Below are 72,089 nucleotides of genomic sequence, written 5' to 3'. Positions count from 1 at the left end.
TTTCTCAAGATTGCTGTGGCTATTTCGGGTCTTTTTTGGTTCCATATAAATTTGTGGAGTATTTGTTCTAGATCTGTGAAATATACCACTGGTGTTTTAATAGAGATTGCATTGAATCTATAGATTGCTTTGGGTAGTGTGCACATTTAAAACTACTACGTCCTGTAGTTTTCTGCATACAGGTCTTTCACCTCCTTGGTTAAGTTTATGACAAGGTATCTTATTTTTTTGTTGTTGCAGTCATACATGGGATTGTTTTATTTTTATTTTTTTTCTTTCTAAGAGTTCATTATTGGTGTACAAAAATGCCATTGGTTTCTGGATGTTAATTTTGTATCCTGCTCCTTTGCTAAATTCATTTATTAAATCTAGAGGTTTTTTAATGGAGCCTTTAGGATCTTCTGTGTACAATATTATGTCATCTGTGAATGATGACAGTTTTACTTCCTCCTTTCCAATTTGAATTCCTTCCAGTTTTCTTCTTGTCTGACCGCGGTGGCTAAGACTTCCAGTACTATGTTGAATAAGCGTGGTAAAAGAGGACATGCCTTTCTTATTTCTATTCTTAGGGAACTACAACTGGGGAGCGGGCCTAGGTTGGCAGCTGGACATTCTTAGTGCTGCCATGGAGGCGGGAGAGGCTCCCTCCACTGCCGCTGCGCTTGCCAGCCATGAGCCCAGCTTGTGGCTTAGCAGAGCTCCCCCTGTGGGAGTGCACTGACCACCAGGGGGCAGCTCCTGCATTGAATGTCTGCCCCTGGTGGTCAGTGTGCATCATAGCAACTGGTCATTTCACAGTTCAGTTGATTTGCATATTAGCCTTTTATTATGTGGGATTTTTTATGTTTTTATTTTCAGAGAAGGGGAGAGGGAGAGAGAGCTAGAAACATCAATGAGAGAGAATCATTGGCTGCCCCCTGCATGCCCCACACTGGGGATTGAGCCTGCAACCCAGAGATGTGCCCTTGACTGGAATCGAACCCCAGACCCTTCAGTCCACAGGCCTATGCTCTATTCACTGAGCCAAACCAGCTAGGGCATAGCAGTGTTATTTAAAATAGCTATGATCTGGAAACAACCCAAATGCCCATCATGGGTTGATAAAAAAACTCATACACTTACACCATGAATGCTATGCAGCTGTAAAAAAGAAGGATCTCTTACCCTTTGAGACAGCATGGGCACCCAGAGAGTATTGTGCTAAGTGAAATAAGCTAGTCAGAGAAAGACAGATATCATATGATCTCACTTATATGTAGAATCTAATGAACAAAATAGATCCAGAGACATTGAAGCATGCAACAGGCTGATGAATTTTAGAGGGAAGGTGTGTGTGGGGGGGAGAGATTAACTGTTGTGGTCCAGCCCCAGCAGGTCCAGGGGTTCCCCAAGGTGTGGATGGAGTCAGGAAAGAAGGAATGACACAGAGGCAGCATTCAGGTGATCATCATGGTGAGGTTCCTCTTAGCCAGGATCTCCAGCCAGGTTCTGTCCAGGTTCTCTAGCCGTGTTCTCTTGCTAGTTTCTCCAGCCAGGTTCTGGTGTTTATTGTCTTGTTACAGCTGTATTTATACGAGTTGATTTTAATCCTGTCAATTTCTATTGCAAAGGTTAGGGCGTTTCTTATCTCCATTCCAGGGAATAAAGATTATGTAGCTTAAACGTGATTGTTTGTTTGTAGTTAAAGTGATTACCCGCCTGGCACTTAGTTAAGGGGTTTTATCCCCTCCCTAACTTCAGGGAAAAATCCCTACCTAGGGAAACAACCTTTCTCGGAGAGGTGACCTTGGTTAAAACACATAGTGCTAAGGAGAGCGAACATATTAAGAACAGTATGCTATATACACCAGGTCCCTTGAAACATATGCTGTGCAGATGTTTCTTTCCTGCAGCGACTGTGTCAAGCAGCAAGGATGGACCGGCTTCTGGCAATTAACTAAAGAACTTATATGCATATATGCATAACCCATGGACAGACAATAGTGTGGTGAAGGCCAGGGAGGGGGTGGTGTGCAGGAGCAGAGTGGAGGGAATCAATGGGGGTGGGGGGAAGGGAACATCAGTATTACTTTCAGCAATAAAACTAAATGAAAAGAAAGGTAAGAAAAAGAATAAAATGTCTAGTAATAAATTTAACCATGGAGGTAAAAGACTTGTACACTGAGAACTAGAAAACATTGTGAAAGGAATTATAGAAGACCTAATTAGTGAAAAGTCATCTCATGTTTATGGATTGGAAGAATTACTATTTTAAAAATGTTCCCACTACCCAATGAGAACTATAGATTCAATGCAATTCCTATCCATCATAACAATGGTTTTTTTAAATAGAAGAAGAAAACTCATTCGAAAATTCATGGGAAATCTTAAGGAACTCTAATGGGCAAAACAATCTTCAAAAAGTTGGAGGGCTCACATGTCCCGATTTCAAAATGTACTACAAAGCTACAGTAATTAAAATGGTGTGGTCCTGATATAAGACAGACTTAGACATCGACTGGAACAGATTAGAGAGCCCAGAAATACAGTAACCCCTTGATATATATGGTCAAATTATCTTTGACAAGGTGCCAAGCACATTGTCAGGAAAGATTGTCTCTTCAATATATGGTACTGGGAAAACTGTATAGCCACATTTAAAAGAATGAAGTTTGCCTCCTCTTTTACTAGTATACTATCATAAATATCAACTCAAAAGGGATTACAGACTTAAACATAAAAGTTGAAACTGAAAAACTTCTAGAAGAAAACATAGGAGAAAAGCCTCTTGACATTGGCCTTGGCAATGATCTATTGAATTTGATACCAAAAGCAAAGGCAACAAAAGCAGAAAAAGAGAAATGGAATTATATCAAATTAAAAAGCTTCTGCATAGCAAAGAAAACAATAAAATGAAAAGGCAACCTATGGAATGGGAGAAAACATTTGCAAACCATACACCGGATAAAGGATTAATATTCGAAATATAGCCCTGGCTGGTGTGGCTCAGTTGGTTGAGCATCGTCCCATGCACTGAAAGGTCACCAGTTCTACTCCCAGTCAGGTCACTTGTCCAGGTTGTGGATTCAATCCCCATTCGGGGTGTGAACAGGAGGCAACAGATGATATCTCTCTCTTACATTAGTGTTTTTTTTTCTCTCTCTCATTCTCTCTTCCTCTCTTTCTGTTTTAAAAAAAAACACACCTGCCGAAACTGGTTTGGCTCAGTGGATAGAGCGTCGGCCTGCGGACTGAGAGGTCCCGGGTTCGATTCCGGTCGGGGGCATGTGCCTGGGTTGCGGGCATGTCCCCAGTGGGAGATGTGCAGGAGGCAGCTGATCGATGTTTCTAACTCTCTATCTCTCTCCCTTCCTCTCTGTGAAGAATCAATAAAATATATTTAAAACAAAACAAAACAAAAAAAAAACACCAAAATATATGAGAAATTCCCAAAACTCAATAGTAAACACCAAATAACCCAAATTTAAAATGGGCAAAGGATCTGAATAGAATTCATTCAAAGAAGGCATGTAAATGGCCAACAAGTATATGAAAAGGTGCTCAACATCACTACTCATTAGGGTAATGCAAATCAAACCCACAAGGAGATACCCTCTCACACCTGTTAGGATGGCTATACAAAAACATAAATAAAAAATAACAAGCATCGGTGAGGATATGGAAGAAAGGGAACTCCTGTATACTGCTGGTGAGAATGTAAATTGGTACAGCTGCTATGGAAAACAGTATGAAGTTTCCTTTAAAAAATCAAAGAATAGAATTTTCATATGGTCCAGGAATCCCACTTCTGTCAGTTCAGGAGAATGTAATTTAATAACAACAGCAACAACAATAGCTAACATTTATTGAGCACGTTTATGAGCTAAGCACTATGCTAAAGACTTCAGGTACATTATCTAATTTAATTCTCATACAATTTTATAACACATTCATTCATTTAGTTAAGATATTTGTTGAACATTTTCTATGTGCTAGATACTGTGTTAGGTGCTAGGGAAACAGTGATAAATAAAATTATTATGGTCCCTCTTCCTGGAAAGTTTATGGTATAGTAGGAGAAACTCATATTAAACCAATAAAAATAAGTATGTTTTGACATATGATAAATGACATGGAAGTGTGACAGAAAAATGGGGAGAGCACCGGATAGAGAGGTCTGAGAAGGTCTCTTTTAGAAGGTGACATATGCAAACCGAGACCTAAAGAGTGAGGAGGAGCTGAGCAGGCAGTGAGTGGTAGGGCCTTAAGGCAGATGTGAATAATTCTGAGTGCATGGAGAAATATTGCAGAGTTTTAAGCAGACAAGTGAAAGATCTGATTTATATTAAAAACACGACTCTGGCTGTCTTTTGGAAAATGGAGTGGAGGGAGGTAAGAGCAAAACTGGGGAGAATTGTTCAGTTTATTGTAGTATTCCAGGTTAGAGATGATAATGATTAGATATAGGATGATGTTGAAGATTTGTAAAGACGTGGGTAAGGTTCAGATATATATTTGGAGGTAGAGTCCAAAGGTGATAGAGAAGCTGAAGTCAAAGATAACTCAGGTTCCTGGTTTGAGTAATAGGGCTGATGTATTACCACCCTCCTTTTTCAGTCTAGGAGACCAAAGAGCTTAGGTAGCATGTTCCAGGAGATATGTCTAGTACATGATTGAGCACGAGTCTATCCAATTCCAAAGACAACACACATAATCAACACATTGTATTGTCTTCCAACGTATCCTCTCCCGAAGTAATCATACTCATTTGGCCCACACAGGCAAAGCGATACTGATGTGTCACAATTCTGCTGCTTTCTAAAAGGAGAGAAGTGGTTGTCTTCTGAATTAGAGTCTCTCCATCAACCATAACTTCATTTGCTTAGTTACCAAAGAGAAAGTCAATATCCAGGCACGTTATCTGAAGCACGTTTTGTCCTGAAGCAGATTAGAAAATGTTATTTGGATCACGGGCTGCAAATGATGTTATTCCTTAACCCACTGTACTCCGTGTCTGTAGATGCAAGCAGCGGAACTTCCCCACACGCCACATGTGTCTATTAAAAAAAATGGTTTCCCCAAGTGGCAGCCCTGATCAACTTTAAAATCATTTTTCATGAGAATTTTCAGCTGAAAATATTCAAGAACACCGAATTGTAATATATTTATTATTTATTTTTTAAATATATTTTTTATTGTCTAAAGTTTTACATATGTCTTCTTTTTTCCTAATTGACCCCCCTCCCCACAGCCAGTCCCACCCCGGGCAAGCCCCCACCGCCTCAGTGTCTGTGTCCATTAGTTATGCTAATATGCATCAATATATTTATTTTTATGCTATCCATTGCAAATTGATTTTTTAAAAAATATATTTTATTGAATTTTTACAGAGAGGAAGGGATAGAAAGTTAGAAACATTGATGAAAGAAACATCGATCAGCTGCTTCCTGCACACCTTCTACTGGGGATGTGCCTGCAACCAAGGTACATGCCCTTGACCGGAATCGAACCTGGGACCTTTCAGTCTACAGGCCGATGCTCTAGCCACTGAGCCAAACCAGTTAGGGCACAAATTGATTTTTTAAATTAAGTTCAAAATATCATGGCAGGTGGGAATGGTTTCCACTTTGGAGCCGTGGCAGTTAACTGGTGTTTGACCTTGGTAAGCAGGTTCAAGTCTGAAGGACTGGACGTGATCATCCTAGATATTCAAATTCTGTTTCCAGGCAGAAATCATGCTCTGTTGTCTCCCATGGGATCAGGAGAAGATGTGTCATTCCTGAATTCCTTTGAGACATTTCAGCAACTTAGACGATGTTGTCAAGAACAGTTGCCCTGGAAGGAATGGGCTTATTTTAATGGGAAAAAGAGGAAAATGAAGTAGGTTAATAAGCACCAGAGCCCCAGGCCAGACCCCATGGCTACACAGGAGGTCTGGAGAGCACTAGAAGGCAGACAAGAATATTGATAGATAGCATACGGCAGAATTAAAACATAAGTAGGCTGAAAACTCAGATATGCATGATGATCCTAATACAACAAGACTTTTTGGATATGTTTGGGTGATGTCCTGAGACTTTCTGTATTCTGCTGGCATTATTCATCTATAAAATGGCTCCTTAACTTTTTTTTAATTAAAAAAAATTTTTTTTATTGAATTCAGAGAAGAAGGGAGAGGGAGAGATAGAAACATCAATGATGAGAATCATTGATTGGCTGCCTCTTGCTTGCCCCCTACTGGGGATTGAGCCCACAACCAGGGCATGTGCCTTTGACTGAAATTGAACCTGGGACACTTCAGTCTGCAGGCCAATGCTCTATCCACTGAGCCAAACCATCCAGGGCAAAAATGGCTCCTTAGCTTTTACTTTCTTTGCAAAGTCATAGGTCTGATGAGAGAGGTAAGAATGTGGGGCAATCATGGGCTTACCTGTTTGGGTTGACAAATTGTGGAGTAAATTGTAGAGGAATCATTATTTTTCATAGGTATTGGGATTTCCGTTTTCTATAAAAAGGAATTATACTCATTGGGCTCATGCAGACAAAGAGATACTCATGCAAAGATATATTCCCAGAGAAAGGAAGTGTGACAAAGTTCTAGGGGGTGCTTAGCAAGGGGAGCTAGAGACCAAACACTGCCAGCTCTCAAACCTGTGAGTTTAGTGCAGGGGTGGGCAAACTTTTTGACTCGAGGGCCACAATGGGTTCTTAAACTGGACCGGAGGGCCGGAACAAAAGCATGGATGGAGTGTTTATGTGAACTAATATAAATTCAAAGTAAACATCATTACATAAAAGGGTACGGTCTTTTTTTTTTTTTTAGTTTTATTCATTTCAAACGGGCCGGATCCGGCCAGCGGGCCATAGTTTGCCCACGGCTGGTTTAGTGGCATTTTCTGTACCCCAAACAGAAGCACACCCCAGCGAACCAGTGGGATCAAGAATCAAAGACAGAAGGGTGACTTTCTTAGCAAGTGTTGTGAAGAAAAGAAAACATTCTTGTCCTGAACCCAACTCTACTGTCTTTTGTCTCAGATCTTTACTGGTTGTACCTGGACGGTGCTGCCTGCTCTATTTTGTCCCTGTGGTTCTACCTGCCTGGTCATCAAGTCATTGGGCTCTCCTCAAGCAGGGGGAACCGGTAGGAGGAAAATCTGGTATTAAGAGTGGCTCTGCTTGGAATACAAAATATAGCAATAACAGAAGTCCCCTGTGCTTAGAGGTTTTGACATTTAAAATTAATTTAAAAATATTCAGGGTGTTTTCAAGATCTCCAAAACTCTCCAAAGTACAATTTTACCCTAAAGAAAAAGTTAAATTTGCAGATTAGTTTCTTGGTTTGTTGAGAGGGATTCATCTTGTCTTCAAGAGGAAATGGGAAGGACAATAGAAATATCTGAACAGGCCCTAGCCGGTTTGGCTCGCTGGATAGAATGTCAGCCTGCAGACCGAAGGGTCCTGGGTTCGATTCCAGTCAAGGGCATGTGCCTCGGTTGCAGGCTCCTCCTGGCCCAGGCCCTGGTCAGGGCTCCTGCAGGAGGCAAGCAATTGATGTATTTCTCTCACATTGATATTTCTCTCTGTCTTTCCCTCTCTCTTCCACTCTCTCTAAAAATCAATGGGAAAATATCCTCGGGTGAGGATTAAGGAAAAACAACAACAACAACAAGAAATATCTGAACAAGTAAGAGTTTCCCTTCATGTTCCCTTTCTTCAAGGAGCTTGCTTTACAAATACCTGTGAGGGACTGTATGAGGGGATCAAAGATTTCTAGCTAGACTATTGCTTCTGTCAGTTGGAGAATGATGAGTCTCTGGATTTGTTTTCAGATGACATGGAAACTGGCCTGCCCGGATGTAACGTGTTCATTAGAAATGTACCTCCTGCAGGTGGTGGGGAATTGTTGATGCCTGACCAAGGCCATCCGGTTCTGTTGCTAGAGGGGTGGGGAGGATTGAGGGCTACTCATGTCTTTACTGCCCTCTACTGTGGAGGGGGTGCACATTCTTGTCCCTCTTGCCTTGAGAGACTGCTTCTGAGCACTGCCATTTTCCCTGCTACTGACCTGTCTCCTTTGGAAACTCTCAAACTTAATGGAACTTTGATCCACTCAGCAAATATTTACTGAGCATCATGCTAAGACATAGGGGAAGGGAGAGGAAGACGTAATTTTTACTTTCAGGCAGCTTGTAATTAAGCTGAAGGATACCAGACTTCCTGATGCATTAAGCAGTTAGAGAGCAGTGTCGCTATGGATGTGAGTAAACATTCCATTGGGGTGAGAGCGGTTGGGGCTGGAACGGGCCTGCGTAGAACTTTGTAGCTCTCCGTAGCCTTCTCCTCTCCTCAACGGTGTACATCGTTTGGATTAGTCAGATGACTGTGGTGACAAGTTTTTGAATCATGACTATCACAATAACGCTCAGGATGGAGTATGAGGCTGAAAGGACTCACCGTGTTTGGATGAGTGACCTGAGCGTACACAGTGTTCTCTGGACAGGCTGGCTCATTCCCTGAGTGGGCCCTCGGGGTCTCTGCTGCAAACACAGAGGCACAGTCAGCTGCAGAAGCATTCTCCCAGGACCCTTCCTACCCCGGGACACTTTCTGGCCCTGAAGATGCAGTTGTTCAAGGCATTGCCATTCCTTAAGGTTCATTCATTTTTGACAGTCCTTGAAATTCTGGGTTGAACCAGAAACTTCTCAATCATGGGATCTATTTTTGCCCTCATCTCTTGGGGGCACATAGTCTTGAGGTACCCTAAAGTTTCAGCCTCCTGTTGAATTCATATGTGAGCAAGAAAGCTAATAGGACCAAATAGTACTATGTACTTATGAGCTAGAGATCCTCACTGGCCAGCATAATGGAGCTGGATTATTGCACATACCTGTGATTAAACCTTTCAGAGGTCCTTAAGGTGGGTTTGATTATATTAGAGACTAGAGGCCCGATGCACGAAATTCATGCACGAGTAGGCCTTCCTGGCTGGGGAGGGTTGGAGATCAACTGAAGGACTTGCATGCATGCATATAAGCTTAACCAATGGACGCAAGACACTGGGAGGGGGGTGAGGGCATGTGCCGGGCGTAGGGGAGGCTGGGGGAAGGTCATTTGGGGATAAAAAGGAGACATATGTACTACTATTTGTGATATTTTAAATAATAATTACAAAAAGTAAAAAACAAAACAAAAAGAGTAGGCCTTCCTTCCCCCGACTGCCAGCACCAGCTTCCCTCTGGCACCCGGGACCCTGGCTTCCCTCGCATCCCCGGCTTCATCTGGAAGGTTGTCCAGAAGGACGTCTGGCCTAATTAGAATATTATACTTTTATTATTATAGATAAGGAACTGTAGGCTCAGATAATTTAATTGACTTGGCACAAAATTATACAGGAAATGACCGAATAAGGAACTTAAATGCATACCTTCTGACTCTAAATCTCATGCATGTCCTCTACACGTGACATCATATATCTCTCCCCCAGGAAATGAGACTCAGTGCTAACCTGAGTTCAGAGTCCGTATTCCAGTGTCTCTATCACATTTTCTCTTTTGATTGCTTTTACTCAGTTCCCAAACCCTGGATGAACAGAGTGATGGGGTCAGGCAGTTTGTCTTTGGGCCTCTGATGCTCTAATCCTACACCTGCCCTGGACTTGCTGGGGGATCGTGGACAGGCCATGAGCCCTTTCACTGGCACTTAGCTTTTCCATCAGCGGGGTGGGCAATGGCCCTAATCCCACTCCAAGAAATTGTGTCAGTGACTGGTCCACATGCTTGTAAAGGACCCTGTAGGTCCCACAGGGGACAAACTTGCACAATGACAGGCTCTCCCCTTGTGCCATCTGGTTCTTCTGCGTAATGACATTGACTCCATCCTCTCCAATTATCCAGCCCTCTGCCTGACCCCCTTCTCCTTCAATTTGGCTATTCCTAGCTGTTTTATGACTGGGAGTTAAGAGTCTAGAGAAGCTCACCAGGACTCTGGGTTTGCTGAGCAGAAAAGCGTAAGGAACCTGAAAAATAAAGTCAAGGAAATAGAAACTTGTGACTGTAACGAGAGAGAGCTTCCACCCCTCCAGCCCCATAGGTGCCTCTCCAGACTATGTGGTGGGAGGAGACCAGAAAGGTAAGGGCAGGCAGGACCTGAGGACCTAGCTTCCCAGCAGGACACTTCTCAGGAAATTAGCAGGTGTGGGGTTACACCCCAGGTGTTGTCCTAGTGGACTAGCTGAACCAGTATTTGCATCTTCCCTCTCTTTCCCTGTCTTCCAAAAGACAGGAAATGGGAACCCCAGACTCAAAGTCTCTGAAATCTTGGAGAAGAGACAAGTAAGAAGAAAGAAAACCTGCTACTTTTTTCTTGTTCCAAACAATTAAGAACACAACGATGCAGATCAAAGAAGGCACAAGTATACTCCATAGGATAACCGAGAGTTGACTTTTTTCGTTAAAAACACCTGAAAAGAAAAAAAAAAGAAGTTGCACTTAGGACAATTGAGTAAGGTTCTGTGTTCTTCTCAGAGCCTACACTTAACCTCTTCTAGGCCACTTTTGGGGGGCAGGGTGGGTTCATCTCTACCCAGAAGCTCGGGTTCTGGGCAGGATTTCTGGGAGTGGGAGGCAGGGCAGGGCAGAGCCTGGTAGAGCCAGGAGAAGGAAACAATTCTGCCTTCCTAAGGACTTTGCTCTTGGGCTCTGAGTGTGTTGCAGGAAGGTTGAGGGGGTGTTTGTGGGCGGGGGTGGGGGGGTGGGGGGAGGAAGGTGAGACCTCTCGGGAGCAGACATTGAGTGTCTGTCTTCTCCCAGCATATTTGGCTGCCTCCTATTGGGCTGCTGTTTGGGGAATCATGTCAGTCATGTGGTCACGCCACACCCTATAGCTGCTCAAGGCTTTCAGAGAGACCTGAGACAGACTGTTACCTTTGCAGAGACTTTGGACAGAGAAAGGGAAGGATAAATTGCTGACAGGATTCTTAGCTATGCAAGTGTATGTCTCTTCACTGGAATCCTTGGGCTCCCAAAAGATAGTGAGGTTTGCTTCCTCCAGGATTGTGTTTCCTGCGACCTGCCACCTGAACGAGGCATGGTCATTTGGATTCTCCACAGAGCAGGTCAGTTGGATCTCACAGCTCCCATTCTCAAAGAGTTGAGTGTGATTAGCCACTTGTAAGTTCCTCAGTCGTCCTGTGTGCAGAGAAAAGACCCAGATTAAGGACAAATGGTTTGGCTCAGCCCTCTGTTTAAAATGTCCTTCCCCTCAATGTTTCTGTATTCTACCCGACATTCTGCTGTATGTTACGATCTGTATACTCTGTAAATAACGCTGTTTATGTTGCCTAATTGATGGGATCTAGGTCTGGAGTGACCAAATGATGAGGGACATTGGTATGAGACAGAAAAGCCACTGTGAGAAATGAAAAGGGAAAGACTGAGTTTGCCACCAACTAGTTGGGTGATTTGAGGCTGATCACCTTACTTTTCTGCACTTCAGTTTATCCCTGGGGTCCTTTATAGCCTTTCTCTTTTGCCCCTTGTGTAAAAACAACTTGGAGAGTAAGCTGAGGGACAGCCCTACCTTAGCCAGGTTAGAAAACAGAGCCAGGCACAAGAGCCCTGTCTCATCCATAATCAGAAATCCCTAGCTGGGGTGGAAGATGGAAGCCGATCCTCCTCGGGGAACTACACTTCCCACAAGTCTACAGGAGTTCTGGTCCTCATTGTGTATGATGCTGGCTCCAGCGGGGACAGAGAGACCCTGACACAGAATGTCAACAGGACAGAAAAGGATACGCTGAGAACCAAAACATTAGGGAAGAAAGAAGCAAAGAAACTGAGAGAGCAAGCAAGTTCTTCTGGGCAGCAAAGGAGTGCAATATATTCAGGCATCTGAGAAAGCCTTTACTGCAGAAATTTATGATAGCAGAGACCAGAAAAGATTGACTAGTGAGATATCAGTAGCTATGGATCAATGGGGACATGGGAACAGTACAGAAAAGGTCACTGACCCAGACTTGGCCTAAGATGACCCAGTAAAGAACAGAATGACTCCAACTGTCTGATTAGAAGAGACAGAGTAATGTTTTAAGCTTAATTAACTGGGTAGGACTAGTGGAATCTATCTTGCCAGAATGGAGCTGTTATGTAGCAGCAAGAATGTTGGTTTTGGAGTTAAGACTTGGGTTAGAATCATTACTTAGTTATTTAATGGCTACGTGACCATGACTACATTGGTAATTGTTTCAAGCATCTGTAAAACTGGGCAATAATGCCTACTGCTTAGGTCATTATGGGGGTTAAATAAGACAGAGCCTAGCACAGCAATGGCAACTACTTGGCATGAATATCACGTCTCCCTCAGCCTTTGTTCATGCCTGAGCAAAAAGCTATATTATTACCTTTTTCCACTTGACGAATTTGTAACCCCATCTACTTGACATTTCCACTTGGACATAATGTGTATTTCCAATGCAACATGTTCAAAAGAACTCCTGTTTTTCTCTCTAAAACCTGTTCCATCTGCAGCCTTCTCCATCTTAGTCAATAACAACTTTATGCAATAGCCAAGAATACCCAGAATCCAAGCACTTCTCACTACTTGCCCTGCTATCTTCCTGGTCCAAGCCAGCATCATCTCTTGCTTGGATGATCGCAATGGCCTCCTTATTGGTCCAGTGGCTTCCACCTTGGTTCCTTACAACCTATTTGCAACAGAGCAGCCAGGAGATCTTTTAAGCAAGTAAGTGAAATCATATTACTTCTTTGTAAAACCCTCCAATGGTTCTCAACCGGACTGAGATTTAGAATCGAAAGTCCATATGTTGGCTCTCAGAGCCTTACATGACGTGGCCCTCAATTTTCTTACTGAACCTTGTTTCGTATTACTCTCTCCGCACTTTGCTTCTTGATGTTCCTTGACTATGCAAGGCACGAGAAAGTACATGTACTGGATGTTCTTCACCCAGATATATTCATGGCTTACTCCCTCACCTCCAACAGGTCTTGGCTCAGATGTCATCTTCCCAATGAGGCTTAGTATGACCCTCTAATTAAAATTAGGCCCTACTCCCTGTTGGTACTCCTGATGCTCTTATGCTATTCTAATCTCTTTTTTTCTCCACAGCACTCATGGCTTTCTTACATACCGTGTCATTTGTTTATACATTACATGCATTGTTTATTACCTCCTCTTATTCTCCGCCCAGAATATCAGCTCCATGAAGGCAGGGATCTTTGTCTGTTTTACTCATTGATACATTTCAAGTGCCTAAAACAGTTTCTTGTACATTGTCCATAGTCAACAAATATTGTTAACTCAATGAATAAACTTAACATGGCCTCAACGTCTTTTTTAAAAGTGAACTTGAGTCCAGCCGGTGTAGCTCAGCAGTTGAGCATCAACCCAGGAACCAATAAGTCAGTGGTTTGATTCCTGGTCTGGGCACATGCCCAGGTTGTGGGCTCGATCCCCTGTGGGAGGCGTGCAGGAGGCAGCTGATCAATGATATTTCTTTTTCATTGCTGTTTCTATCTCTCTATCCCTATCCCTTCCTCTCTCTCTCTCTCTCTAAAAATAAATAAATAAATAAATAAATAAATAAAAACATATTTAAACAGACAAAAACAATGAATTCTAGGAAGTTATCCCCAATTAGTTGATCATGGCCTATAAGATAAAATCTTTGCTATTCCTAGCCTGGTATATGAAGTAATTGGTTAATGTTTTATTTTAGTTTTTTAAAAAAATATTTTTATTGATTTCAGAGAGGAAGGGAGAGGGAGAGAGAGATAGAAACATCAATGATGAAAGAGAATCATTGATTGGTTGCCTCCTGCACACCCCCCACTGGGTATTAAGCCTACAACCCAGGCATGTGCCCTTGACTGGAATCAAACCTGGGACCCTTCAGTCCGCAGGCCAACACTCTATCCACAGAGCCAAACCAACTAGGGCTGGTCAATGTTTTAAAACACTATACAGTTCATACCTTGAGATTCCTCTGTACTGTTGTAAGACATGTTGGTGTAGCCTGCACATCTCCTTGTGTATGTGCCTTTGAAGGAGAGGTGCTCTAAAAGACCCTGCGGAGGGATGGACACTGAGCCCCGGAGTGTGGTTAGTGCAGAAGTCATGCTTGGTCTTCTGAGTGGTGGCAGAAGAACGTTGTCTCTACAGGTGTGATGGAGCCTGATATGGGATCTGTTCCCAGACTTTCCAATGGATGTGTCTCCTCTCTCCAGGACCCTAGCTCTGCCTTGATGATCACTGATTACCCAGAGTGGTTCTGCCTGATTGAATGATGACCACCGCTTGGTTGAATGATGACCACCACTTCCCACTCCCTGCGCCCCCCACCCCCAAGATATTCTAATTCTAAGAATCTTATTTGGAAAAAAGGTCTTTTGCAGATGGATGAGATGATCCTGGATTATCTATCTAGGTGGGCCCTAAAGCCAGTAAGTGTCCTTATAAGAGAAAAGCAGAGATATCTGAGACAGACAGAAGGAGAAAACACAAGGGAGAGGTAATGTGACCATAGTTCCCCAAGGAAGACAAGCATTCCTGTCATTCATTGGCATCACTGATGGCTAGACGGACTTTCTTTTTCTGTCATTGACTCATAAACCATGTCATTATAGTTTCCATAAGTTTATGTTGAGGATCCGAGCTATCTGGGAAAATATTGTTTTGTTAATTAAACAACCTTGCTAGAAAATACATTTCTCTTTTTCAACTCATCCTTATAGAACATTTTCTACATAGACTACTGTTCTGTACATTGACCACTGGGTCAGATGAACCTTTGTATAAAGGGAGGCATCATACCAGCTAGTTATATGGGAAGCTCTCCCACTTACTACCTCTGTGATTGTAGGGTGTTGCTGTAACTGACACTGTGCCTCAGGGGTAAAAATAGTACCTACCTCCTGGAGCTTTTGTGAGGATTACATGACAAATACATGTAATGCACATGGCAACAAAATCATAGATATCTCACTTTCCTTACTTCCTCTACACTTGCAGTTTGAAAGGGACCATTTTATGTTGTGAGGGGAAGGGAGGTGACTTTGGGTTGGGAGTCACAAAACTTAGGTTCTGTTCTCAGTTCTGTCAACTAACTGGCCATGTGCAATGTTCTTGAATTGCTTTGCCTCTGGACCTCAATCTGGCTCCTAATGCCATAGTCCTTACTACTAGGCCATAGCACATATTTGCAGTCACATAGAATTAAAATATGTAATATTTCTTAGTCTACACAAAATTAAAAAATCTAATCTTTGACTCACTGAAGATCGACAGATTGTAATCATACATCTCTACGGAGGTTGCTGTGGATATCTGGGCACGGTAAGGTCCGCTGTCTGCCATTGTCAGGTTGTTGATCTGCAAGGAGGAGGACTGGATGACTTTCAGGTGATCTTTCCGTTTTGGATCAGTCACCTGGCTATGTGCTGGATCTTTCGGTATGAAGATGATAGATGCTCTATTATGAAGCCAGGTGATGGACTGGATCTCTTCTTTTGCAGAAAACTTCAGGGGGAGAGTTACCGACTCCCCCAGCACCCCGTCCACCAGCAATGGGGGTGCTTGGGTTTGTGAAACTGTGTTCCCTATAAACACAGAAGGGAAACTGTTGAAATGGAATATCAAAAAGGCGCCACCCCGACAAAATGTTTGGCAATCTTGGTTAATGGACTGTTAGCCCCGATGATCCTGGCTCAGTTTACTCTCCCACACTGGCTGGTTATCCTCGGCCATACACACCATCTGACTCCAGCCCCTGAGTTCTTTCTCTGGGCATGAGATAGAGGGGGACAAGGAGCTACATCAACTCCCTGCCACAGATTCCAAAACCACAAGTGTTTGCTGATAATTTATAATTAAAACTCAACATTTACTGATGACCTACTATGTGTCCACCATAGTGGGCTTGTGAGATTTAGAGGACGAATAATCAGAATTTACAGTTCTTTTTATACATTACTTCATTTGATGCTGACAACAATTCCTGTGAGGTAGGTAGATGGATGCTATTATCTCAATTTATAACAAAACTGAGGCGTAGAGTATTTCACTAGTAATTTTCCAATTTTCCCAGGGTTACATAGCTAAAGAATGAGCCATGATTCAAACTCAACTGCTTTGCGCTCTTTTCAGGATACCAAAAGTCATCTTTTCCCCTCTCAAAAAGATTATACTTAGTAGAAGAGATATACATAAAGAAAATAAATATCATTTAAAGGGACTATATAATGGCCACGTTCTAATGAGCTTATCTCAGAACCATTGATTTTTGAGCAAAAAAGGTGAAATAGTCACAAAGACTCTTTTAAAAAAATATATTTTTATTGATTTTAGAGAAGGGAGAGGGAGAGGTAGAAACATCAACCAAGAGAATCATTGATTGGCTGTCTCTTGCATGCCGCCTACTGGGGATTGAGCCCGTAACCTGGGCATGTGCCCTGACCCGGGAATCAAACCGTGGCCTCCTGGTTCATAGGTTAATTTTCAACCACTGAGCCCCACCAGCCGGGCACAAAGATTCTTAAAGAAGATGCTTTCTTAGCATCCTTTGCCAAATACTTAGATAAATACTTAAAAAAACAATTATTACACTCTTTTGTAGCCCTCTGTTTACTTGTTTGTCTAACCAATCAGGCTTTAATTATCTTTGCATTTCAGCACTGTACCTGACACAAAGTAGTATCTGTTTGAGTGAATCAAACAATCAATCAGTAACTATAACCATGACCTTAACCTTCTTGAGATCTCTTTATTCTCAGGAGAGGATCTGAGTAGGGGAGGAAATGTCTCTTGGAACCCTGACACTCAGCTCCTGGGTGAGCTCTTGTTTCCCTGAATTGTCTTGATGCCAGGCACATGAACATTGCCATCATCAGTACTACCTCCCAGCACATCTTTCCCATCAGCACTTGAACATGCTGGTATTTGTCATCTTAACTCTCTCCTCTTGAAACCATATGAGTAAACATCACAAGGAAAAATCTTGAGAGAAAAAACCCCAGCTATAAACAGAATACATGATATGATTCCATTTATTTTAAAGTTAAAAAGCAGGCAAAACAAATCTATGCTATTTGAAGTCAAGATGGTGGTTATCTTTCAGGAGGTGGGAGGGGTGGCAAGTAGGAGGGAGCAAAAGGGAGAATTGGGGGGAGGGGAGCTGATAATGTTCTATTTCTTGGCCTGTGTCTGTATATGCAAATGTATTCATTTTGTACATTGAGATGATACTTAGTATTTGTTTTCTCTCTGTATGTTAAATTTTAGTAAAATATATTAAAACAACAACAAAAAACAAAGCAAAAAAAAAAAATAATGACAATGACCTATACAGACCAAAATGTTCTGGTTATTTTTCTCTCTTCTACCTAATGTCCCATCACTGTTCCCTGTGTTCACTTTGCTCAAACTATGCTGGCTTGGCTATTCCTTGAGATGATCAGGACTGGTTCACTTGCAATTCTCTACCTGGAATGTGCTTCTCCCTGGTGTCCATGTGTCTCACTCTTTTGTCTCCATAGATCTTTCATGCCAGTATTCCCTTTTAGAGACCTTCTGTGGCAACTCTTTCCTCATCACTAGCCCTTACCCTATACACTCAGCTGCCTCCCCAGTCACCTGAGCTGGCCCCTCTAGATGCACCCCTGTGTGGGCTGTGTGCACAATCTTGTTTTAGTTGAGCCTTGATTGCCATTGGCATCACTGGAAGGAATTGGCCTCCAGGCCAATTGGCTGTGAGGACCAGCTGTGACTACAGTAGAAGAGCTGCTGTGCAGGAAACATCCTTACAGAGCAGAAGTTGCTTCAATGGGGCTTTGGTGTTCACTGAGTCTGCTCCTTGAGTGTGTCACTTGTGGATGTGTAGAGTTGTAATCTGGTATGGTCTAAAGCTCTCCACCAGATGCACTGGCTCTGGGGCCTCCTGGGAGGTGCAAAGTCAGCCATTGCCTGGGGTTACAGAGAGATGTGCAGATGGCTGCTATTTGTATTGGGCTTGGAAGTGCCCAGAGGAGGCCCAGCTATAAAGCAAAGCAGGCTGGTGTTAGTGTTGGGTCTTAGGCCTCTTATTGATAGGTTTGGGGCATGCTGATGTTAGTTGCTGCTTGTTTGAGAGATTTAGGAAAGTCTGAAGCCTGAGCTATGACAGGCCATTCATATGGAAAAACTGCTGCAAACAGCTTGGGTGGGGCTGAAAATTGGATGGGGCAGGGTCTCAGGAAATCACCAGGATGGAGTAAACAGCGTAAGCCAGGCTGATGGAAGCTCAGATTTGGCTGCCAGCCAGCACTGTGATGGGGGGAGTCTCAGCATAGGAACAATGACACCTGTGAGCACTCCTGTCTGGGAGAAAGCCACCTCAGGGTTCTTGCCCCAATACCAGACAATCCAGTTCCTGCCCATATGTCCCTGGATTCCCCAAAGCCACTGCCTGGTACTGGAACTTGGAGGAAATGGTACCATGTTGGCCCTTTAAGAGGAACTGCCTGGGGCTCCAGCAGCCTCCATATCACTGAATGACAATCCCCACTGGTTTTTATAGCCCAAAATTATAGGGACTTCTCTTCCCAGCTCTGGAACCCTGGGATAGAGGTCTGGTGTGGGTCTGGGACCCCTTGCTTCTCATGGGAGGCCCTTGCATCCGAGATATCCCTACTGATTGAAAAAACGCCACATGCAGCTGTTGGGCCAGCCCAGTCTGCACCTCTGCTCCTTCTATCAGTCTCGATATACTTTCATCTTTACTTCTGCAGTTGTAGGACTGCCATCATCCAGATTTCTGATTTGAATGATGGTTGTTCTGTATTTCAGTTGTAATTTTGATGTGATTGTGGGAGGCAGCGAGAACTGGTGTTTACCTACACTGCCATCTTGGTTCTTCTCTGTTTTTCCCCTTTCTGTTTTGTAATCTTGAAAGAATTATGTTAGTTATTTCTATATTCTTAGCACTTAGCACAATTTCTAGCTCAATAAAAAATATATTATTGATTCCAGAGAGAGTCAGGGGGAGAGAGAGAGAGATATAGAAATATCAATGACGAGGGCAAATCATTGATTGGCTGCCTCCTGCATGCCCCCAACTGGGGATTGAGCCCAAAACTCAGGCATATACCCTGACAAGAAATTGTACCATGACCACCTGGTTCATAGGTCAATGCTCAACCACTGAGCCATGCTGGCTGGGCTCTAGCTCAGTAAATATTAATCTGATAGAGGTATGTACTCCATGCTAGCACACATAGTGAGAATGATGATCAGGAAGAGTTGGGGTGTGCCAGGAAACATTCCACAGAGGAGATACTATTGAGCAGAGTTTTGAATAAAAACAAGAGGTTCTCCATTGTTTGATTATTTGTGATTCTTCCAAGAATGCCCTGCTTCTTCTTTGTTCTTTTGTTTTCTTTGCCTCAAACTCTCTTTCCCACCTTTTCCAGGAAGTGGACTCCTATTGATCCTTCAAGGATGAGCTCAAATGTCTCTTTCCCTCTGCTTATATTTGTGGGAGGTTTGGTGAGGAGAAAGGAGTTTGTGGTGGGAGAAAGGGTAGGAGGAGACGATGGTAGAATAGTTCTCTGTAGGTCTAAGGAGAAAAAAAGATTTGAGCCACTATGCTTAGAGAAGGTAAAGGTTAGAAGTTACTGTAAATGTTCAAAAGTCTGGGAGACTTTAGCCACAAGTATAGCTGCTTTAGGGTGGGGCACAGGTAATGTGGTGTGTCCCAGAGGGCACAAGGAGGTCCTTTACTCTGCCTGTAACCAGCATTGATGCTTTGGGAATGTCTTGGCCCAGGATCCTTGTCATGGATATTGATGTTCTTGGAGTAAGCAGGACAATGAAGTTTACTGTAAGTGGCTCTGCTGGCAGCAGGTATGAAGGACTAGAACCAGAAGAGAAGATTAAGAATTGGAAAGATACCTTATGACTGCAATTGGAGGCTGCTTAGGTAGCCCATGGGAAGCATCCCTTTGGGGACCCTTATAAGTCACTGCGGGATCACTTGGAGCATGGAGGTGATGCAGAAGTCATGCCAATTTTCTGGTGAGGATGTCAAGTCAGCAGACATTCGGGGTATGTTTGTTGACATATTTTATTCATTGGATGATGTGCTTCTGGGAACATGAATAATGTCTTACTCAGCTCTTCATGGTCCCAACACTTGACTCAGGGAACTCAGTGAATGCTAAGTAGACTGAGATTAGAATGTGAAGTGTCTTAAATGATTACTGAATAATTTTTTGAAAGGCATTAAGAAATATGGAGTGTTTTTTTAGAATTGGGAAAGTATAAAGAAAACAGTGTTTTAGAAAGAAGAGGAGAAAGGTAGGACTGAGTTGATTTAAAAAAAAACAGAGAAACATAGAAACACACCTGAAACCTATATGTTCACTCAAAATAAATTTAACTAAAAAAAAAAAGAAAAGAAAAACAGAAAAATCAGAGAAACTTTGGGGTTTCCAACCTAGGGGATTGGCTTAAACCTGTCTATAGGAAAGAGGGATATAGTATGCTATTTTAGCTCAGCATGAAACAAGTTTAGAAGGAGGGTTGGGGCTGATTTCTCAAGAGATTTAATAGAGAAGAGAAGCATAGGACAGATCTTAAAAATGACAAGGGAAAATGAAAGTAGAATAAACCAAAAGTTAAAGGAAGCAAGCTATATATATCTATATTAAAAAAGAAAACATCTCAACTGAATAACCTAACTTTGCACCATAAGGACCTAGAAAAAGGACAAAATAAATCCAAAGCCTAAAAGAAAGGAAACACTAAAGATCAGAACAGAAATAACCAAAACAGAGAATGTAAAACCAACAGAGAAAATCAACAAAACCAAAACTTGGTTCTTTTAACAGATGAACAGATTTGACATAATTTAGCTAGATTAATTAGGACAATAGTGGAGACTACTAAAATTACTAAATTAGAAATGAAAGAGTGGACATGACTGCAGACCTTATAGAAATACAAAGGAATTATAAGAGAATACTATGAAATAGACAAATTCCTAGAAACAAGCAAATTACCAAGATTGACTGAAGAATAAATATAAAATCTGAGAGGACCTGTACCAAGTAGAGAGGTTGACTCAGTAATCAAAAATATACTAGCGGAGAACCAAGATGGCAGCATAGGTAAACATCTGAACTTGCTGCCATGCATAACCACATTAAAACTACAACTAAAAGACAAAACGGATATCATCCAGAACCACGGGAAGGCTGGCTGAGTGGAAATTCTACAACTAGAAGGAAAGAGAAAAGCGCTTTGAGTCCGGTAGGAGGTGCAGAGGTGTGGAAGTGCAGAGGTACGGAGGCGCGTGCTAAAGAGGCTGGCAGCTGGGTACACTGTTATCTTTTTCAATTGGGAGGGAGAAAAGAGCTCCTGACTGCTCTGAACTCCAGTTCCGGGTGAGAATTTGGGGACCCAGACTCATACGGAGAGAAACTGTACTGTCTGGCATCAGGCCGGAATGTGAGGGTGGCTTTCTTGCAGAGGTGCTTGCAGTGATCATTGTTCCTGCATGGGGCCGTGAGACACAGACCCAGGGACCTCTCCAAGGCAGAGCAGACTGGCAGCCATTGAGGTTTGCTCTGCCCTGGTGATTCCCTGAGTCCCCACCCCACCTAATTTACAACCCCACCCAAGCTGTGCACAGAGGCTTTTACAGATGAATGGCCTGGCCTTTCTCCGCCTATAACCTGTCAAACTATCGCTGGGTCAGAGAACCACAGAGCTTCCAAAAGAAGACCTAAGACTCCTTAGCAGCCTACATTGCTTCACAGCTGTGCCTCATCCAGGCACCTCCAAACCCCAAACAAAGAGGAGGAATCTGAAGATCTCTCTGTAGCTCCTGCTGGGTAGCCTCAGCCAGTGGCTGACTTTGCACCTTCTTGGAGATCCAAGAGCCAGTGAACCCAGTGGTCAGTGTGAGACCACCCAGATTACAATTCTTCACATCCATAAGAGACACACTCAGGGGGCAGACTCAGTGAGCACCAAAACCCCACTGAAGCAAGTACTGCCCCATAAGGGTGTCTCCAGCACAGAAGTTCTCCCATTGTAGACACAACTGGTCCTCACAGCCAATTGGCCTGGAGGTCAATTCCTCCCACTGATATCAATAGCAATCAAAGCTTAACTACAACAAGACTGTACACACAGTCCACAAAGGGGTGCACCAAGAGTGTCCACCTCAGGTAATTAGGGAGGCTGAGCCACTGGGCCCTCTAGGACACCTAGCACAGAAAGCCACTCTATCAACATAGGGAAGCAGCCAAAATGGGGAAACAAAGGAACAGGTCACAAATGAAAGAAATGGCGAAAAGCAAACTACTGGATATAGAGTTCAAGGTTATTCAAGAATCTTCTAGAAACCTCTGAGAAATATAGTGAGACCCTCAAGGATATGAAAAAGAACCAATTAGAAATTAAGCATACACTGACTGAAATAAAGAATAATATACAGAGATCCAACAGCACACTAGAGGATCCCAAGAATCAAGTCAAAGATTTGAAATACGAAGAAGCAAAAAACACCTAACCAGAAAAGCAAAAGGGAAAAAGAATACAGAAATATGAAGATAGTGCAAGGAGCCTCTAAGATAACTTCAAGCATACCAAATATCTGAATTATAGGGGTGCCAGAAGAAGAGAGAGAGCAAGATATTAAAATCTATTTGAAGAAATAATGACAGAAAAGATCCCCTACTTTGTAATAGACTTACAAGTCCAGGAAGCACAGAGAACCCCAAACAAAAGGAAACTAAAGAGGACCACACCAAGACACATCATAATTAAAATCCCAAGGGTGAAGACAAGGAGAGAATCTTAAAAGCAGCAAGAGAAAAACATTTAGTTACCTACAAGGGAGTACCCATATGACTGTGAGCTGATTTCTCAACAGAAACTATGCAGGACAGAAGGGAGTGGCAAGAAATATTCAAAGTGATCAATAGCAAGAACCTACAACCAAGATTACTCTACCCAGCAAAGCTATCATTCAGAATTGAAGGTCAGATAAAGAGCTTCACAGATAAGAAAAAGCTAAAGGAGTTCATCACCACCAAACCAGTATTATATGAAATGCTGAAAGGTATTCTTTAAGAAGAGGAAGAAGAAAAAGATAAAGATAAAAAATTATGAACAACAAAGTGACAACAAATACATATCTATCAACAAGTGAATCTAAAAGTCAAGTGAATAAAAAATGTGATGAACAGAATAAACTGGTGAATAGAATAGAATCAGGGGCATAGAAAGGGAGTGGACTGACAATTCTTGGGAGGAAAGGGATACGAGGCTGCGGGAAGAGACTGGACAAAAATTGTACACCTATGGACGAGGACGGGGAAGGGGTAAGGGCAGAGGGTGGGGTGGGAACTGGTTGGAGGGGAGCTATGGGGGGAAAAAGAGAAACAACTGTAATAATCATGCGTCATCTTCCTTCATGCTTGTTTTCAAGACTGATTTTATCATTTTCCTCTCTGTGTCTGCTTCCTGTCCCTGAAACTTGGTCACCTTCTTTAGATACCTCGCCCGAAATTTCACAGCCCCACTCTGCACCATCCTTCTTCCTATACACTATACAATATACTATTTCACTTATTTATCTTGTTTATAGTCTGTCTCCCCTGCTAAAATGTTTATTCCGCCTGGTGGGCATGGCTCAGTGGTTGAGCTGCGACGTATGAACCAGGAGGTTACTGTTTGATTCCAAGTCAGGGCACATGCCCCAGCTGTGGTTGGGGTTGTGGGCTCAGTCCCCAGTGGTGGGCATGCAAGAGGCATCCGATCAATGATTCTCTTTCATCATTGATGTTTCTATCTCTCTCCCTTTCCCTTCCTCTCTGAAATCAAAACAAAGATATTAAAAAAGGTGAACTCCATGAGGGCAGAAATTGTTGCGGCTTTGTCTCTAGAAACTAGAGCAGTGCCAGGCATCCAGTAAGTACTCAATGAGTATTTATTGGATGACTTAATGAATTCACCTTTCCCCTCACTCCCAGGGCCAGTTAATTCTGCATCTGTGGTGACTTGCTTCTGTCCTTTATTTTCTTGTGTTGCTGCCGTTTGTTCAACTGTCATTATTTCTCAGAACTATCACAAGAGCCTGCCACCCGCTAGCTAATGAAAGTTGGCAAGTTATTGAAATTATCATAATTCCACATGTAAAAATGGGGATGGTACAGACTCATGAAACTGTCACAGGCTTATGTACATATATAATACATGTAAGTGCTTGGTCTGGTGCCTGTAAAACAGAATAGACACTCAGGGAATATTAGCTCTTGGCTAGTTCTGGCTTAGCTTTCCTGCCTTGTCTCCTGCCCCAGCCGTGGGCAAACTACCGCCCGCGGGCCGGATCCGGCCCGTTTGAAATGAATAAAACTAAAAAAAAAAAAAAAAGACCGTACCCTTTTATGTAATGATGTTTACTTTGAATTTATATTAGTTCACACAAACACTCCATCCATGCTTTTGTTCCGGCCCTCCGGTCCAGTTTAAGAACCCATTGTGGCCCTTGAGTCAAAAAGTTTGCCCACCCCTGCCTTAACCCTATATGTTGGCTCCAATGGACCGGTTGCGGTTGCCCAAACATCACATACAACTGTTTTACAGGTAACGCACAGCAGGAAACAAGAGGCAGGCAGGACGAGCTAATTTCTTTCTCTCTGCCTTATAAGGTACTTTTTCGGACCACAGAGCCCGTGGTTTGCATCAAAAGAAGAGCAAGCTGAACGCTTTTTATTTTTCTTTCTTATTGCATCCGATCTAAACCAAAACTAAGAGAACTATGTCGAGTGTTTTTTGTTGAGCCTCAAAATTTTGGCTAAACCGATTCATAGGTTATTAATATTTTAGACGAGAACAGTGGGGCCCAGGAAGAATAAGTAATGTACCCGACATTATGCAGCAAGACAGTAGCTAATTGGGCAAAAGCATTTCCTTTCCTAATCTTAGGGCTTCTTATTCTTCAACATGCCGGCGATAAACTCCAAAGAGTCTTATCTTAGAAAAGCTCGCTGCCCATGCCCCCAGAGACAATTCCCTTAGATGCAGATACAACTTTAGGTAGCAACTGAACCATTTCACGTAGCAGCTTATCAGATAGGATCTCAAACCCCATGCAGAGCCTTGACAGAGAGACAGACAGACACCGAATATAGGGGATTTAGAGCGAGCAGCACAACACCAGGGAGTCCCTCCGTGACTACATAGGTTTGTACGGGCATTTACCTGGGCCAAGGCCGGAGAGAAGCGAGAGAAACTGGAGCAGCCAGATCATGCTCTTAGCATTGGTGCTGGAGACTTCCCGCCAGTGAAGATCATTCACGGGTAAAACTGCCGGTGCTTCAAATAGAAACTTCCACTTCCTCTTAGCAGGGGTGGGCAAACTTTTTGACTCGAGGGCCACACTGGGTTCTTAAACTGGACCGGAGGGCCGGAACAAAAGCATGGATGGAGTGTTTGTGTGAACTAATATAAATTCAAAGTAAACATCATTACATAAAAGGGTACGGGCTTTTTTTTTTAGTTTTGTTCATTTCAAATGGGCCGGATGCCCACCCACGGCTGGTAGAGACAAGGCACGAATAGACAGAGACGAGGAGAGCAAGGACCACGGACCCGAAGCCCTGGGTGCCTAGCAAAGGACAATTGTAGGATGGGGCCTCACCCTCAAGGTGACCTTTCCTCCCTAGAGATGATATTTAGGCCTCAGTGGTATTTCAGGCCCCGAAAACAGGAAAACCGGACAAGCAATGCGATGGCTGACATCAGGACAAGCTGTATTGAGGAATGAGCCCGGGCCCTGGTGCTGACTCATTTCCGACCCTGAAAGCGCACACCTAGAAAGCTGCTGAATACTCTATGGAGGTCTTCCCCTGGGATCTTCCCTAAAATCTCCACCCTTAAAACCCTTAGGATGGAAGACCCAGTGATGGGGAGCATAAGACATTTTGGGGGCCAGCAATCTGAATTTGTCCCAGTAACCTGCTTTCTACTGCACCCTCTTGCTAGCCCATAATTAACTCCACTTGTGAAAGAACGTAGAAAACTAGCAGCCGGACTCTGTTCCTAAGTTAATCACTGTTCCTAATGCACATTCCTGAAGTCACTGCCCCTTCCTTAACTATCTGGTCTTGCAAGAGCTATTTACCTAAATATTCTCAATTCACAAGGGCTATAAACCAAGGGGTGCAATCAGTGGCAGGGCTGGCTGGGGAGGAGGGGCTGAGGGCCTATCGTGGTAGGGTGGACAGATCAGGGGTGGGGCTGGCTAAGGGAAGTGTGTGTGGGGGGGCGGGCGTTTGGCCAGTGGGAGGTTGGCCGGCCAGCCCCACCCCCTGATCGAGCCGGTTTGCTGGCCACAGTGGGCGTCATAGTGACCGGTCGTACTGGTCGTTCCAGCATTATGGTCACTGGCTTTTTATATAGATGTTCTCTTATAGCTTGAGTCTTGGCTCTGAATTCTTTCCTAGCCAGGACTCAAGTGCCAAGGTTGTTTAACCCAGATCTGGTCCAAACCACCAGTCAGACACCTGGTGCAGTTCTCTAAACTAACAGTCCTAATTTTATTATTATTATTCTATTTTTTTCTGGAGTAAAGTACAAAAATTTTAAATGTGCAATGTGAGTTGAAATTTTCTGGAAAACAGAATAGACACTTTCCATCTGTGTGCTTTTTAATATTTATTTATTTTTTTATTTTGGTAAAATAACCCAAACTACATATTGTAATAGCATAACCTAAATTTTAGTGTTTTACCTATACAATTCAGTGGCATTAATTATTCATACTGTTGTACAACCATTAACATTATCAATTTCCAAAATATTTTCATTACCTGTGATATTTTGATTTATAAGAAATATATATTTGGCCATTCAGATGAATAAAATATATTTCTCAAGTATATTTGGTCTTTGTCCACTATTCCTGGCTCACAGCTCCCCAAACCCTTGGAATTTTCTAAGCCATTAGAGCAAAGGAAGCATATTTTTTCTCACCATTTGGTCTCTTGTTCTCAGTGTAACCATGCAGAGACTTTATTTCTTTAATGTGATCTTTTCTCCTTTCTTTCCTTTTGATTCAAATGGAATCATCCAGTCTGATAGTACCATGACTCACCTGCCTCCCTCTTCCTAGCACATCCACTTCCTTAATCATTAAGCCCTCAGGACATCAGATTCTGGTCAGCATCAAACTGTCTTAGAACAAAGGCCTCAGACCTTTTGACCACAGAAACAGATTTTCAGTCAAACTAAAGATACCATGTAGGCCTCAGCTGTGTTTCAACCACTAACCTCAGAAATGACAACATGGCTTATAGCAGGACAAGAGGCAATGATCATCTACACCCTACCTTGGCTCCAACTACCAATCAGTAGAGCCCACAACCCTAACTTCTTCATGTTAGGGGCAGAAATAATAATCATGCTCTGTTAACTGTGATCATGCTGCTTTTAATATTCTCTCTTTGCCTTTTGCCCTTGGCATTTTAATTATGATGTATCTTGGTGTGGTCCTCTTTGGATTTCTTTTGTTTTGGGTTCTCTGTGCTTCCTGGACTTGTAAGTCTATTTCTTTCACCAGGTAGGGGAAGTTTTCTGTCATTATTTCTTCAAATAGGTTTTCAATATCTTGCTCTCTCTCTTCTTTTGGCACCCCCATAATTCGGATATTGGTATGCTTAAAGTTGTCTTAGAGGCTCCTTACACTATCTTCATATTTTTGGATTCTTTTTTCTTTTTTCTTTTCCGGTTGGGTGTTTTATGCCTCTTCGTATTTCAACTCTTTGACTTGATCCTTGGGATCCTCTAGTGTGCTGTTGGATCTCTGTATATTATTCTTTATTTCAGTCAGTGTATGCTTAATTTCTAATTGGTTCTTTTTCATATCCTTGAAGGCCTCACTAAATTTATCAGCGGTTTCTAGAAAATCCTTGAAAAACCTTATAACCGTGGTTTTGAACTCTATATCTCTTCTTTGTTTGGGGTTTGGAGGTGCCTGGATGAGGGCCAGCTGTGAAGCAATGCAAGCTGCTGTGGGGCCGTGGGTCTTCTTTTGGATGTTCTGGGTCTCTCTGACCCAGCTGCAGTTTGTTAGGTAATTTTAGATTGCAAAGGGCTAGGCCAGTGGTTGGCAAACTGCGGCTCGCGAGCCACATGCGGCTCTTTGGCCCCTTCAGTGTGGCTCTTCCACAAAATACCGACTTCTGCACATGGGCCACGAAGTTTCATTTGCACTGTACGTTCATGCCCACATGTGGTATTTTGTGGAAGAGCCACAGTTTGCCGACCATGGGGCTAGACCATTCATATGCAAAAGCCTCGGCACAGCTTGGGTGGGGCGGGTCTCATGGAATCAACAGGGCAGAGCAAACAGCTATGGCTGATCCTCAGCCCACCCCTAATAGGTCCCAGGTCTTAGTGTCCCACGGTAATCGCTACAAGCACCTCTGAGAGAAAGCCGCCCTTGAGATCGCCCAATGACAGACAGTCCAGTGTCTCCTCGTATGAGTGAGTCTGGGTCCCCAGAGACTCACCTGGAATTGGAGTTCAGAGTAGTCAGGAGCTTATGTCTCCCTCTCAATTGAAAAAGACAACTGTGTCCTCAGTTGCCAGCCCTTTCCACGTGCACCTCCGTACCTCTGCACTTTACTTCTGCATCTCTTCTGAGTCTCAGTGTGCTTTTCTCTTTCCTTCTAGTTGTAGAATTTCCACTCAGCCAGCCTTCCTGTGGTTCTGGATGCTGTCTGTTTTGTCTTTTTTTTTTTTTTAAATATATATTTTATTGATTTTTTACAGAGAGGAAAGGAGAGGGATAGAGAGTTAGAAACATCGATGAGAGAAAAGCATCGACCAGCTGCCTCCTACACACTCCCTACTGGGGATGTGCCCGCAACCAAGGTACATGCCCTTGACTGGAATCAAACCTGGGACCCCTCAGTCCCCAGGCTGACGCTCTATCCAGTGAGTCAAATAGGCTAGGACTGTTTTGTCTTTTAGTTGTATTTTTGAAGTGGTTGTGCGAGGCAGCAATTTCAGGTGTTTACCTATGCCGCCATCTTGGTTTCTCCCAATAAAAATATATTTAAAAAGAAGAAAGATTAATCATGCTCTGCTAACCATGATTGTTCTGTTCTTGATTAGAGAAAGAACATTCTAACCTGGCTGAGAGTTGTACAACCAAGACATAGGAGTAAACCTGGAATGAAGTCTATTCTCCTTATCTGAGAACTGCCTATTATCATGGAAAGATTAACAAGCTTGTTGCCAAAACAATAGCATCCCAGAGGTGCCTGCCCCAGCTTGCATTGCCTATAACTGGTAACCATTACACCAGTTCTTATTCCTTTTGCCTACTTCCCCTTGTACTTTTGTCCTTCTACCGAATATAAGCAGCTCGTTTATGGGGGCCATGGGATGGAGCAGAGCAGATTTTTGTGGATGACCTGCTGCTCTCCCATACTGCCGGCATTATTGGAATAATACAGGGTTGGCTCATATATGATTCAACCCTGATTCTGCTTAATTGGCTCAAGTAGTGATAGGCAGTCTGGATCCAATGGTAGTCTGGTTTCATTAACTGGTGCCTCTGCTAGGATTGAATAAGCAGGGGACATCTCTGGGGTGAGTACCGGGGATCCTGCTTGCTGCCTGGACTGGGGGTTCCTGAGCATGAATCCTGGACTCTTATTCACAGTGTTGTCAGGAATTTTCCCATTTTGAGTCCCAGTCCCAGCCTCAGCACTCCTGTTGTCTCACCTAAGACCTAAGTTGAATCCAACACGTTTGACACAAGAAATATTTGCTGCCTCTCATCTGGGCTTCCTTGTAAGGCACTGGAAGTGAAAGGTTAACATGGTGGTGCTGGGAAGGCTAAACAGCCATCTCAGATGGTGGATAAAGAAAAACTGAGGTGATGTGTACTGGCTGGGGAAGCCACAGGCACGATGCCAGGGGATTCCAGAAGCCAGGAAATGGGTTGGCTTCAACATTTATTTGGTAGCTGGCAGGAATCCAAAGAAGCCCAACCAGGACCACCCCATGGACCTGGAACCAGTGCTAGGTACAAGCAAGGGTCCATTGTACCCACTGGCTCCTTGCTCCCCATCAGGGAGCTCCCAGAAGATAGAGACTTTAGCCTAACTGGTTTGGCTCAGTGGATAGAGCATCAGCCTGCAGACTGAAAGGTCCAGAATTTGATTCCAGTCAAGGGCATGTACCTTGGTTGTGGGCACATCCCCAGTGGGGAGTGTGCAGGAGGCAGCTGATTGATGTTTCTCTCTCATCAATGTTTCTAACTCTCTATTCCTCTCCCTTCCTCTCTGTAAAAAATCAGTAAAATATATTTTAAAAAAAGATAGAGACTTTAAAGAACATTGACTGCTGTTAGGGTTGCTGAAGGAGGAACACACGAGTCCAAAAGGGGTAAAGAATTATAAATGTACTAAAAGCCTGTTGCATGAAGAGATTCGTGCAACAGGCCTTCCCTTCTCCTGGCTGCCGGCACGGTTTTTCCTCCAGCACCCGGGACCCAGGCCTTCGCTTCAGCTGGAGCCGCCTTCCATCTTCCGTCTTCGCGGCTCCAGCTCACTTTCAGTCTTCACTCTGCCGCTTAGAGCCTACATATGCAAATTAACCGCCATCTTTGTTGGCAGTTAATTTGCATCTCACGCTGATTAGCCAATGGGAGGCATAGCGAAGATATGGTCAATTACCCTGTTTGTCTATTATTAGATAGGATTATTACATCTGCTAGAAGGGCTGAGACCAAACTGGCATCAGCGGGGCAGAGGAGAGGGAGCGGGATATTTACGTCTCTTGTAAGGGTCAGTCAGAGTAACTGGTCAGACCAGGTGCAGGTGGGGCCAGGTGCAGGTGGTCCACTGGAAACTGGGTGAGTCAGTTCACTGGAAGCCAAAGGCTGTTAATCATGAAACCTACAAAGAGAATAACAGGAAAATCGCCCCGAGGGGCAAGAACACAGGCATAATGGAGCACAGGAATGTGCCGAGCAATGCCAGCTGGAGACTTTCTTTATTAGAAAGGACAGCTAATAAAAGACACACTCCAACCTTGTGCATCTAGGTTAACACACCTTGGAAACGCCACAAGTGGGGTGGTAACCTGTCGCAGAATTTACCAGGCGGCCGGAAAACACACCCCGGGTGCTCAGAAGATGCAGGAAAGCCTTTATTTGCAGGTGTGCTAGGATGGTGACTCAGGGGAGTCGCTTTCCAAAGCCTGAGCACTGAATGTGGAGGATCTCTCCCATTTATCCCCTGGGTTTCTGTCTCCCCAAATATGGACCAGGCTTCTGGACTTTTCGCAGGCTTTGCAGGCCCTCTGTGGGTTGGGGTCGGGGGAAGTGAGATTACACCCAAAGGCCTGGCCTGGGTAATGCCAGTGACCTCCCCTCTGGCTAAGCTGTTAAGTTCTTGGTTTGTGGCCCTTGTGAACCGGGAGTATTTAGGGAAACAGATTATTGCCTAAGGAAGGGGCAGTGACTTTATAGGCTAACAATGTGCATCAGGATACTGGTTACTGGCACAGATTCAGATTGCTGGCCCCCAATTGTCTTCTATTCCTCTTCAAACCCTCAAGAGAGCACATATCTAGTTAACTATAATTATAGGATAGTTAACAAGATCATGTGCTCCCCAATCTTTCTTACATCCCCTCCTTAATTTCAAATGCATGAAAGAAGCTGTAAAACTGTTATGATTCTCTGGAGCATCTGAGATCTTGTCCCACAGCTTATGTCATCAGTTTGGCTCAAATAAATTCTTATAAACATTTATTTTTTAATTTTTTTTAAATAGACAACTGTTTTATTTAAAAGCTCCCTCAAGGATGACAACATTTGAGGCTGTACACTGTTCTGTTGAAATGCAGTGATATATTACCCCGATCTGTAAGCACTTGCCAACAGACCTGTCCAAGTCACTTCCTAAGCTTCCAGTTTTCGTTCCAGATCCACCAATAAATACTGTGCAGGTGTGGTTTGAGAAGACATTCCTAATATTTTGAAAAGTCTCTCATTCAAATAACCCCAACTGCTTAAAACAGTTTTTCAAACGTCTATGACATTGGCCATACGGGACAATGAAGACTAAACAATGAGTCTTATATGTGAAATGTATATAGAGGCGATACAAAATAGCAGGATCGCCATCTGAAAACAAGAGGTCACACACTCCTGTTCAACAACAAAATTAAGGCTTAAAAAATAATTAGCAACATTATAAAATAGTAAGAGTAACGTGGTGATTAAACAGTGGGGATTCTGGCTCCACCACTTATCCGCTGGGCGACCTTTGGCAAGTTGCCTAACTCCCGAAACTCAGTTCACTCATCCTTAAAAAGGGGATAGATAATAGCTTGGCTGGCACAGCTCCGTGGCTGAGCTTCCACCGCTGAACCAGGAGGTCACAGGTTCGATTCCGGTCAGGGCACATGCCTGGGTTGCGGGCTGGATCCCCAGTAGGGGGTGTGCAGGGGGCAGCCGATCCATGATTCTCTCTCATCATTGATGTTTCTCTCTCTCTCTCCCTCTCCATTGCTCTCTGAAATCAATAAAAATACATTTTTTTAAAAAAGGGGGGAGGGATAATAGCACCTAGCTCGTCGGGTTATAGTGAAGATGAGATGTGTGTGGCTTACAGTCACAGCTTAACAAACGTTAGCTCTCAGTATTACCCTGAACTTTCAAAGGATCTCGTTAATTCGCTAACCCTCCCTGCGACCCTAAGGTTCCGACCCTGTCATTGACCCGCAGGTGACGTCAGAGCCTCAGTTTCCACATCCGCCAAACGGATGACGAATGCTTCCTGACGCCTAAGGTTGTGATGAAGATTCAACAGAGAGACACAGCTCCCTTCCCCCCACCTCCCAAAGGCGAAGGTCGCTGAGAAAGGGAATACTTCTAATGGCTGCTGATACAGTCAGTGTTTCCATTCCTGGCACGTGAGGGGAGGGAGGGGGTGATGCCAACCCGCATCTAAAGGGGCCGGGGTCCTGAGCGAAGCCCCGCAGCGCGCGCGGGAGGCGGGGGCCGCCAGCAGCTCCGCCGTCGGGGGCCCGGCCCCGCGCAGCGCCCTCCGCTTCCCTCCGGCCCCCGGGCCCCGGAGCCTCCCGGGCGGCGAGCGGGGTTATTTCGGAACCACCACGAGGCCATTCTCCTGAGGCAATGGGTCAGGAATGCGGCGCCGGGCCGGGCCGCTGGCGTCCGCGGGTCCCGCGACGGCTCTACCCGCCCCGTCCAGACCGGCATCCCCGAGGCTGCGGGAGCCGGAACTCGGGGAGGCAGGAAATGAATGGGGACCGAGGGGTGGGGGCGCGGTGGGGCCCGGCCCGGCCCGGGAGGGCGAGGAGGCTGGAAGAAAGCATCTCCCCCCGGGCTCCCCCCCGACTCCGGACGAGCGACCGAAGCCCCGCCGGGGCGCCCCCTCCGGGAGGGGCTGACGGACCACGGCGGGGAACGGGCCGAGGCCGCGCCGGGCCCCCGGGGCTCCTCACCTCCGCGATGTCATGTTCCTCGCGCTCCCGGCTCAGGCGCCGCTGGGCCCGGTCACCATCGGGGTGGCCCGAGGGAGGCCCGCTCGGGACCGGACGCGGGGGGAGGGGGGGGGGCAGAGCCAGCGGGCCGCGCGCAGACCCCCTCCAGGCCTGGGGATCCCGGAGACTGTGCCGCCGCCCCCAGCCCGGCTGGCTCCTCCTCCTCCCGTATAAACATTTAAAAGAAGAATTGAATGTATTTAAGGAAAAGGGATGGGAGATGGGATATTCCAAGGGAAAGGCCAGTGTTCCCTTTTCTGCACATCCTCACCAACATGTGCTGCTTTATTGTTGGTGGCCATTCTGACAGGTGTGAGGTGGTCTCTCGTTGTGGTTTAAATGTGCATGTCTCTGATCATCAGTGACGCTGAACATCTTTTCATGTGTCTGTTGGCCATCTGCATGCCCTCTTTTGAGAAGTGTCTATTCAGGTCTTTTGCCCATTTTTGAAATCGGTTTGTTTGCTTCTTTTGGTGTTGAGTTGTATGAGTTCTTTATAAACGTTGGATATTAACTCCTTATCAGGTGTGTCACTGGCGAACATTCAGTGGGTTGCCTTTTCCTTTTGTTGATGGTTTCCTTTGCTGTGCAAAAACTCTTTCGTTTGACGTAATCCCATTTGTTTATATTTTCTTTTGTGTCCACTGCCCAAAAAGATATAGCAGAAAAAAATATTGCTAAGAGAACTGCAGAGACTTTACTGCCAATGGAAAACACACACACATGTTAAATCATCTTCACTTTCTTTTTCTGAGAAGCATGAGCTGCAACGTTTTTTCATTTTCTCAGTTCCCTGGTAAGGGCCATGCTTTACCACCCTGGCCTACCCGTGCTTTCCCCTAGGCCGTGGTCGGCAAACTGTGGCTCGAGAGCCACATGCGGCTCTTTGGCCCCTTGAGTGTGGCTCTTCCTAAGCCTTAGGAGTACCCTAATTAAGTTAATAACAATGTACCTACCTATATAGTTTAAGTTTAAATCATTTGGCTCTCAAAAGAAATTTCAGTCGTTGTACTGTTGATATTTGGCTCTGTTGACTAATGAGTTTGCCGACCACTGCCCTAGGGCAGTGGTTCTCAACCTTCTGGCCCTTTAAATACAGTTCCTCATGTTGTGACCCAACCATAAAATTATTTTTGTTGCTACTTCATAACTGTAATGTTGCTACTGTTATGAATCATAATGTGAATATCTGATATGCAGGATGGTCTTAGGCGACCCCTGTGAAAGGGTCGTTTGACCGACAAAGGGGTCGTGACCCACAGGTTGAGAACCGCTGCCCTAGAGGACTCTGCCCCTGAGATTTCAACTTCAAGTGTAAAATTGACACATCTTTGGTCAGATACAAGATCCTGTTCTATAGAAAGAATGGTTTCTCATTTTTATTTTTTTTTGTTAATCCTCTGAGAATATTTTTTCCATTGATTTTTGGAGAGTGGAAGGGAGAGGGAGGGGAGAGAGAGAGGGGGGGGGGAATAGATATAAGAGAGACACATCAATTCGTTGCCTCCCACACATTCCCTGACTTGGGCTGGGCATTACCAGGTGTACCGCTTAATAATGCAGATTTTTTTCAATAGGTGGAGTTTCACATATGTTGATATATATGAGATTTGATATGTATGCTATTTTGTTGTATTGACAGCAAGCTGCAAAACTTCATATGTCAAATTTTCTGAAGGTGTTAACATAGATATTTTTATGCTTAAAAATGTCAAATTTCGTACCAAAAAAGAGCATTTGTGGGAAGTTTTAATTCATTACTTTATTTTGAAGAAAAGTGCTGCTGAAAGTTATCGTATACTTCGGGAAGCTTATGGTGAACATGCTCCATCTCAAGATGCTTGTGAACACTGGTTTAAACGCTTTGAAAGTGATGATTTTGATGTGAAAGACAAAGAACGTCCAGGTCAACTGAAAGAGTTTGAAGACCAACAATTACAAGCATTGTTGGAAAAAGATGTGTATCAAACTCAAAAACAATTTGCAGAAAGATTAAACGTTGCTCAGCAAACCATTTACAATCATTTACAAGCAATGGGAAAGACTTTAAAGGAAGGAAAATGGGTGCCACGTCAACTGAACGAAAGACACATGGAAAACTGAAAAGTCATCAGTAAAATGTTGCTTCAACGGCACAAAAGAAAGTCTTTTTTGCATTGAATGTGACTGGCGATGAAAAGTGGATTTATTTTGAGAATCCCAAACGCACAGAATCATGGGTTGATTGATCCAGGTCAACCATCAACATCGACTGCAAGGCCAAATCGCTTCGGAAAGAAGACAGTGCTCTGCATTTGGGGGGATCAGGAAGGTGTGGTGTATTATGAGCTTCTAAAACTAGGTGAAACCGTTAATACTGATCACTACTGACAACAAATACTCAATTTAATCCACGCTTTGATTGTGAAACGACCAGAATGGGCCAGAAGACACGGCAAAGTAATTTTGCTTCATGATGACACACCATCACACACTTCAAAACCAATTAAAGACACATTAAAAGATCTTGCCTGGGAAGTATTAACCCACCCGCTGTATTCACCAGACCTTGCTCCTTCAAATTGCCACTTGTTCTGATGGGTGGCACATGCACTTTCTGAGCAGCACTTCAAAACATAAGAAGTGGAAAATTTGGTCTCTGAATGGTTTGCCTCAAAACAAGAAAAGTTCTTTTGGGACAGTATCCACAAATTACCTGAAAGATGAGGGAAATGTGTAGCTAGTGATGGACATTACTTTGAATAAAGCACTTTTGATGTTTCTCTTGAAATTATCGTGTTTTCTTTTATTACAAAATTCACATTATTAACTGGTACACCTGATAAACCTAAAACTCAGATACATGCTCTTGACAGTATCCCGTAATCCTTTGGTGCACGGGCTGACACTCTAACCACTGAGCAACACTGGTCAGGGCTGAAAGAATATTCTTTTTAAAATATATTTTATTGATTTTTTACAGAGAGGAAGGAAGAGGGATAGAGAGTTAGAAACATCAATGAAAGAGAAACATCGATCAGCTGCCTTTTGCACACCCCCCACTGGGGATGTGCCCACAACCAAGGTACATGCCCTTGACCGGAATCGAACCTGGGACCCTTCAGTCCACACGCTGACGCTCTAGCCACTGAGCCAAACCGGTTAGGGTGAATATTCTTATTTTATAGACCTGTCGGTCACAATTTAGTTCATCTGGAAAGCTGTGAAGGGGTAAATAAAATCACACTTTTTATTTATTTCCTTATTTATTTGTTTTAATTTTATTAAATTTATTGGGCTATTACTGGTTAATAAAATTATATAGATTTCAATTGTAAAATTCTATTATATATCATTTGTACATTGTATTGTACTCAGCACCCAAAGTCAAGTTTCCTTTTGTTAGCATATATTTACACACTCATTTTACAGGAGAGTCTAATAAATTAGAATATTCACAAACGAAAGAGTAGGCCACTTTCAGAATTCCTGTGCACTGGTTCCACCTCAGGTTTGTTTTCCTGGAAGACCTAAGAAACGCTTGCCTGATTTTTTCCCTGCCTCGCTCCCTTCCTCCCTCCTTCCCTCTCTTTCTCTCTCTCTCCTTCCCTAGCTCTTTCTTCACTTTTCACTGGGGCATTAGGACATTAAGAATTTGAATGAGTGAGCGCGCCAGGGAGAAGCAGGGGCAGTTTAGAGAATGAGGATATTCAAGAGGGATCCCTCAACTCACGTCAAGATGAGAAGTACTTTTATTTTAGGAGAAACATGGTGTTCAGTGTCATGTTGGAATTTTTCCATCCTTTATCACCAAATCTCATTATTTCCTCCTTCATGTCCCTCCCTAGAGTGACTGCCTTTCACCTGCTCACACCTGGTTCATGGCTTCAGCTGTCCTCTTGGTTGGCCTAACTCTGAAAGTCTTCTCCCTCCAGAACAGCCTCTGCCATTTGCATACTGATATTTAATATGTGTCATAATTAGATTCCACGGTGCTTATTGGCTGTAATATATCAACACGTCCAATAAGTACCTTCTCTTCAACAGTATTTATTGCTCGCGAGCAGGGTACAAGGCACTGTTGCTTGGTGGTAGATGCAGAAGTGAATACAACTATCACCTCTTATGTGCGCCTCTTCATGATCGTGAAGTCATGGATCTTGTCCTTGAGTGATGTATAATGTAGAGGGAGATAAATAATCGTCCATATGTGAGGCAGAATGGAATGAGTTATAATGACTGAAGACCAACAGGGGGAAAGAAAAGGGTAGAAAAAGAGCCATAATTAAGTTCACTAATCGTATCAGGAAATCATAGAGGACTGGGTATTACACAATGTGTAGAGGGAGAAGGGGTGGGGCACACATTCTCGCTGAGGCTCTGTGCCACACATAGGCAAGGGGCTGTGACCATGCTTGGTGTGTCTGGGGAGGTGCCCCAAATACATCCTGCAGATCCAGGGCTGCTTTGTTTATGGTTTCCTCATGTGGATGCCCTCTGTCTTCTTCACCCTCTGCCAAATGCTGTTCATCCTTCAAGGCCCGGTTTCAGCGCCGCCTCCCCCATCAGGTCTTTTCTGACTGTGCTAGCCGGTGCCACTCCAGGTCGTATGTAGTTCAGCTTTTAGCTGTAGTGTCTGTGCTGGAATTGGTTTCTCAGTTAGCCCAGGGCAGACATTACACTCATCTCATACTTTGGGGGCCTTGCAGCCCCAACAAAGTGCTAAAGATAGTGGGGGCCAGGGGGTTTTATGGGTCCATTCACTAGGACTAACATCCTCGTTCTGCCTAAATGCAGTTTAGTGTTGCTGTTCAGTCTGGGGTTGTTTGTGGGCATTTAGGATTTAGCTGGTTATATTTGTTAGCTTATAAGGGGAGCAATTTTTCAAATACTCACTAGAGTGTTCTGCTCAGACGTAGCAGGGGAGAGGGAGGAGCGCCTAACCGTGAGCCGAACTCTCTGACGCTCTGGGTGAAGCCTTGGGCACTGGGTTGGGCCTAGTTTCATAATCTGCAACATCATCTCTCAAGTTCCTGCTCGAGAATGACTTTGCTTCTTTCAAGTCTCTTGTTTTGATGGTTGGGTTGCACTTAGTTCTCCTAAAGTGTCAGAGATATAACTTGTCATTCTCTTTTGGAGAATGGGGTACTGGGCATGGCTTCTTGGTGTTGAGGCTGCTTGCATGATGTGTTTGCCTGGTTCTGCAGACCATGAGAACTAGTTATAGTAAGGAATCGGCTCGTGTAGTTATGGAGATTGAGAAAGCCCAAGATCTGGAGTCGGCAAGCTGGAGTGGTGATGGTATATAGTTCTAGTCTGAGTCTGAAGGCCTGAGAGCCAGGAGAGCTAATGGTGTAAGTACCAGTCCAAGTGCAAGTGTAAAGGCAGAAGAAGACCAATGTCCCAGCTCGAAGACACACACACACACACACACACACACACACACACACACACACAGAGAGAGAGAGAGAGAGAGAGAGAGAGAGAGAGAGAGAGAGAGAGTTCTCCCTTACGTCACCTTTTTGTTCTATTCAAGCTTTCAGAGGATTTAGTGATGCCCACCCAGGAAAACAGGATTAATTAGTCTACAAAATCAAATGTTAATCTCACCTAGAAACACCCTCACACATGCATCTGAGTAAAGTTTAACCAAATATCTGTGCACCCCTGGCCCCGCCAAGTTGACACATAAAGGTAACCATCACCAAGTGACACAGAAGGAAGGCTTGGCTGGAAAGAAAGTCTCATGAAACTTTTGAAGTAGGGCCTGAAGAAAAATGGCCCCACACACTAGAACCCCTCAGAAAGTGCATTTTCCAACACAATATTTGGGGAGCGTTAAATCACAACTCTGACGACTTCTCACGTTGTACTGTCATGTACGGTTGCACTGGTCCAGCCAGTTGTACATGAACAAAGGTTCCTGGGTCAAGGGGGCAAGTGGAGGCTGAAATGCATGCAGCTCACACTCTGAGGGGGCTGCATCTGCCTAAAGGAAAAAGGGGGCCTTTGCCTAATTTTCTCAAGCCATGAACCAGGGCTTCTCCCACATATTGAGTGTCAGCAGAGCATCCTGGGTGGTGGTCCACGGCGTATTACAGCTGTGCACAATACGGGTCCTCTCTATGTTTGGAGTTGCTGGGAAGGGTCATCACCTGCAATCACAAGAGGCCTCTAGCCACAGGCAGCCTCCAGGCACGAGCAATCTTGATTGTTTACTTCATTGTGCCATAAAAATATTTTCTACATGCGCTGCGACGTAAAGAAGATTGGAGGGCACTGTGCCAAGGGACTTGCCTTATTCATACAGAAGGCAATCCACCCATTTCAGAAAGGGCACATGCCCATCTGTCTATCTAAGCACAAGCTATGTCCAGCAGCAGAGGGCTTCCTGGTTTTCATATTGGGATGTGGCGATTTGCAGTCTTCAGGTAAGAGGTGGGCAGAGAAAGTCTGGGTCCAGGGTATCTGCCATTATCTGTGGTTATGGTTTAGTTTCCATGGAGAGAATGCTGTCTGGCAGCCTAGATCACAGATACATAGCTTGGAGTCCTAGGTTTGCTGTCCTGAGTGCTGATGGTTTTGTCCACCTGTGCCTGAGAGGGAGAGAGAGGACATGTTAACATAAAGGTGCTGCTGGGGAATTCCAGTTCCCATGAGGAACCCAGGGGAGTTGCCCCGAGGAAATGTGGGGTAGCAGGGCCTTGCCCTTTGCTGAGTCTTTCTCCTCTGCCCTAGGCGCCCCATTTGGAAGCCTTTGGGTCATCAACTTTTTCACCCAGAAAAAAGCAGGAAGGAATGATTTTGATCACAGGCTTGAGGCAACAGCCAGGCTCAAGCCCCTTGTCTTCCTTGTTCCTAGTTGAGGCCCAGTTCCTTCTGTACCTTCTCCTATTCACCGTGGCAAGTCACCTCTGCTAGCATCTCTCGTGCTCAGAACACTGCAGGCAACCTGCCCACTGGCTCGAGGAGTCTTTGATCTTAAATCACATACTGACCAATGAATAATCGTCATTCACCTTGTCTAGAGGATTCACTTTGAGATACCTCAATTCAGGACTCCCTGATGGATTCCTCAAGTCTAGCTCTCCACACTGCGAAGTCCTCCTCTGTTTCCTCCCACTCTCCTTCAGATCCTGGTTCAAACATGTGAGCCCCTCGCCCCTCACTTCTTGCTTCTCCTTCCTCCTTTCTTTTCCTTCTCTTCTTGCCTCACTCACCTCTTTTTTCCTTCTCCTTCCTTCCCCTTGGTGATCACTGAGGGAAAAGGGCCCTCTGTCTCTTTCTGCGGGGCGCTTGGCTTACCTTTACAACTTCCCTACTTGTCCGGCTCACAGATGCCTTAAAGAATCAGCTCTTGATTTTTTACTTATGGATTCACTTACATTCCATTCCATGTTCCCAATCTATCCTCCCACCATTCATTTATTATCATTATTTCCCCATTTTTCTAGACTCCTGGGTTCAAATTTATCTTTCATGATTAGCTTCCTGCGTATTAGCTCAGCTATTACACAGGAACACTTTCTAAACATTTGATTCCCCAAGGGACCCCAAAGCTGACCTTCTGACAGTAGCAGAAATGAGGACCCTCAGATGGTGAGCGCCCCTCAACAGATCCCCCACATGGAAAGTTCTGTTAAAGGACAGGGTTTACTGTTGCTTTGCACATTCCAGGGACAGACACGGAAGCACAGGGACTTGTGACTGTCACTAGACCACGACAAATGGTTGTGCAGGTTGCATACTGTAACGCTCAGCTGAGGGGGCAAATGGGAGCCGAAATGAGCCTGTGTTCTGCTTGCCAGTCTGTGTACCTGGTGTGGGCCTCCGGGAGGCACCTGTTTTCTTATTTTCACACCGTGAGCTAACAGAGGCCCTGGGTATTGTAAAGGCTGAGGTTTCCACATTATGATCAGGGGCTCAGGGGGTCCTGCACTTAAAGGGAGGGATCAGCACCCCAAACAGGCCAGCCTGTGAATAACCATTGACCTGGGGAGTAGGGTTCTGTGCATGTGTGGAAGTACCTTAGACCAAAGCCCTCAGCCAGTAGTCCTGAGAAGTCTAGAGAGGAGTCCCAAGGAAACCAGCTGGCCCCTTGTTGAATGAGCAGGTGTAATAGCAGAATTGTTGGAACAGATATGACAACAGGGATAAAACATTAGAAAGGATTGGCATTAGCAGAGTACTGCACTGTGGAATACGTTGTGATTCCTGGCTTCTCCTTGGTGGGAAGCACCTGTAAAACACCTGTCATTCCCTTAGTCATGGAACCCAAGCACAATGTTATGTGTCCCCCTTCCTACTTCTACCCCTGCCCGTCACTCCTCCCTGGTAGCATTTTCACCAGGTGGACTTCTCCCCAGGCCTCAGCTCTGCTTCCACCCAGCTTTGGAGAAGTTCTGGGTCAGATGAGGGTGCGATGGGAGGGTGGGTAGCATTTGGGCAGAAAAAATCAAGAAGAGGGGTTTGCATGGTGGAGACCGAGTTTCGCTTAGTCAGGGTATTAGCTTTCCACGGGCTTTATGGACCCCGCTGCCCTATTAGTCCAAACACAGTGCTAGATTCATCAGGCAAGCCTCAGTTTACCCCTTCAGGGGAGCAGCCTGGCAGAGGCACAGAGAAAGGCGATACCAGGTAAAATACTGATTCAGGGTGGAGGTGAGGGAGGGGCAGGCAGGTCAAAGGCAGGTGGGCGTTAGCAGGTGTGGGACAGAGTGACTCTAAGTCTGAGCAAAGTAAGCTGCTGCTGCAGGCAGACAAGTTAATCGAATTCAAGGGCACCTCTCTCAGCTCTGTGACCTTGGAGCCCCCTTAAGCAACCTGTTCACCTGGAACAGCCCTCACCTCACACCAGGGGCTCTCTTATAGCTTGTCCCCTGTAGAGGGTGCTTCACTCTTAATCATAATTCTCATCTCATCCAGACCCCCACATGAAAGTTTGGGGCCTCACCCTGGAGGCTGCCATGGGATGACAATTGACCACCTTCCTGTCCCCATAGAGAGAATCCTGGCGTCATTTCCCTGACATGGTATTTCCCTGACACGGTATTTCCCTGACACGGTATTTCCAGATTCTTGCCTGTGGCTTCTGGCGAGGCAGTAGTAAAGAGAGGCCTGCCCCCAGTGACTCCCTGTCCTGGGAGAGCTGGTGAAGATCCATGAGTCGCATCAGCTCACCTTGGACAGGGAGATTTCATCGTAGATTCTGAGCTCTGCTGGCTGAGGATCTCTTGGAGCATTGACATATGTGTATATTGTGTTCTTTGAGGCAGCATCTGTGTCACAAATAAAGATAGAAACACGATATGCAAAAGGTGGATGACTTGCCCTAGCCCAGTGGTCAACAAACTCATTAGTCAACAGAGCCAAATATCAACAGTACCACGATTGAAATTTCTTTTTTTTTTTTTTTTTTTTTTTTTCCCCTTTTAAAAATATATTTTATTGATTTTCTACAGAGAGGAAGGGAGAGAGACAGAGAGTCAGAAACATCGATGAGAGAGAAACATCGATCAGCTGCCTCCTGCACATCTCCCACTGGGGATGTGCCCGCAACCCTGGCACATGCCCCTGACCGGAACCGAACCGGGACCCTTCAGTCCGCAGGCCGACGCTCCATCCACTGAGCCAAACCGGTTGCGGCTGAAATTTCTTTTGAGAGACAAATTTTTTAAACTTAAACTATATAGGTAGGTACATTGTTATTAACTTAATTAGGGTACTCCTAAGGCTTAGGAAGAGCCACACTCAAGGGGCCAAAGAGCCGCATGTGGCTCGCGAGCCGCAGTTTGCCGACCACGGCCCCAGCCGATTTGACTCAGTGAATAGAGCATTGGCTTATAGACTGAAGGGTCCCAGGTTGGAATCTGGTCAAGGGCATGTACTTCAGTTGCAGGCTCCTCCCCAGCCCGGACCCTGGTCAGGCCTCATGCAGGAGGCAACCAATCGATGTGTTTCTCTCACATCAATATTTCTCTCTCTTTTCCTTTCTTCCACTCTCTCTAAAAAAAAAAAAAAAAAAATCAATGGAAGAATATCCTTGGGTGAGGATTAAAACAACAACAACACACACACACGCACACGCACACACACACAAAACCAAAATCAAAAGGTGGATGACTTTTTAGAGATGGTCTATTCTAATATTTTCTTTTTAAGGTGAAGAAATGAAGCCCTAAGAGACGGCTCCCATCCTCTTGAGATGGATGCTTGGGTGTTTGGACTGTCTTTCCCTCTTCTAGGGATTCCATGTGCTATGGGAAGCACCCGGCTCAAGCCTCACCCAGAGCTCAGCGGGAGTTCTTTTCTCTCCTAGAGTCCACATTAGGCTAAAGAGACTCTTCAATCTCTGCGTGGGCAGTCAAAGTAGCTCTTCTACCCAGGCTCTTCTTAGTGTCTCTGGCATTTAGCATTGACTGCCTTGCATGGCTAGTTGTTTTTTAACGAGAAGGTCTTGGTTTTTCTACTAGATTGAGTCTCTCTGGTTATATACTGTGTTGGAATCTTCTGGTACATACATTACTGTTATTGCCTCAACGTTAAGCACATAGCAGATGCTCTACAAACATTTGAGGCTTGCTCGATCGACTCACACAGTCAAACATTGATTAAGCTCCCTCCATGTGCCAGACTCTGTGTGAAGCTACAGAGAAGCGGACAGGAGAGACACGTTTCCACTTTTAATAATTTATGGGCCGGTAGAAGCACTCATCCCAGTGCACCGCTTTTCTTTGCTCCTAACATGGAACATTTTAGGATCAAGTTGAAAAGATACAGCTAGAATTTAGAGTCTTCATGTTCAAGGGCACTAACATAGCCACACTTAACAGATCTGAGATGAGCAATCTCAGAAGGATCCAACATTTCAGAGTTTAGTCCTGTCCAGCCCCAGCCTCAGACTTGGTGCGTGAGCTAGACTGAGTCTTCTCTTGTCTCACTTATAGATAAAAAAAAAAAAAGCAGCCCTTTTTCCTTCCCAAGAGACGGTAAGGCAAGCATTTCAAACTCAAAGGCTAACATGGGCCAAATAAACGAGACATGTGGCCTGCAGGCTGCGAGTTTGACATGCTTGCTGTAAGGTATTGAAGACAGATGTCTTTTTTTGAGGAACCCTGAAAATCACCTATGGCCTGAGCGGGTTGTGTGACTTCTCATCATGAGGCCAAGCCAGGGCCTACCAATGATAGGTATGGTAGCTAACATTGACTGATTACTTACTATGTGCCAGGCACCAGACAAATGTTTTACATGTGGAATTCCATTTAACCCATGACTATGCATATTTTATAATTGAGAAAATGGAGACTCACCATGATAAAATAACTGGTAGCTGATAAGTGGAAAAGCTGGGACCTTCACCCCAGACCAAGCATGTCAAACTCAAAGACTAACACGGGTCAAATAAACAAGGCATGCAGCCCTGCGGGCTGCGAGTTTGACATGCTCGCCCCAGACTGTCTGCAAAGCACAAGCTTAGCCTTAACCACTCTGCCATGAATTCATCTCTCCCAATCGTCATCCAGAGAAACTTGTGGCTGAAAACTTACCAGGTTTCTTATGGAAGATCTTGAAGGAGGAACCTGAGGAATCAGACCAAAGGAGAGTCAAGAACCAGGAAGCAGAGGGAGAGCCTCCTACATCCAGGCTTCTTATTCTGATTTGAGTGAAGGGGAGGTTTTGGGTGGATATGGGGTCAGGACGAATAGGATGGTGTAATTTCCCCCTAGGGTGCAAAGGTCAGCTTTTCTGAGTTGAAAATAGCACAAATACAGAAGAATCCAGAGGGATCTGGAAGAATCTAGTGACAACCATGGAATACCAAATTAGGACATGTTCCTCATTTTCTCCAAAGTAAAAAATATGATGGAATTGAAAGTGACCCTGAAGACCCTCTAATCCAGTGGTTCTCAACCTTCTGGCCCTTTAAATACAGTTCCTAATGTTGTGACCCAACCATAAAATTATTTTCGTGGCTACTTCATAACTGTAATGTTGCTACTGTTCTAAATCGTAATGTAAATATCTGATATGCAGGATGGTCTTAGGCGACCCCTGTGAAAGGGTCCTTTGACCGCCAAAGGGGTCACGACCCACAGGTTGAGAACCGCTGCCCAAGCCTTATATCGCAGGTAAGAACTCTGAGCCAAAGAGGTAAAGATACATGCCTAATGGAGCACAGCTTATTAATGGGGGTGCTAAACTTGAACCCAAGCTCTGGGCCCACTAGATACTGGTGATCCCATGAACAGATTCTGAAGAGCCTTCAGAGTGATACCATACAGGCAGGGCCTCAGTCTGGGAGATTGTGTGGTTGGTGGGGTGGGGATTGTAGAAATGCTGATTCCCTGGGACAAAAGACCTCTTCACACCCCTTGGGTAAATGACTCCAGTCCTAGGGAGAAGGAAGGTGCATTTCCACATTGGGGAAACCTTACCTCGTCCTTTCTTGCAAAAAAGGAACAAAAGCACTGAAGGTAGGATGACTATAACCAGAAAGAGCACAGCCAGCCCACTCAGCAATCCAGCACGGTGAATACGGAGACCCGTGGGGCTATCTGGAAATGGAAGAGGCAGTGAGACAACTCTCGGAAAATCGGCCCAAGATGCTGGGCAGGCTTGGCCACATTCCAGGGGCATCGTCCAAACTGGGGACCCTCCAGGGGAGTACCGGAGCTTTGGGGGAAACTATACTTTCTGCTATCGAAAGTCAGGGTTAGAAACGGAACCAGGGATCATCCCTCTGGTTTGGACCGGTTTCCAGGGCTTCCTGGGAGGAGAGGCCCCTGGGGACCAGGCCCAGCATGAGGGGGGCACATTGCCCTGGAGAATGAGGCCCACACTCAGGCCTTACAGCTCTCCAGAGTGGTCGGTAGGACCCCAGGAAAGATGGACAGAGCTGTTACCTGCACAGAGCTGCTGGGCAGAGATGGAGTCAGAATTGTTGCTGACGGGGTTCCAGGCTGTGCAGGTGTAAGTCAGCTCTTGGTTGTTAGGAGTCTGGAAGACTTGGAGAACGCTACCCTCTGTCCCCATGGGACTCCAACTGTAGGTCACATTTTTTTCTTCTTTCTCCATGGAGCATGTCAGTGTGACATTACAAGTACTGTTCGAAGATGTCGTTAAACTCTGAGTAATTTTCGGCTTCCCAAGCCTACCTATGAAGGGGAAACACATTAGCCCATACCAGCTTGTGAGGGCCAACTGCTATATTTAAAAGAAATTTTTTTTCAAATGTTTATTAAACACAGCTATCATGTAAAAGCAAAGTATAAAAAGTTAAAATAAAATAAACCATATTCAAAACAAACAGAATACATACTCAAAACTCATCACTTTCTAATTTTTTTGACAATTTACCATTATTTATGCTCTAAAAGTTATTTATATCTATGTATCTCTCTTTTGTAATGATGTGTAAAGTGTTTCCAACTCTGCATGTCTTAAAATGTTCTATTTGTGACATCCTGGATGGTTCTTGAAGCTATGATGCTAATAAATCAGGTGAAAAAGGATAAAAACCATATGACTTCACTCATATGTGAAATATAAAACAAAAAGTAACAAACTATCAAAATAAAGCAAAAACTTAGACACAGACGTCAGAATGGAGGTTACCAAAGGGGAAGACAGGTAGGGCAAAGGAGGTCAAATATATTATGGAAGGAAACTAGACTTTGGGATGTGAGCACACAATATTGTATACAGATGTTGTACACCTGAAATTTATATAATGTTATTAACCAATGTCACCTGAATAAATTTAATATAAAAAATCAGCCACCGTGGGAGTATTTATATCACAGGAATTGGCAAATGCTACAAACCTGGACTTGATTTATTGTCTTGTTGATGGTTGCTCTGGACTTAAGAAAGCAATGGAGGAGAGGTTACTAAAGAGATTAAACTTGAAAGTGTGTGCTGTCTATAGCCATTACATTGCAAATAGCAACAACAACAACAACAAAATAAAAAAATAAAAACAAATTAGAAAATATTCTTCCAGTATTTGAAAGCCACTATCCACTTCAGCAAAGAAGTTGCAACTAAGTGTATAAAGGGATGAAAACAAACATCTTAAAGTTATTGCAATAAGCTGCTATGAATATTTGTATACAAGTTTCTGCCTGAAATAAGATTTTGTTTCTCTGAGATAAATGCCCAAGAATGAAATCATATGTAAAACCATTTTTTTAATTTAAAAAATGTATTGTGATAAAATATACCTGACATAACATTTAGTATTCTAACCATTTTTAAAAATATATTTTATTGATTTTTTACAGAGAGGAAGGGAGAGAGATAGAGAGTTAGAAACATCGATCAGCTGCTTCCTGCACATCTCCTACTGGGGATGTGCCCACAACCAAGGTAGATGCCCTTGACCAGAATCGAACCTGGGACCCTTCAGTCCGCAGGCCGATGCTCTGTCCACTGAGCCAAACCGGCTTCGGCTTAACCATTTTTAATTGTACAATTAAGTACATTCACATTGTTGTGCAAATGTCACTGCTATTTATCTGAGAACTTCTCCCCTCCCCCTTTAAAATAGGTTCTATCTTTTAGAGCAATTTAAGGTTCTTAAAAAAACTGAGTAGAAAGTACAGGGAGTTACCATATGTACCCTGCCCCACTCATCAACATCCATCATCCACATCATCCATCCAGCCTCCTCCATCATCAACATCCCCACCAGAGTGGTCCACACAACAGGTAATGTACATTGACGCACTATCATGGTCACCCAAAGTTCACAGGTGATATACACTCTCGGTGTTGTATATTCTATGAGTTTTGACAAATATATAGTGACATGTATTCAGCATTATAGATCATACAGTAGAGTTTCACTGCCCTAAAAGCCCTCTGTGCTCTGCTTACTTATCCCTCCCTCCCCCAAACCCCTGGCAAGCACCGATCCTTTACTGTCCCCATGGTTTAAGTCACCTCCATGCCTTTTCATGGCTTTTTAGCTCTCTTCAGATCTCAGAACTTCTAAGAATAATTTTTCATTAAAAAAAAAATAGCCAATCTATTTAAATTCCCACCAGCAATGTATGAGTGATCCAGTTTCTCCACATCCTCACCAGCATTTAGGGATATCACTATTTTTCATTTTGGCCATTTTGGATAAACAAAACAACTTGCTCAAGGTCACACAGCTGGCAAGAGGTCTAATTCTAACTAAAATATTTCTTAATATGTGAATGGTTAAATAATCTAGTACATCTATGCTATGAAAGGTTCTCCTATAATGAAAGATATAAACTATTGATACTTGCAATAGTTAGGATGACTCCTCAAAAGCATGCATACTGCGTGATTCCATCTATGTAAACATTTGTGAACTAACATAATTACAGATATGAACAATGGATTAATGTCTTCCAGGAGCTTGGGAGGGGAAAGGGGCAGTAATGAGTGACTATAAAGGGATGAGGAACTTCTGGTGATGGCACAGTTAAGTATCTTGATTGTGGTAGTAGTTACATGAAGCTACATTTTATCTGTATATATAAAAGCCTTAAGTGACCAAACAACCTAACAACCGAATGACAGATCGCTATGATGCGTACTGACCACCAGGGGGTAGACACTCAATGCAGGAGTTGCCCCCGGGTACTCAGTGCGCTCCCACAGAGGGAGCGCTGCTCAGCTGACCGACCTGTCCCAGTGGCTCACAGCCCGGCAGCAGCCACTCACTCCCTCAGTAGTCCTGCAGGTCCACTCTCTGGAGAATGGGCCAAGCATCGATGGACTGGTGCCACTGGCACAATCACGACAGTGCCGCTTCCCCTCCCTAGATGCTCCGCAAGGAAGAAATGATATGAAAGTGGCCACCAGGTGGCTTCTGACAACTGGTGCGAACATCAGTGGGATAGATCTGGATCCCAGGCTGGCAAGGGCATCCTACTGCCCGCCTGGAGGGCTGATTGCATTCTGACCCCTCCCCCACCTCAGGACGGGCACCAGATGCAGGGCTCACAGCTGGTGAGCACCACTGTGGCGGCACAAGCCTCTCCCGATAGGGACTGACTGGGCACAAACCCACGTCAGGTGCAGCGGGGCCAGGATGAACAGGAGTGGTAGGCAGGAGCTGCAGGTGGCGTTGGACTGCGGGTTTCAGCCTGATCCCCGCAGGCAACCCTGAGGGATCCCACCCGTTCACAAATTCATGCACCAGGCCTCTAGTATATATAAAAGCCTAAGTGACCTTTCGAATGTTCGACCGTTTGACCGGTAGCTAACACACGCATTGGCATGAAAACACATTGGCATGAAAACATGGAACAGAATGATGAATCTCAGAGAGATGGGGGAGGGCAAGATGAGATTCACCACAGATCTTATATGCATACTAGAGGCCCAGGGCATGGATTTGTGCACTGGTGGAGTCCCTTGGCCTGGCCTAGGGGGATCAGGCTGAAACCAGCAGTCCGACAGCCCCTGAAGGGTCCCAGATTGCGAGAGGGTGCAGGCCAGGCTGAGGGACCCCACTGGTGCACAAATCCGTGCCCTGGGCCTCTACTATGTAAATAAATTGCACAGAGCGACATGTATACTCACACATAAATCAGTGCCTGTGTAAGTAGTGAAATCTAAAGTAAGCTCTATTTCTTGCACAGATGCCAATTTCCTGGTTTTGATATTAAAGTATCTATATATATAAAAGCCTAATTGGCAAAGTGTCCCCTCTGGAGTTCGACTGACAGGGAGTCCTTTCACTCGCTATGATGAGCGATGACCACCAGGGGGCAGCACAGAACGAAGGAAGGCCCTGGCCAGCAGCTGGCAGCTGCTAGGGACCCTACTGGTGCACAAATTTCTTGCACTGGGCCTCTAGCAGTTATATAAGATGTTACCATTGGGAGAGACTGAGTATAGTGGACACAGATCCTCCTTGTACATGTCTTTATACCTTTCTATGTACCTGTAATTATTTCAAAATAAAAAGTTTTCTAAAGTACTTTGCACACACTGTCTCACGTGGTCCTCACAATAACCATGGGAAGTGAGTAGTATGATTATTCACATTTTATAGAAAAGAAAAACAAGGCCATGGGACAAATGCTGATAGAAGGTTACATTGCTAAAAACAAGCAAAGCCACACCCTCTTGAAAAGTATTAATATAGTGATGCTTATTTATAAGCATAAGATGATTTAGGGAACCCAGTAGTCAGAAATACAGTTGTTCTGCAATAGCAACTTTGCAAAGTAAAAGTAAAAAAACAAGCCCTTTATCTTCCCACGACTTACGATAAACTTGAAGTTTGTAGGTCCTGGTGAGTGTCTCCTTTTCAGAGTTCTTCGTGTTTATGTCAGCTTTGTAGATCGCTGCATCTTCCATCCTCAGATTGCTGATCTCCAAGTTGTAGTTCTGACTTGAGACGTTTACTCGTTGCTTATAGTTTTGGTGGGTCACAATGACTTGGGGGGGCGCGCCGGGGAGGGCCATTACAACAGCAACAGATGTTTTAGAACTCACCCAGTTAATGTTGGTAATTTGCTGTATGTTTCGGATATTTAAAGGGAAAGTAACTGTTTCCCCCAGAATCCCATTCACGGTGAGCATGTTTGTGTTGCTTTCAGCTGCTTCCAGACCTGAGGACATAAATAGAAAATTGTAGCCATTTAGCTGTTGCACTGTTCAGAGCTCCCTGTCTCCCCAGGCTGGAGTCTCCCTTAGGAGCTCCCATGGATGCAGATCACCCAGTTTCTTGGGGATGCCTTTTTATTTTGGCATTCTACCGTAGACATATTTAATATGTTATGATGGATACATTTTTTTAAGGATTATCATTCAAAAATGAAGTTTCCCACTGAATTTCCAGGGATGCATTTAATTAAAAACATGTTTATCTAGACTTACAGACTCTGAGAGCTAGAAGGAACATAAGCATCCATGAGGTCTGAGATATTGAATGTCTTTCTTTCCCAATATCAGATGTCCAAGAAGTGGAAGAGTTGGGGGAGGGCCTGGGATGGCTCCCTTGGTCTTTGCAAAAAGGTTACATTTATGCTTCTATTCCTGGCAGGTACAGTGCTCTGGAGTAAATACTCCCTAAGTTGACGATTTGGGGGATCTTTTTTGTTAACTAGTGTATCTCCAGTCCCCGGAAGAGTATCTGACACACAGTGGGTGTTTAGTAAATACTTCTGGGACATAGTGATAAATGGATTTCACTTGTGTGTTGCCTAGAATGTCTTGGAACAACTTCTGAAGTAAAGTTCATCTATTCATTCATACATTTATGAATGAATGCATATAGTTATTCAAGGTCAGCTTTGTTTCAGATACTGTGGTAGGTATTTATTAATGTAATCTATAATACGAATGTTTGTTGAGCAAACTACTCTTTTAAGCATTAGGAAAAACACACCTAGGCCAGAAGACAAACTACTGATGGAAGATTACAGAACTAATGTAATAAGGAGCTGGGGATACAATGGTGAACAAAAATAGATATACTTCCTGCTCTCCAGAATGTAACAGTTAAATAAAGAGACCAATGTGGACGAGGTAACCACAAACGGTTAAATACAAAACAAGTAAGTATTATGGTGGTTGAGAGAGAATAGCAAGAGGGACTTGATCTGTTTTGGGAATCCAGGAACACTTTCTAGTAAAAGCTGAAGGATGAGTGTATTTATTTATTTATTCCTCACCTGAGGATATTTTTCCATTGGATTTTTAGAGAGAGTGGAAGAAAGAGGGAAGGACAGAGAGAAATATCAATGTGAGAGAAACACATCGGTTGGTTGCCTCCTGTATGATTCCTGACCAGGGCCTGGACCAGGGAGGAGCATGCAACTGAAGTATGTGCCCTTGATTGGATTTGAACTCGGAACCCTTCGGCCTACAGGCTGACACTCTATCCACTGAGCCAAACCGGTCAGAGCAAGAATGAGTGTTTTTAAAATCTAGCACGAGAACAAAAAGAATTAAAGGTTTATTTTTCTTTCCCTCCATCACCTGATAAAATAAAGTGATCTAATACATAATTTGTGAAATGAAAGGCAATCCTATATAATAAAAGCCTAATATGCAAATTGACCGAACAGTGGAATGACCAGTGGAACGACCGGTCTCTATGGCACGCACTGACCACCAGGGGGTTGTCACTCAATGCAGGAGCTGCCCCCAGCCCGCAGACCCCAGGCCACCCAAGGCAGGTGCCAGTGGGGCCCCCCATCGCTCCACCAATCACCCCACAGATGGGCCCTGATTGCTGACCAGGCCTAAGGACCCTACCCATACGCAAATTTTGTGCATCTGGCCTCTAGTATAATTATAAGATGTTATTTTTCTCAACTTTTTCCTCTTCTCTCATTACTTTCTTATTCTCACTGAGCTCTATTTAGTAAGAAATAGTGTTTTGAGCCACCACGGATTATATTACAAATGTTTAAAAAACCAAGAGACACAGGCACTGACCCATCAAGTAAGAGTGTCAGCCATAAACAATAACAGTGCTCCTTCGATGAATATTGGCTGCATTTAAGCCCCAAAGAGCAGGACATAAGTTTTCCACATAAGTGGGTTCAGGCTGACCCTATAATTTATTCAAGGCTTGGCACAAAGAGAGCAAGAAGAAGGGTCATTGAGAATGCAGGTCATTTTGAAGTGTTATAAAAGCAAAGGGCCCGGCCAATGTGGCTCAGTGCTTGAGCATCTACTTATGAACCAGGAGGTCATGGTTCGATTCCTGATCAGGGCACATGCCCGGTTGCAAGCTCGATCCCCAATAGAGGGCCTGCAGGAGGCAGCCTATCAATGATTCTCTCTCATTATTGATGTTTCTATCTCTCTCCTCCAGTCCTCTCTGAAATCAATTTAAAAAATTTTAAAAAGCAAAGGGATTTTTAACCTGTCTCACTAAGGCCGCCTTTGTCCTCAGCCAGTAAGCAGTTCCTGAATGAACCCAGGGGCTGCAAATATAAACCTCTTTTCTTTCAGACCAACCAACATTTCCTCTGAGGAAGACCACCGCAGGCAAGGTCTGACGACTTAGTTAGGGGAGGATATGCAACAGGGCCCTGGGGGGTGTGAGCGACTAAGGACCCTCATTTACAAACATTAGGTGCTATCTATGTGCCAGATGCTGTGTTAGGGACTCAGGGGTGAATAGGACATGGCTGCAGTCCTGGTAAAGACAGACGTGTATACAAGTACTGCATTCAATGTGATGTGTGGTAAGAGCACAAGGAACACACCATTGGGGGGTCAAGCAGAAACTAAGGTGCTTCCAGTGGCAGGAGCCATAGTTTACCAAAATTCATTCTCTTGAACATGAATTCTCTCCAGGTAAACTGTCCCATTGGACTAATGGCATCAGGTAGAGGGACATGTGGAGGGTCCCAGCCTGAGTCTCTGGATGTCCAGATATAGTTTATGTGACTTGTACAGTCACACAGAGCCTGGAGCTCAGAGAGACCCTGAATTTAGTTTAATGATGCTGCAACACCTTGAAATTCTTCATAGTATTTGAACAAGGAGCCCCATATTTCATGCTGTACTGGGTTCTACAAATTATACAGCTGGTCCTGGTGCCAGATCTTAAGGCTTTTTTTTTTTTTTTTTTTTTTTTTTTACATAAGGCCCCTAGTACCTAATTGCCAGGTCAGATATGAGAAGATGGATAAAGGGTGGGTGCCGTTGCCTCATCATTTTGGTGGGTTCTTTCATCAGACTCCAGGAAGTGTGTAGGCAGTTTGCTAAGGTAGAGTTCTTAGTGTTAGAGCAGTGGGGCAGCCACAACATGGTGGATGTGGGGTGCTGCTTTTGTAGTTGGTGCATCTTATCTTCCAATGGCAAGTCATCAGGAAGTGGTGCAGGCTGGGTGGCAGATAGAAGGAGCTGGGGGAAGTCCTGCTGCTATTTGTGCTGCTGCTGTGGTGAGAATTCTGGGCTTGCTGAGAAATGGCCTAGGGTTTGGACAGGCGTAAGGTAAAGACTCTGCCACCTTCAAATGTTCCAACCGTGATGTAAGAGAGGCAGCTGCAAAACCTTAGCGTGTAGTGGAAAGAGGGGGAGGCTGAAGATGTAGGTGCTAGTCCTTGCATGTATGAGCTGGGTAACCTTATAAAATCACAAAACCTTCTGAGTCTCAGTTTCTTCATTCATAGAATGGAAATAATAGCTATAAAATTGCCCTAATTAGTGATCAGCAAATCATACAATATGAGTGAAAATGCTTCACTAACCATCAAGGCAAATACATGTGAGTTATGTCTGAGGTTAATAATGACAATGAGGATGAGAATCATCCTCCTCATCTCTTTTTTATTAATTAATTAATTTAAAAAATTGATTTCAGAGAGGAACTGATTGGGAGGAAGAGATATAGGATGTCCCAAAATTCACGCAAGATTTGAATTTTACGTGAGCATCAACAACAACAACAAAAAATAAAAGCCTAATTTTACTTGGTTTATTGAATCAGATTCTAATATCTGTTGCCCTTTGATTTCAACCCCTTCAATTTGATAAGCATTACCAAGTACCAATTATGGCCCAGGAGCAGGGACAATGAAGACCAATGAAGACCACAGCTTTGCATATGTGCTAGCAAAGCCGTGGAGGCCATTTACCCGATGTGCTATTCCATACATAACCCTATACTATACACTTTATGAATCAATAAAAAATTTACAATTTTTAATTATAAACCTGTGTTTACTATCAAAATTACTTCTTGCGTGAATTTTGGGACACCCTATAGAAACATCAGTGATGAGAGAGAATCATTGCTTGGCGGCTTTCTGCATGCCTCACACTGGGGATTGAGGCCCCAACCCGGGCATGTGCCCTGACCAGGAATTAAACCGTGACCTGTTGGTTCATAAGCTGATACTCAGTCACTGAGCCACGCTGGCCAGACCATCATCTTCTTTATTATCATCTTAATAATTGGTACATGCTCTTGAAGGCTTCCCTAGTCTATCCCTATGATGGCCATGGTGAAACCAGGCCCATACAGAAGAAGGTATAAAGAGTCATTATTAAGGGTTAATTCAAGTAGAGCCTTGGGGTTTTTTAGGTACCACTTTACTTGGTGAACTTTATTTTTCTCTTAAAAACTTCAGTGTTAAAACAATCCCATTTACCATTGCACCAAAAAAAAAAAAATAAAAATAAAAAAATTAAGATACTTAGAAATAAACTTAACTAAGGAGGTAAAAGACCTGTACTCAGAAAACTACAGGACATTGAAAAAAGAGATAGAGGAAGACATAAACAAATGGAAGAACATACTGTGTTCATGGATTGGTAGAATCAACATCATTAAAATGTCTACACTACCCAAAGCAATTTATAGATTTAATGCAATCCCCATTAAAATACCAACGGCATATTTCACAGACCTAGAACTAACTCTCCAAAAATTAATCTGGAATAAAAAAAAAAGACCCCGAATAGCCACAGCAATCCTGAGAAAGAAGAACAAAGTTGGAGGGATCACAATACCAGATATCAAGCTATGTTACAAAACCACAGTTCTCAAAACTGCCTGGTACTGGCACAAGAACAGACATATGGACCAATGGAACAGAACAGAGAACCCAGAAATAGACCCAAGCCATTATGCTCAATTAATATTTGACAAAGGAGGCAAGAGCATACAATGGAGTCAAGACAGTCTCTTCAATAAATGGTGCTGGGAAAATTAGTCAGATACCTGCAAAAAAAATAAAACTAGATCACCAACTTACACCATACACAAAAACAAACTCAAATGGTTAAAGGACTTAAATGTAAGCTGGGAAGCCATAAAAATCTTAGAAGACTCCATAGTCAGCAAAATATCAGACATATGTCATAGTAATATCTTTATCAATATAGCTCCTAGGACAATGGAAACTAAGGAGAAAATAAACAAATGGGACTACATCAAAATAAAAAGCTGCTGAGGCCGGTTTGGCTCAGTGGATAGAGCGTCGGCCTGGGGACTGGGGGTCCCGGGTTCGATTCCGGTCGGGGGCATGTGCCTGTGTTGCGGGCGCATCCCCAGTGGGAAATGTGCGGGGGGCAGCTGGTCGATGTTTCTCTCTCATCGATATTTCTGGCTTTCTGTCTCTCTCCCTTCCTCTCTGTGAAGGGTCAATAAAATATATTAAAAAAAAAAAAAAAGCTTCTGCACAGCAAAAGAAACCATCAATAAAACAATAAAAAGCCCACTGCATGGGAGAACATATTTGCCAATACTATTGCAGATAAGGGTTTAATCTCCAAAATTTACAGGGAACTCGTACAACTTAACAAAAGGAAGATAAACAACCCAATCAAAAAATGGGCAAAGGACCTAAGTAGACACTTTTCAAAAGAGGACATACAGAAGGCCGAGAGACATATGAAAACATGCTCAAAGTCACTAAACATCCGAGAGATGCAAATCAAAACAATGAGGTACCATCTCACACCTGTCAGAATGACTATCAACAACAAATCAACAAACAAGTGCTGGCAAGGATGTGGAGAAAAAGGAACCCTCATTCACTGCTGGTAGGAATGCAGACTGGTGCAGCCACTGTGGAGAACAGTATGGAGTTTCCTCAAAAATTTAAAAATGGAACTCCCATTTATCCCAGTAATCCCACTCCTAGGACTATATCAGAAACACAAATTAGAAAGAATATATGCACCCTTATCTTTATAGCAGCACAATTTACCATAGCTAAAATTTGGAAACAGCCGAAGTGCCCATCACAGATGAGTGGATTAGAAAACTGTGGTACATCTACACAATGGAATACTACGCTGCTATAAAAAAGAAGGAGCTTTTACCATTTGCAACAGCATGGATGGAACTGGAGAGCATATGCTAAGTGAAATAAGCCAGTTGGAGAAAGATAAATATCACATGATCTCACTCATGTGTGGGATATAATGATCAACATAAATGGATGAGCAAATATGGATCCAGAGACAAGATGGCACTGAGCAGACCGTCCAACCTCAGGGAGAAGGTGGGGAGTGGGGGGTGGGCTTAGAGATCAACCATAGGACTTGTATGCATGCATATTAGCATGACCAATGGACACAGACACTGGGGTGGTGGGGCCTTGCCCTCGGGGGTGGGAGTGTGGGGGGGTGTTAATCAGGGGAAAAAGGGAGACATGTAATATTTTAAACAATAAAAAGCAACAACAAACTTCAGTGTTTTTTGCTTTGTTTTGTTTTGTTTTTAAAGACTCTCCATAGCTTTTTCAGACAGAGAAATGAAGCCACAGAGCCCTGCCGCTGCTTGGACTCCCAAGACTCGCCTCCTGTTGCCATTGGGGTTGGTCATCTGTAATCCAGGAGCTGTTGCAACAGAATCACTGTTTCCTTCTGTGGCTGATCCCCAGGAGGGGTGCTTTGGGTGGGACTCCTCAAAGGGATCCTTAATAAAAGTTTAGAAGCAGGAGAATGTGTAATGTAGGTTAAATAAGTATAGATTGGAATAACAGTGGAGAGAGGCAAGGCAGGAGATGTAAAGAGATATGGCTTAGATTTGGGACAGCCTTGAGTTTAATGTCTACACCACAGAGGGGAGCTATTAAAGTTTTTGAGGATGAAGATTAAAATAATGTTTTAGGGTCATAGTAATATAGTAATGATGTATAGAAAAAGTAAGAAGGAAGAGAAGCTGGCCTTGAGAGACCATTTCGGAGCCTTCTATAGCCTCCTGGGCATTAACCAGAGGATGATGGGGGAATAGAAAGGAAGGGTTAAATTTGAGAGATAGTACAAAGAAAGGCAAGGAATAAGGACATCTAATGTAATTCAGTTGTTCAAACGCGCGCACGCACACACACAGGTGGGCAAAAGTAGGTTTACTTACAGAGTTTATTCTTGTATTACTATTTATTTATTAATTATTGTACTATTTATTTGTATTATATAAACCTTCTTTTGTCAATCAATTATATATATATATATATATATATATATATATATACACACACACACACACATATGTGTATATATAATTGATCTTAGAGAGGGGGGAGGGAGAGAGAAAGAGAAACATCAATGTGGGAGACATGCATCTATCAGTTGCCTCCTACATGGAGCCCCAACTGGGGATCCAACCCACATCCTAGGCATGTGCCCTGACTGGGAATTGAACCAGAGACCTTCTAGTGCATGGGATGACATTGCAACCAACTGAGCCACACTGGCCAGGGCAACAATACATTTTTTGTGTCTACTTTATGCCAGAGGAAAACCAATTCATTTTATTTTGGAAGGAAGTCAAAGTAGAAGACAAGTTCAGGTTTAGAAATATTGAATTTGAGATGATGTTGGACATCTAAGTAAGAAGTTGGAAGAATGGAAAATAAGGAGAATGGGTTTAAATGTTATTCGTGGGGGGGCTGTGGTAGAATCTTCTAGTTGTTTTCCTATATTTGTTCTCCTTAGAGCTTCATCTGTAGTAACAGAACCCTTAATTTGTAGAATGAAATAGAGTCACTTATTGCCCACTTTTCTGCTAGCTAAGTTTGGTCATATGACTAAGTTCAGGTCAACAGGATGAAAGTGAAAGTGTTGCATATGACTTCTGTGTCTTTAAGAAGAAGGCATTTTGCTTTATTTATCTCTTTCTTGCTTCTTGCAGGCGGGATCTCAGATGGACATTTGGGATCAGGAAGATGAAGCCAAGTACTAAGAATGGTGAAGCAGGAAGACTGAAAAAGTGTGGACCCCCGATGACCTTGGGAACTATTCTACCAATGGAACTGCCAAGCCTGCTGTTTTTAAGAGGATGTTTATTACAACTGTTTCCTGAAAAGAATTCCTGAATCTGCCTGCCAGTCCTTCACTCTGCAAGGCAGTCTAACATTTCTAAAGTTTATGGATTGTCCCTCAATCAAACACAAAACACAGTCTCTCTAAACCCTGAAACTGATGCTTTCCAACTCTTCCTCTAAGGCTGGGTGAGAAACAGTTGCCTGTGAAGGGCTATGATAAGATTACTCGGCCCACCACTTTTGATATTTTAGGTTCTTTCTTTGGTTACAACCAGATATCAGAACAGAATAAAAAGTGATAAAATAGAATAGTACTGAGAGAGTCAAGTGAAATTAATTTATTTCATTTTGTTTGAAAATAGAAGAGATTGGTGGTGAAGGGTTGGTAGGGAGGTAGAGCATTTAGAGATTTCCCTGGTTGGCCTTGCTCTGGCGTAGGCCTTCCAACTCACTGGCTTTCTGCAGCTCTGTGCTTCTCTCTCATAGTAATTGCCAAATTGTGTGGCAGTCGTGAATCCATGTGTCTGTTTCTAGACACTGTGAATGACTTGAGTCCAGGGACCTTGCCTTCAAACCCCCCGACCAAGCACAATGCAGGATACAAAGGCCATTAACACTTGTCGAGACACTAAAGAAAAGCCAAGGATGAGTGAAAGGACCGGGTTATTTTGAGGTGCTGTTGGGGGCGGGGATAGAAGAAAGGCCTCTTGGTGAGGTGAAGGGACACAGGTCTGAGCCAGGTTCCGTGTCTGACATTTGCTGAGGCCCTTATCTCACTGAGGCTACAGAGGGGATAGAATAGTGCCCGCCTCAGAGACTGTTGTGAGTAGACATTCTGGAGTAGAGTGGGTAAAAGTGAAGAGAGTCATGCTTGTTGACCGTGAATTCACCTCTTTAGTAATGTAGGAGGTGAGATCTGGTGAGAGTGAAGAGGCAGCCCTAACTGGTTTCTCTCAGTGGATAGAGCGTTGGCCTGTGGACTGAAGGGTCCCAGGTTTGATTCCGGTCAAGGGCATGTACCTTGGTTGCGGGCACATCCCCAGTAGGGGGTGTGCAGGAGGCAACTGATCAATGTTTCTCTCTCATCGATGTTTCTAACTCTCTATCCCTCTCCCCTCCTCTCTGTAAAAAAATCAATAAAAATATATTTTAAAAAAAGAGTGAAGAGGCAAGGATAGGACCAGCTAGAAAGTAAAAAGTTTAGGGGCACAGGTTTTGAATCTTGGTAGGTTTGAACCTAGCTGTGTCACCATGAGAAAAATTTTTTGAAATTGTCTGATCCTCAGGTTCCTTACCTCTACAATGTGGATAACTGTTAGATACAATTATGAAGATAAAGCACTTAGCACAATGCCTGGTACATATTAATCGTGGTTGTATTATTGTTTTGAAGAATGTCAAAATGTTGAGAAAATGCCATTATAGGGAACACACTGGGAGTCTACCCAAGATTTATTAAGGGGATGAAAAGATTGTTGAGCAGCCTTGGGAGCCCAGGGGAGAGGTGAGCCACGTTTATAACATCTTCCAGTGAGGATGGTTTCCTCACTGTCATATGCCAGACCGCAGAAGGGAAGGGTAGGAGACAGGCAGGACTTCTCAGGGGGAAGCAAAGGCAGGAGTGTGGGCTTAAATGGGAAAATACATTCATTGTGCCCCTTAGGTAGTTATGGTGAGAGGGAACCCGAGGGGAAGGATGAAACCAGCTGGGACAGAGAGCACTGTAGACAGGCTGTTTATGGAGGCGGCCTTCCCCTCCTGGGAGGAAAGGTAGGCGTCTTTCCCGGCCTAATACACCTTTCTGTGTTTTAGGTGGTAACTCCCGTTTTCATGAATGAATCCATGTGTATAGGTGGACTCTACACATGTGCAGTTCATGATAAAGTAGCTGCCAAGAACCACTGACTGGAAGAAGGCAATAGAGATTATGAGAAAAAGAAAGATATATATATATATTTTAAAAATCAGAAACTTATTCTGGTTGGAAATATTGATGGGGTAGGAGGACTTTAATTGGCTAGAGGGAAATTCTTCAGAGCCGAGCAAGAGAAGTGGGGGATGGAATCTAAAGAGAGTGCGAAACATAAAATATTTATGACAATGCAGAGGGGACAGACCTAAAACTTCATAGCTCTCCTTAGAGTCTGATAAAAACAAGGGTGATGTACAATTGGGGGTGTAGGAGGCTCCCTAGTCTGTTACACGCTGCCTTTATCTCCTAAGCTCTACTTGCTCTGGCCCCTCCTCCTTCCTCATCTCCTACCCTTCTTCTCCTCCCTCACTCTAACCACACTGCTTCCTCCTTCAAACAGGCCTGCATGTTCGTTGACTTCCTCTTCTTTTTTTAAAAAAATATATTTTTATTGATTTTTTACAGCGAGGAAGGGAGAGGGATAGAGAGTTAGAAACATTGATGAGAGAGAAACATCGATCAGCTGCCTCCTGCACAGCCCCTTCTGGGAATGTGCCCACAACCAAGGTACATGCCCTTGACTGGAATCGAACCTGGGACCCTTCAGTCCGCAGGCCGATGCTCTATCCACTGAGCCAAACCAGTTAGGACCTGACTGCCTCTTCTCAACACATGGCAGCACTCTGTCACTATGCAACTCTGCTCCAAGGTCACCTCGTCAGAGAGCTTTCCTGATCCCCAGGCTTAAAGCAGCAGTTCCCTCCACCACTCTCCATTGCCTCGCCTACTTTAGTTTTCTTCAGAGTAGCCATCACTACGCAGCGCCTCAGCTCCATGAGGATGTAATCACCATGAATGCAGAGTCCTTGTCTGTTCTGGTCACCACTATTTCCCTACCACCTAGTGGGTGACTCTCACATCTTTGTTGAGAGAATGGATACTTTTAGGCTGCTGACCCAATTGCCCCTTTTCCAGCAACATAAAGCAAGGTGGAGAAACCAGAGCCAGAGAAAGAGTGAGGCCAAGAGAGAACTCTTCACCGGTCCCCGTGTCTTGGTGTGGAAGCCTCAGGGTATAAACTGAGACACAAGAAGGAGCAGTTGGCTAACTGTAACTTCTTTTCCCGCTAATATCCTCGTGACATTAGCAAACAATTGTCTTGGCATAGATCCACAGGCTGGGGCTGCTCAGGGTGGCGAGTAAAAGTGCCCTGAACTAGGGATCCAGGAACATGTTCTAGTTAAGGCTCTGTTGCAGACTAGCTAAGTGACAGGGGTGAGTCACTTTCATGCTAAGCCTCAGGATTCTAGTTGGTAAATGAAGTAAAAAATATATGCTCTGCCACTTGAGGAGTTACCAAGATTAAATGAAGTGTGTATACCAGTGATGGTGAGCCTATGACACGCGTGTCAGAGGTGACACGCAAACTCATTTTTTAGGTTGATTTTTCTTTGTTAAATGGCATTTAAATATATAAAATAAATATCAAAAAGATAAGTCTTTGTTTTACTATGGTTGCAAATATCAAAAAATTTCTATATGTGGCACAGCACCCGAGTAAAGTTAGGGTTTTTCAAAATGCTGATAGGCCGAGCTCAAAAGGTTCGCCATCACTGGTGTATATCAAGGGAGAAGAATCTAGAGCAGTGGTTCTCAACCTGTGGGTTGCGACCCCTTTGGGGGTCGAACGACCCTTTCACAGGGGTCGCCTAAGACCACCGGAAAACACATATATAATTACATATTGTTTTTGTGATGAATCACTAGGCTTTCATTATGTTCAATTTGTAACAGTGAAAATACATCCTGCATATCAGATATTTACATGACGATTCATAACAGTAGCAACATTACAGTTATGAAGTAGCAACGAAAGTAATTTTATGGTTGCGGGTCACCACAACATGAGGAACTGTAGTAAAGGGTCGCGGCGTTAGGAAGGTTGAGAACCGCTGACCTAGAGGCTCCAGAAAGGGTCTTGCCATGAGGAGCACCGCTGTCTACCCCCATGTCAGGCACTATGACTTAGTGAGAAAGAGCCAGACAGCCCAGAGTTTGAATCTTGGTTCCATTAGGTACTAGCAACAAGTGAAAATTAGCAACCTCTCTGTGCCTCATTTTTTAAAAAATACATTTTTATTGATTTTTAGAGAGAGAGGAAGGAAGAGGGAGAGAGAGATAGAAACATCGGTGGCAGAGAAACAGATCAGCTGCCTCCTGCATGCCTCCACTGGGGACGCAACCCGGGTATCGAACTGGCAAGCTCTTGGTTCATAGATCCACGCTCAACCACTGAGTCACATCAGCCAGGCTCTGTGCCTCACTTTTACCAACTTTAAAATGGAGCTAACAGAAGGACTTACCTCACATAAGTATTATGAAGGTTGAATGAGTTAATATTTATAAACCTGTTACAAAAATCCCTGGCACTCTGTATGTTTGTTATAGAAAATAAAAAAAGCATTGTTACAGAGATTAAAATAATAATCCCAGGCAACTGTTAAGCGAAGATTCACCAAAAAAAACCCCATAAACAAAAAAGAAAAAAAGATTTGACTGAGGAAATACTTGAGTAGCCTGAGTGGACTGGGAATGACATCAATATATATTGATTTCAAAGAGGAAGGGAGAGGGAGAGAGAGAGATAGGAGCATCAATGATGAGAGAGAATCATTGATCGGCTGCCTCCTGCATGCCCCACACTGGGGATTGAGCCTGCAACCCAGGCATGTGCCCTGATTGGGAATTGAACCATGGCCTCCTGGTTCATGGGTCAATGCTCAACCTATGAATGGCTGGGGACTAACTTTTGTGCTTCTGTGCGAAGGCACTCTGGCTGCTTTGTCCACCACCATACTGATCACCCGGCTGTTTCAGCCCAACAGGCTGATGCAGTGGCCTCTACCCCCTCCCACGGCAGCCCTGTGTTAGCACAAGGATGCAGCTTCCCAGCCTCTCTTTGGAAACTGCATTTTTAGCTGATACTTCATTTTCCCCATGCTGAATATATATATTTTTCCATTTCTATAAGTGGGCCTTTGAGCCCTTTCTGAGAGTCTGAGATAGTGGTCTGCTCAGATCTCTTTCTAGAACAGAGGCTTTCTCGTTATTTTGAAGGACATTGGACTAGTGGCAGATGGCTCTTGCCAGGACTCTTCTCCAGGCACAAAAAACCTGTCTTTAAGCCCCAGGATGATGGTTGGGGCCTGGTTATCCATGGGCAGGTATCCAGACGGGCCCACTCACCTCTGCCGGGTGCCCCATGACTATGCTTTACAGGACAACAAGACCTTGTTGATATTTAATCCTTGTTTGTTTTTAAGAAGCAAATTCAACTCAACCCAAATCCTATTGATGTGAATGGTGCTTGAACCGTGTCTCAATATGGTCATTTCCTTGGATATTTTGCTCTGCTGGCCTCCCTGAACTCTGGCTCTTGGCAAAGGCCTGCCCACCTCCTCTACAGGTGGGTGTGGAAACAGGCCCAGTCTCTCCCTAAATAATCCTGTGTTGCTGGGAATAAGTCACTGCTCTTCACTGACAAATCCCGAAATGTGGTAACAATTAATAGGAGGGCAAGTATTTTATTTCACTTCAGCATCAAAGTGGATGAAGGCAGCATTGCTCAGTGGTTAAGTCTAAAGACATTGGAAGTCAAATCCTACTTTCTCCACTTTTTGGCTAACTGACCTCCAGAATTCTGTGCCAATGCTTTCACCTGTGAACTTGAGACATTAATAGTACTCATCTCATAGGGTATTGTGAGGATTAAATAAAATGATAAATGTAGGCTACGTAGCATAATGCCAGACACATAGTGGTTGCTCCATAAATAGTCAGTAATTACTATTATTGATGAGAGATAGGAGAAGGGAGCAAGGGGAGGAGTTTAAGAAACTGAAACAAGAAAGGTGTAGAGAAAAGGAAGAATTAAAATTCCATGGGGGGAAAAAAAACTTGTAGAGAGAAATGGACATGGACTCTTCCTGCCTTCCACACAGAGGGTGGGTGGCTGGTAGGATACTGGGAGGGATGGTCAGAGTCACAGGATTCCCAGGCCACGATGAGAAAGTTAGGATCAGAACATAAGCCTGTGAGTTTTGGCCCTGAGGGAAAAATTTTCCGACATGGAAGAGTCATGAGTTCGCACACTCAGACTTATTTCGGTGATTTCAAGAGAAAAAGGGGGTTTCTAACTTCCTTTTCCACTGCTTCTCAGCTGCTTCACTAATCTGAGTTCCAGGAAAGCAGTTGATTCACAGTCCAATGGTAAGCATAAGGGACCACCTTTGCCGGGAACAGCAGCAGGAGAAATTTAGGGTGCAATCTCCGTGAAGCTCAAATGGAAGGAGCCCCAATTTAAAATGGTCAAGGGAACCAGAGAGACCATGGTGCATTTAGTCTACCTTTTCAGAAAATCCTAACCCACGCATTCGTGTCAGGAATTTGATAGTGCATTTTTAGAACTGGTAAGAGACAATAGAAATAGATTTAAAATGGCAAACAGAGTCAATTTTTATATAAGAAAGGCAATTATTTGGATTTAATTAAATAATATATGCAATGAAAAGACACACCCAGAGCTAGGCTAATGTTACATGGTTTTCTTTGTACCGACAACAAACAGTATGCATATGTCCTTTATAATTTACTGTTGAGCATAAGTAAGGAAAACAGTTTTTAAAGCCAGTTCTTCATTTTTTGAAAGTAATGTTCTTAGTTCCAGTTCTTCATTTTTTTGAAAGTAATGTATTTGTAAAATAGGAATAATAGCCACTTCTCATTTATTTTAGGGAGTTTTTGGAAGATAGAAGCTGAGTAATAGCTCTGAATGTGCTTTGAAAATGAAGCAAGCGTCCAGAGATCAAGTTTCTACAGTGACAATTATGGCCATGAACTCCAATCTGCTAGGGCAATGAAATAATGGGGAAAAGTATATCTCTGTCAAAAGCCATATGATACATTATAATACCCCAAAAGAAATAGCTTTTAAGTTATTCAAGATTTTGGATTATTTCTTCTTTTTCTGGGCTTTCTGGCCAGGTCTACCAAGTGCTGAGTCTCCTGAGCAGAAGGGTTTGTCTCAGCTCTTTGGAGACCCACCACAAACAAAAATTCAAACTCTAAAGCTGAAAAACAGGTTTGACTCTTACTGGTTGTTTTCCTTATAGACCAAGGGTATCTGTGTTGAAACCTATCAGAAGGGCATTTCCATGTCTTCCTTCAGGGCAATTTCTACAAAAAAAGTAATAGAAAACTAGGAAGGGATCAACAAGGGTCAGAACTTACAGGTTTGTAGGCAAAGGAGCAAGATCCATAAGTAGTGCTGCGCCATCTTCAGAGGTTCATTGATTGTGAAAAGAAAGGCACTCTTCTAGCAGACAGCGTTTCACTCGAATTTTCTTGCTATTTATAGCTGAAAGGAAGTGACAACGATTTCGGAAACAATGGTCTTTGCTGTTTTTCCCTATATTATCACATAAAGTGCCTAGCATTAATTCGTTGTTTATTTAACAAATATTTATTGAATGCCTACTATGTGTCAGGCACTATTCTGGGTGCTGGCAGTATAAAGACCAACAAAGCAATTGATCTCTCCCCTTGTTGGGCAGATCAGCAATTAAACAGTGTTTTCACAGAAAATTATGGAGAACGGGGAGGGCCCGGGCTAAGAGAATGTGGGGAAGGCTCTCTGTAGGAACTGACAACCAAGCTGAGATGGATCTGAAAAGTCAGTTAGCATTATTAGGCAAAAGGTGGTGGGAATAGAGAGTAGGAAGAATGTGTTCACATGATAGGAGCTTAATAAATGGCAGCAACTAATACTATATAATTACAGTTATATGTTAATATATAATACAATTATATGTAACTAATAAAACATATTTTATACAAATTGAATAATTTCCCAAATTATCCTATATAATAAAATCAAAGCCTAGGTGGCGTCATGCACGATGTCATCACAAGGTGGCCACCACAAGATGACCTGCAGGGGAGGGCAGTTGGGGGCAGAAAGAAGAAAGAATGTAAAATTGCCAAGAGCTGCTGAAAACTTAACGTTGTATTTCTTTCTTCCAAAATAATGCCAGCAGGGGAGGGCAGTTTGGGGTGATTGGGCCAGCAGGGGAGCAGTTAGACATTGATCAGGCCAGCAGGGGAGCGGTTAGGGTGCGATCAGGTTGGCAGGCAAAAGCAGTTAGGAGTCAGCAGTCCCAGATTGTGAGAGGGATGTTCAACTGCCGGTTTAGGCCCAATCCTGGCAGTTGGACATTCCCCAAGGGGTCCCAGATTGGAGAGGGTGCAGGCCAGGCTGAGGGACAACCCCCCCCCCCCCCGTGCACAAATTTCGTGCACCAGGCCTCTAGTTTTATATCATATGATATTCTATTATGTTATTATATATTTTATGATATATAATTATGTTATATATATCATATAATTAATATAATTATATTATGAGTGAGATAAATGAAATACAGGGCTATTCTTTCGTTGAGGCTTACTACTCCCTGTTAGAAGATAACAGGGGTCTTGTATGTATGTAGGGTGTCAGGGGAAATAACGTTAGGGGCAAAAACAGAATATTGGAGACTAGCGATAGTTATAAGAAATATTAATCATGCTCTATTAACTGTGATTGCCTTGTTCTGATGAAAGAAAGGACATTTTTACCTGTCTGGGAGTTGTACACTGCTGGGACCTGGGAATCAACCTTGGACCTGGGAGTCAATATTGGAATTCGGTCCAGTCTCATTCAAGAACTGCCTATTGCCCTGACTGGTTTGGCTCAGTGGATAGAGCGTTGGCCTGTGGACTGAAGGGTTCCAGGTTCGATTCCAGTCAAGGGCATGTACCTTGGTTGCGGGCACATCCCCAGTGGGGAGTGTGTGGGAGGCAGCTGATCAATATTTCTCTCTCATCAATATTTCTACCTCTCTATCCCTCTCCCTTCCTCTCTGTAAAAAAATCAATAAAATATATTAAAAAAATAAAACTGCCTATTATCATGGAAAGAGTTAACCTTAACCTTGTTGCCCAAACAATGGAGTCCCACTTCAGCCTTCACTGCCTACTTCCCCATGTCATTTTTGTCTTACCCAATATAAGCAGTGGTTAGTTGCAGAGCAGATATTTGTGGATGACCTGCTGCTCTCCTGTACTGTTGGCAGGATTGGAATAAACACTCACATATGATTCAACCCTGTCTCTGCTTAATTGTCTCAAGTATTGGCAGGCAGCCCAGACCCCTTGGTTGTCTAGTTAAAATAATAAGTATAAATACTTGAGCCCCAAAGCTAAGCAATTTTAACTGGAACCCAGCTGTTTGGGGGGAGTCTGAGGATCCAGCTCCTGAAACCTGCGGGGAAATAAGATTATGTGTAGCCTTTGCCACTGAGAGGAGTCCTTCATTTCTAGGCAACTTGAGCCTCTGAGGTCATTTACTGTATAATCCTGCTCATCGTTCTCCAAATATATAATTGTTCAGTGTAGCACAAATGAGCGCCTTTATGTAGGGATAGCGAACCAGGCAGCTTTTGGGGACCAAAGAAAGACTGAAGATAAAAATGGAATTTCCCAAATTAATTATTTCATTTAATAAGATTAAACCATATTACTTTCACATTTTTAGCATGTCTTCCTAAAGTATGTGATTACTACACATGGAAAACACACACATTCATCATGTTTCATAGAGAAGGAGAAAAGAAGAAAGAATGTAAAATTGGCAAGAGCTGCTGAAAACTCAACGTTGTATTTCTTTCTTCCTTCCTCTTTCTCTGTAGGAATGTTCTTTCTTCCCCTGTTATCTGAAACTCATGCTTGGTCTCACGTCTATGCCTTAAGAAATCTTAGATGGTAACTGTTAGGCACATTCTTAGACAGTATCTGTTAGGCACATTATGCCTTGCAGGGGGCTCTTGCTCCTCCCGGCGATTTTCTGTTATTCTCCTTGTAGGTTTCATGAACAATGGCCTTTGGCTTCCAGTAAACTGCCTCACCCAGTTTCCAGTGGATCACCTACACCTCACCCCCACCTACACCTGGTCTGACCCATTACTCTGACTGACCCTTAAAAGTGACATAAATATCCCGCTCCCCCTACTCTGCCCTGCTGATGCCATTTTGGTCTCAGCCCTTCTGCTAGCAGATGTAATAATCTATAATAATAAAAGCATAATATGCTAATTAGACCGGACAGCCAAACGACATTCCGGACATCTTTCCAGACGACCTTCCGGATGAAGCTGGGGTGGCGAGGGCCCAGCCCCTTGCACGAATTTCGTGCATCAGGCCTCTAGTACATTTATAATTCTTTACCCCTTTTGGCCTCATGCGTTCCTCTTTCGGCAACCCTAATGGTATCTTAGTCCTGTTGAGCCTAGACCAATCTCTCTCTCTCCCTTTTTTTAAGAGAAATACAATCCAAAAATTTATACTTACATATTTTGGTTTGGTTGCTTTTAACTTCCAAAAATTTAAGGGCCTGCAGATTTGACAGAAAAATGGCTAATGTCCATAGTCTAACATATCAGGTCGGATAGTGGTTAAATTTGGCTTCACTGAAGTAATTTGGTCACTTATTATGAACGAACTCTTGTTAGCCAACGATTATTTGTTTGATGTTCAACTTTTGATATATCCTATCCTGGATAAGACCTTTAGTTTTTATCATATTCCTAGACCAGTGTCTTATCTCTATCTTTCAGCCTTATACTGCACATCAATCAAGAAGACACTAGGTTTTGAGACTTATTTTGATCTGATGTGGAAGGATATGAAAGTTCTGCTATTCCATGGTAACAATAAGAAAACTGAAATTAAAATCGTACTTATCTGTGGAATGTGCAATGAGTGGTATATGCAAAAAACCCACGATGAACTGAATTCCAGAGAGAAATGTGCCCTTTGTAGATGAGCGGAGAGCCAAATAGCTCATAAACTGGGGCAGAGAGAAGGAGAAAATAGTGGCCGAATAGGCAGACTTTTCTTCCACCTCCTCTCAGGGCCAGACTGGAAATAAAACTAAAGTGGGGAACATGCACCCATAGTTACCAACTGAGGTCCCAGTGAAGGAGGGGACTTATATCAAGAAAGGACAGAAAACACCTGGAGACCGACAGGAAGGATGAGGTCAGGAGAGGAAATGACCGAGCGTCCAGGAGCATCAGGCGGGCAGGTCGAGAGCGAGGGGGGAGCTCCTGGCTATGGGAGGCTGTTCCCTCTAAGATAGAGGCCGTGACCCAGATGGGCTCCATAGCCTGGAGTACCAGAGCCCAGAGCCCGGAGTTCCCAGGTAACATCCCACTGTGAAAGGCGACAGGGCTGCTGGCCACAGTGGGGCCTGGAGTCCATCAAAGAGAAGGTTACAGTTTAGTTGTTGTTTTTTTTCTTTTTTCTAAACCCAGAGCACAGAAGTTTTCATTGGCAGCTGCTCACCTGAGGCTTTGGTGCGAGGAGAGAGTGCGGACTTCAGGTGCCTAAGGAGAGGCCCGGGTGGGAAGCATTCCAGGGAGACTCACAAAAGCAGCAGCCTGGAGTCCTGTCCTTGGTCACATACACCCGAACCAAATGGCCTTTTGTCTAAAGAGGAACTAACCCCTCCCATAGCCTCAGGGCAGGTCAGAGAAACAAAACCCCGCCCTAGGTGGTAACAGCCCACTCTACCCTCAGGAGCCATGCCTACCACAGACTAAATGTCCATTTTTAGAGAAAACAGAAGCTGAGGTCAAGCCTATGGGTCTGAGGGTTTCAACAATCTCAGGGAGCATCAGTGACTGGATTGGGGAAGAGGCCATCCACCCACTATCCTGGGCACCAGTCTAGTCTGGTACTTTCCCTGCACGGGAGAGCTGATAGAAACTCCAGGTTTCCAGCTGATCCCACTGGGTTGCATCCAGATATTTTGGGCCAATTGCAGAGGAGTAGCTCTGGGACAGGGAAATACACCAATCACATTTCCTGAAATCTGAACAGCCCCTTCCCTGCCTACAACACTTTTGAGGGATTAAGGTTGACAGATGGATTTAATTGACATTTATAGAACATTTCACTCAAAAGCTGCAGAATATACATTCTTCTCAAGTGCACATGGGTCATTCTCAAAGATAGACCACATGTTAGGACACAAATCAAGTCTCTACAAGTTCAGGAAGATTTGAATCATATCAAGTATTCTCAGATCACAACGGAATGAAATTAGTAATCAATTACAGGAAAAACACTCAAAAAATCTTCAAACACATGGAGGCTAAATAGCATGTTAAGTGAATGCGTTATCAATGAGATCAAGAAAGAAAAAAAGAACTTCCTGGAAACAGATGAAAATGGTCACGCAATAACCCTAAATCTCAAGGACACAGCAAAAGCAATCCTGAGAGGGAAGTTCATAGCATTACAGGCCTACCCAAAAAACAAGAAAAACTTCTAATAAACTACTAACTCTACAACTCAAAGAATTAGAAAGAGAACAAAAATAAAAGCCCAGTGTAAGTAGATGGAAGAAAATAATAAAGATTGTTATGGGTTGGCTCAGCGAAATAGACCACCAACTCAGAATTTAAATTTAAGAGTCTTTATTAAGCTGGCCAGCTGACCACAGCACCTATCTCCCCCTCTGGGAGATTCGGAGCATGTGGCAGAGACCAAGGGTGCAGTATGATCCTTTATAGCAAAACAGTGTTAGAAAAAAATACAAAGCATTTCATTCGCTGTTCCCTAGAAGTTCACTAAAAGTTCATAAGTACAAAGAGGGGGTGGGGGTGGGAGAGGGTAAACGGAGTCACACCTGGCTGGAGCGTATCATAACACATTGTTTTTCTAAGACAATCTAGCAATTTTTCTTCCATGGTTCCTAACCCTGACACAATCCTTCTCCATATCCTGACACGATC

The 72,089-nt window shown here is 43.8% G+C and overlaps 2 protein-coding genes across 2 annotated transcripts; both read right to left on the bottom strand.

Annotated features, from left to right (window-relative positions):
- Positions 1–5,340: 5,340 nt before the first annotated feature.
- On the bottom strand, positions 5,341–17,500 carry SLAMF6 (SLAM family member 6; the record flags this gene model as incomplete). Its single annotated transcript, XM_081113300.1, has 8 exons — positions 5,341–5,814; positions 6,410–6,484; positions 8,434–8,516; positions 9,956–9,994; positions 10,328–10,438; positions 10,902–11,165; positions 15,267–15,590; positions 17,473–17,500. The coding sequence occupies 8 exons, from the start codon at positions 17,498–17,500 to the stop codon at positions 5,800–5,802; spliced, it is 939 nt and encodes a 312-aa protein (XP_080969426.1). The 3' UTR covers positions 5,341–5,799.
- A 21,552-nt stretch (positions 17,501–39,052) lies between these two features.
- CD84 (CD84 molecule) lies at positions 39,053–70,875 on the bottom strand. The gene is made up of 8 exons (XM_081113344.1): positions 70,636–70,875; positions 66,484–66,610; positions 50,805–51,149; positions 46,452–46,703; positions 45,984–46,103; positions 45,096–45,128; positions 42,727–42,824; positions 39,053–40,142 (listed from the first exon to the last, which is right to left on the bottom strand). The coding sequence occupies exons 2-8, from the start codon at positions 66,527–66,529 to the stop codon at positions 40,071–40,073; spliced, it is 966 nt and encodes a 321-aa protein (XP_080969470.1). The 5' UTR covers positions 66,530–66,610; positions 70,636–70,875; the 3' UTR covers positions 39,053–40,070.
- Between the last annotated feature and the right edge of the window lie 1,214 nt (positions 70,876–72,089).

Source organism: Myotis nattereri, assembly GCF_964212035.1.
Source record: "Myotis nattereri genome assembly, chromosome: 18".
Lineage (NCBI taxonomy): Eukaryota > Metazoa > Chordata > Mammalia > Chiroptera > Vespertilionidae > Myotis > Myotis nattereri.
The sequence above is the reverse complement of the archived record's forward strand: the minus strand, read 5'-3'. Positions and strand labels throughout refer to the sequence as shown.

Coding starts and splice junctions, on each gene's coding strand:
- CD84 (XM_081113344.1), bottom strand. CDS start 66,529: ATGGCGCAGCACTACTTATGGATCTTGCTCCTTTGCCTACAAACCT. Junction 46,704..50,804: donor CTACAAACTTCAAGTTTATC/GTAAGTCGTGGG, acceptor TCCCCTTCATAG/GTAGGCTTGGGAAGCCGAAA. Junction 40,143..42,726: donor ATGAAATCTCCCTGTCCAAG/GTGAGCTGATGC, acceptor TCTCCCTCTCAG/GCACAGGTGGACAAAACCAT.